The 72,089-nt window shown below is 35.8% G+C and overlaps 4 protein-coding genes and 2 long non-coding RNA genes across 8 annotated transcripts in view; 2 read left to right on the top strand and 4 right to left on the bottom strand.

Annotated features, from left to right (window-relative positions):
* LOC113299075 overlaps positions 1-928 on the bottom strand; it is a 5,295-nt gene extending 4,367 nt beyond the window's left edge. For all 3 annotated transcript variants that reach the window (XR_003334587.1, XR_003334585.1, XR_003334586.1), the window contains exons 1-2: positions 411-928; positions 1-303 (exon numbers count right to left, since the gene is read on the bottom strand). The exon at positions 1-303 is cut by the window's left edge and continues 107 nt beyond it. This is a non-coding gene — a long non-coding RNA (uncharacterized LOC113299075). The remainder of the gene's footprint in view (positions 304-410) is intronic.
* Positions 929-14,996: 14,068 nt separating this feature from the next.
* LOC113299074 lies at positions 14,997-18,821 on the top strand. Its single transcript, XR_003334584.1, has 2 exons — positions 14,997-15,034; positions 16,444-18,821. It is a non-coding gene; the product is annotated as an uncharacterized LOC113299074 (long non-coding RNA).
* Positions 18,822-34,685: 15,864 nt separating this feature from the next.
* Positions 34,686-36,548, top strand: LOC113299073 (probable receptor-like protein kinase At5g24010). The gene has a single exon (XM_026548008.1). It carries the CDS (start codon positions 34,815-34,817, stop codon positions 36,225-36,227), a length of 1,413 nt encoding a protein of 470 aa, XP_026403793.1. The 5' UTR covers positions 34,686-34,814; the 3' UTR covers positions 36,228-36,548.
* Positions 36,549-39,392: 2,844 nt separating this feature from the next.
* LOC113299072 (probable receptor-like protein kinase At5g24010) lies at positions 39,393-42,218 on the bottom strand. Its single transcript, XM_026548007.1, has one exon. It carries the CDS (start codon positions 42,152-42,154, stop codon positions 39,632-39,634), a length of 2,523 nt encoding a protein of 840 aa, XP_026403792.1. The 5' UTR covers positions 42,155-42,218; the 3' UTR covers positions 39,393-39,631.
* Positions 42,219-54,428: 12,210 nt separating this feature from the next.
* Positions 54,429-55,187, bottom strand: LOC113295552 (ATP-dependent DNA helicase PIF1-like). The gene has a single exon (XM_026543883.1). The coding sequence runs from the start codon at positions 55,185-55,187 to the stop codon at positions 54,429-54,431; it is 759 nt and encodes a 252-aa protein (XP_026399668.1).
* On the bottom strand, positions 55,184-58,754 carry LOC113295551. Its single transcript, XM_026543882.1, has 7 exons — positions 58,624-58,754; positions 57,967-58,564; positions 57,670-57,853; positions 57,011-57,505; positions 56,291-56,757; positions 55,746-56,202; positions 55,184-55,656 (listed from the first exon to the last, which is right to left on the bottom strand). The coding sequence occupies exons 1-7, from the start codon at positions 58,752-58,754 to the stop codon at positions 55,184-55,186; spliced, it is 2,805 nt and encodes a 934-aa protein (XP_026399667.1).
* Positions 58,755-72,089: the final 13,335 nt, after the last annotated feature.

Genomic DNA, 72,089 nt, shown 5'->3' with positions numbered 1-72,089 from the left:
ATTGAAGCTCTGAATCTCCTTCATATTTGATCAATTCCTTGTTCGGCACAACTTTGCTCCAATCTTGAATATGACGAATCACTCTGATTTTGAATTTCTAGGGTTTGGAGCGAAGAAGAAATTTTAGGGCGAGATTGAATTTCGGACGGAAGAGAAAGTAGGAAAAGAGAGGAAAAATAGTGAGGGTTTCTGAAATCTCTCGTTTCCCCTGATTGATGAATTCCACCAGAGCCCTAATTACTCTTCTCTCTCATTTTTGAATTGAATTGAATTTCGTTAGAACATATGATACCTTGAATATCACTGAAAAATATCAAAAAAATAAAATTCAGAAAACAAAATATTATTCAATAGATCTTTCATAAATAGATCCGAGAATTGAAATTACTGAAAGAGATAAAGATTACAACCTAGAAAGATTAAGATCTAAATCATCCTCTTCTCTTTTTCATTTCTCGGTACTTAAAGCTTCAGTTGTTGTCTTTCCCCTTCGTTTTCCACTTCTTCCTTTAATAACTTCTGTCATTGAAATTTCTCGAAATCGACCTCTTCACTGGAACCTTAGCTTTTTACTCTCTCCCTCTTTTTCAAAATCGAACAACTTAAATGTATCAAATGAAGCACAAAAGAAGATAAACTTATCTTTATACTCAGATTCAAATTGAATTTGTGCCGGAGTTTTAGAGATTTGAAGTTCGTCCTCTGATTCGAACTTGTAGATTGATGATCAGTTCTTAAACCTGTTTGAATCAAATCGATTAAATCTATAAATCGATTACTTTCGTTCTTCTGTAATACGTAAACGTCCTCAACGAAGATCGATGGAGCGAGAATCTTTTTTTTGTTCTCTGCAATTGTTTTCTTCGGTTTGATAAAAGAACCCTAATTTTCTTCAGAGCAAAGACGAGAGAGAAGCGAGAGAAAGTGAAAATGAAAATGAATCTGGAAATGAACCTATAGCCTATTTCATTTGGTATATATAGTAAAGGGCATTTTTGGTATTACGAATTTCCCCCAATCCCTAAACTTTATTACCAAGCCCTGAAATCTAAAGTTCTGGGCCTAGAAATATCAAAAAGTGAAAGTATGGAGTTGATAGGGGAGGATCCATTTAGTGGGGTTTCTATATATTGAACCCATATAGTAGGGGGTTCTAGTATTTTTCAAAAGGGGAAATTAGGCTCAGACCCAACCCATGGATAACCCATAATATGAGGCCCTTAATTAAAAAAAGTTTAAATCTAGGCCCCGAGTTTTTAAAAGACCTTGATACCCTTATGCATATTGTCAAGCCCATAATTAAATAAAATTTAAATCTAGGCCCAAAATTATTAAATCTAGGCCCGAAATTATTAAAATACAGTGTGAAGGTGTAAACAGAAGTTACACATGCATATGGCATGTGTAACCAGAAGTTACACATCTTATGATATGTGTAATGCAAAGTTACACTTGTATATATATATGTAGAAAATAAACATCAAAAAGAAAACACAAAAGAAATACATGTATTACTTTAATATTCATTTACAACAATTTCTTAGCATGTGTAACTAGAATTTACACACACATCTGTCTAGTGTAATTGAGAGTTACATATGTGTCTATCTAGTGTAATTGAGAGTTACACATGCATCTGACTTGTGTATTCAGCGTCAACTCCAGCTCCAGCGAGACCATTACCACATTTAAGCAATTAGCTTTTAAGAAGTTATCTGAAACCTAAAATATAACAACAAACAATCAGTATTTATAAGATTAAAATGAACAGTACATACAACAGTGTATATTCAGTTTCACAAGCATCTGACTAGATGCATCTGAATTGTGTAACTGAGAGTTACACATGCATATAACATGTGTAACTAGGAGATACACATGCATCTGGCTTATGTAACTAGGAGTTACACCTGCATATGAAATATGCCATTTATCATGAACTTGCAAGCGTAAGTTACCTAAAGCAAAGTATGTGTAAGTAAAGGTTACACATCTAATTAGCATATGTAACTAGAAATTACACATCTATTTAGATTGTGTAACTAGAAGTTACACATGTAATTAGCATGTGTAACTAAAAATGACACATCCATACCAAAACACCATCACTAAGACAAGCAGAATGTAAAGTAGATCCAAATTACAATGTCTAACACATCCATACCAAAACACCACCACTAAGACAAGCATAATGTAAAGTAGATCCAACTTACAGTGTCTAATACAGCTCTAACATCCATACCAAACCTCTCAGCTTCATACCAAAACACCACCACTAACTCCAAATACAAATTATCCTCCAAATATGATCCAGTACCACCACCACCACCACACTTCCTCATCCTCCTCCAAAACCTGCACCTCCACCATCAACACCACCACAACTTAATAACCAATAGCTTCCGACAAGCTAAACATAAAATGAGTCATCAACATACTCAACAGGAGAAATTATCATATGCAGAAAGCAATAGATACAAATGTGTCTTAAAGATACAAATGCTACAACTATTTACAAATACACATGCAACAGGATATATATGTGTAACTTCAAGTTACACATGCTAAAATAAAACTGGATATATACGTGTAACCTCAAGTTACACATACTGTAACAAAAAACAGCATGACTACATTATCAATTTGAAGTTGTTCTTCTGAAACAACATTGTTTCTTCATCCTCTTCTCAGTATAAAACAAAAAACTCACAAAAAATTCACAAAAAACAAGAGACAAACAGAAAAATAAAAATTCCATGCTAAAAATACAACTGGATATATATGTGTAACCTCAAGTTACACATACTGTAACAAAAAACAACATGACTACATCATCAATTTGAAGGTGTTCTTCTGAAACAACATTGTTTCTTCATCCTCTTCTCAGTATTAAACAAAAAACTCACAAAAAATTCACAAAAAACAAGAAACAAAGAGAAAAATACAAATTCCATGCTAAAAATACAACATGATATATACGTGTAACCTCAACATGTCTACATCATCAATTTAAAGTTGTTCTTCCAAAACAAGATTGTTTCTTCATCCTCTTCTCGGTATCAAACAAAAAACTCACAAAAATTCAAAAAAAATAAGAAACAAATAGAAAAATACAAATTCCATGCTAAAAATACAACAAGATATATATGTGTAACCTCAAGTCACACATACTGTAACAAAAAAAAACAGCATGTCTACATCATCAATTTAAAGTTGTTCTTCTGAAACAAGATTTTTTCTTCATCCTTTTCACAGTATCAAACAAAAAACTCACAGTAAATTCATAAAAAACAAAAAACAAACAGAAAAATACAAATTCCATGCTAAAAATACAACAGGATATATATGTGTAACCTCAAGTTACACATACTGTAACAAAAAAACAGCATGTCTACATCATCAATTTAAAGTTGTTCTTCTGAAACAAGATTTTTTCTTCATCCTTTTCTCAGTATCAAACAAAAAACTCACAGTAAATTCATAAAAAAACAAAAACAAACTGAAAAATACAAATTCCATGCTAAAAATACAACATGATATATATGTGTAACCTCAGGTTACACATACTGTAACAAAAATTATCATTCACTAGATTGCTGTAGAATTGGACAACACAACGTTTTAGCCCTTCTTTAATCTCATCAGCATAAGCTACGTAATCTATAGCATTAATAAGATAACGATTCGTTGATATCAAATCTGAAAACAAAATTTCAGTCGAGAATTAAGATAAAGAGATTGATTGATTCTCAATAAAGAAACCTAGCAAATTTTTGTAATATGTTTTCAAGATTTTCATCTAAAAACCAATGTAAACAGATGTAAACTCCGGTTACGAGTTCATCAAATAATATCATTTGAAATAGTAAAAATGTTTCTAATCAAAGCTGTTTACAAATCTGAAATCAAAAATAAAGATTAAAATCATATTACGAATCTGGAAAAAAATCCCTGACAGATATATGCAATTCATTTTCATTTGACTATTCCTCTGCGGCTCCACAAGAGCTTTGATTTTTTTTCTTCACTGTCCAAGGAGACAAATACAGCGTATGAGAGAGTCTTAACAAACCAAGAAATGAAAGCGAAATGCATTAATAGAAGATGATACTCATACTTAGATTTTTGATGAATTCATGTTGAATCTGCGGATCTATTAATTCGAATCTGTTTCGTGGATTTATTTTTTCTACTGAAACTGATACTCCTCCTTCTCCTGGTGGTGGATTTGTGATCTCCATCGTCGCCATCAATGACAATAATTTACCCTGATAGAGATAAAGATGAATCTCAGAAACCCTATAAACTATTTTTCTACAGCAGAGAGAGAGATCAAGATGAGAGAGAAAGAAAATAGAAAAATGAAAATGTATTATGATATTACTCTTGAATAAATACTAAAGGGTATTCTTGGTATTATTAAAATTCGTATTAATTAATTATGAGCCAGATCTGAAGAAAATTTGATTCTTTGGGCCTAGCAATATCATTTTCTGAAAGTATGGAGTTGACAATATATGATCCATTTGGTGGGGCTTCAAAATATTGAACCCATATAATAGGGTGTTTCTAGTATTTTTCACTCTTCAAAATTAGACTAAGGCCCAACCCATGGATAACCCATAATATGAGGCTCTTAATTAAAAGAAGTTTAAATCTAGGCCCCGAGTTATTAAAAGACATCCATGCCCTTTTATATATTGTCAAGCCCCAAATTATTTTTTTTTTAAATTTAAGCCCAAAATTACTAAAGTATGGTATGAATGTGTAAACAAAAGTTACACATGCATATGGCATGTGTATCCACAAGTTACACATCCTTATCACATGTGTAATGCAAAGTTACGCATCAAAAAGAACGCATACAAAAAATACACGTATTACTTTAATATTCATTTACAATGATTTCTTAGCATGTGTAACTAGAAGTTACACACGCTTATGTCTAGTGTAATTGAGAGTTACATATGCATATATCTAGTGTAATTGAGAGTTACACATGCATCTGATTTGTGTATTCAGCGTCAACTCCAATTCCAACGAGATCGTTACCATATTTAAGCAATTAACCTTTATGAAGTTATATGAAACCTAAAATCTAACAACAAGCAATCAATATTTATAAGATTAAAATGAACAGTACATACAACAACGTATATTCAGTTTCACCTACACGAAATCACAGCGAAGACAGGATACCTGATTTTTGGAGAGGGTCTGATGCAACATTCCATAGACAGTGCTCTCCTTCAACAATATCATACCTGTCAAATTCTGAACTCAGCACATAAATTCAATATGTGTAACAATATCATACCTGATTTTTGGTATTACGAATTTCCCCCAATCCCTAAACTTTATTACCAAGCCCTGAAATCTAAAGTTCTGGGCCTAGAAATATCAAAAAGTGAAAGTATGGAGTTGATAGGGGAGGATCCATTTAGTGGGGTTTCTATATATTGAACCCATATAGTAGGGGGTTCTAGTATTTTTCACTTTGGGAATTGAAGAAATATATAAATAGAAAAATCTTTCTCTAAACCTAGATATCTCCATTAGGGAGACTTCTACTTGCTTTCTAGGGTTTCACATAATAGATTCTTCTAAACTCTTTGTGATGATTTCCAAAAACCCAAGTAACTGATTTTATTATTGGTTAAAGATGTAGTTGGATTTTGAAAACAAGTTATGGATTTTATGAATTATTTTTGTCTCAATATTATCGTTTGATTTCTATTGCGTATAATGATTGCATGATTGATGTATTGCAAAATGATTGAATGTTTGTTAGGTTGAGTTTAGAATTGATTGAACATGCATCCATATCTATAGTTATTTTAGGGTTTATCATCGAGCGATAACCTTGAATACGAGTAGCATGATATGATTATGGTTTGTAGTGATACACTCTTGTAATCATATGTAGGAATTGACCTTTGTCCGAATTGTCATGCGCAATGCATGACAATTGCATTGATTAACATATTTCTTAAACTTAATGCTCATAGGAATTGAACTTAATTAGCGCAAGGCGTTAGGTTATTCTTTAGGTAGAATTCACATACGCAGTTCTAATGTGTGTGTCAATGACTTAGAAAATTTACGGAGTATTCTTGCAATAAGGTATTCTAAGGCTTTTGATGATAGTGAGATTAAATACGAATTCTATTCATATATTCAGAAACTTGTTTACAATTGAAGATGAAACCTTTACCCAATATTTTCACATCCTGGATTTGCGTGTTTGCTTTGCTTTTATTTTAGTTTACATAATATAAAAATCAGAAAAATCTTCATTGTTATTTAAAGGAAACCGAAACATATTGACAACCTAGTCCTCTCTGTGGGAACGATCCTTTCTTTCCCTTGCTTCATAATATATTTTAAGTAGTAAGAAAGTGTAATTATTTTTGACGCCTACGACAGCGATCAAACTTTGGCGCTGCTGCCGGGGAGGCAGCGGTTGTCATTTGTTTTTGGTTTCTTATTTTTGTTTTTAGTCTTGTTTTTTTATTTTGTTTTTGTTTTTATTTTCTGGTTTTTAACCTTGTTTTGAGAACTCTTGTTTCAGGTACCAATTACTATGGACGGAGCATATTGGAACAATGGGTACGGTTATCAACCTCAACAACATTATGACAACTATCACTCTTATGAGGAGTACAATCAAAACCAATCCTTTGGTTATGGTCAATACTCTACGTACCCCTTGAGTTATTCTCATACATATCAACCTTCTTATGGTAGGTATGTAAGTGAGCAACCACAAGGAGGGGAGACTAGTTGTACTCCTATTCATATTTCTTCGAGTTTGGTAGATGAGATGCAACAATTTATGGTCAGCATGGAGTCAGTTTGTAGACAACCGAGTATGGAACCAATTTCATCGACCGAATGTGCTCATAGTATTTTTGGCCCAATTTCTGATCGTAGTTATGATCATTCACCCATTCAAAGGGAAGATAATTGGCCTAGCAATACTGAGGTAAGTGATTCTACTTTTTCCATGTCGAACGAGCTTTACCAACAAATGGAACACTATTTTCAAAATTCGGATGGATCACTCCAAGAGCTTCAAAAAGTTGTTTTCAATTTAAGACAAGGCATTGAAGAATACAAAGAGGACATGCAAAATTCTGCGAAAGACCAATCTTTGGGAAGTGGTAGCCAATCTTATGTTAACTATGATGGTGACGATGACTATGGAAGTACATCGCTTGAACCAATTTATGGTGACATCCCTGAGGAGTGTACAATGGAGTCTTTTTGCAATCAAGGTGAGGATGAAAAGGAATATGATGACAGTAGTGTAGCTTACTCGAGCATTGATCTTTATAACGATCAAGAACCTATTCAAAAGGTAGAGCTTGAGGATGATGCAATGAGTGTTCTAAAAAATTTCCTTATGGCGAGACTTGAATCCGCAGTGGAGTATGTACCTTGCAACAAAGATGAGTGTATTGAGAATGAAACCGATATGACCAATATTGTGCAAGACTCAATTGAGCTTGCAAATGATTGTAATGAAGATGTTAATGCCGAGATTTTGGTTAAGGCAGAAACGGACGAAGAATGGTTGATAGGTTTGATAGAGGACCATGATATACAAGAGGTGAATAGTTCACTTGAATTTTTCAAGGATGAAGAGGATTTCGTGCTACAAGAGATTTTGCGAGGTTTGTCTAACCCTTTGCATATTGATTCTTCTCCTTTACCTCTTATTGGTTTGAATGTATGTGCTTCGAGAATATTGTTGAATGGCTTTATTTCACAATATCCTCCATTAGAGAAACTTGATTCTCATACTATGCAGGTTTTGGAACAAGAAACCGTGGTAGTCCCTGACTTCTATATTCTTTATACACTTCCAAGTGTGGACAAGAATAAGTGTGGGGGAAACTTTTATCGGTTAATAGCTTCGTTTCTGTTTTATATTACTAATATGTGTGCGAAGCTAGTGTTTGCAAAACAGGTGCTATGGGTGGATCCCCAACTTTTCCGATTAATGGTGTATGGAGAATCCGTCTTGCAAGTCGGGATGACGACTTTAAACCAAGCGCTAAATGGGAGGCAACCCACTGGTTTTGTGTATCTATCTCTATCTTTTTAATTCTCAAGTCTTTTATCTTTATTTTTCTTATTTTGGATATTTGCATGTCAAAACTCCAATTTTTAGAGATTTTTGAACAATTTAGAATAAACACTAGCCATTCTAAGTAGATGGAATTGTTTCTTGACGATGAGGTATATAATTAGCTGAGTTGGGATTAGATGCCAACTAAATAGCTTGTTTAGTGTTTATCCTCTATTGTTCAGAAATAGGTATGAGTTGGAGTATCAGTTTTTATTATGCATTTTATTTTCTTATTGTGTATATATATCATGTTGTGAATTTCCCATCTTGAACTTTACATTGAATAACTAAATTTTACATTGAGGACAATGTAAAGTTTAAGTGTGGGGGAGTATTCTTATATAGAGTTTTTAGCTTCGTTAGTTTCCCTTGTATTTTTAAGAAAAAAAAAAGTAGAAAAACTAAAAAGAAAAGAAGAGAAAGTCTAGCAACTTGTGCCTTACACTAATGGAAACATCGTGGTTGTAGGAGTTGAGGAACCCATTAGTAGAGTCTATTCATGTGAAAACGAACAAAATATAAAAATAAATAACATGATAGTTGTCACCATATCTCGGAGTCGTCACCATATCATGTTTTTTTTTTTTTTTGCATATTTATCTATTGTTTCTCTAAGTGATTTGGTGGGGCACCAGCATCGAATTGTTATCACTGCTATGATGAAATAGAGTGATTGAGTTACTACAAAAAAAAAGACCAAACCAATTTGACCAAATGGTGTACATATAAAAAAAAAAATTGACACTTGGACAGCAATATGTGTGTTCTCCCTGTCTCCGTCGCCTAAGCAAACGTGGAATGCAGGATCCATGGGAATTACCATGTAATCTGCTGACAAGAATCATGCGCTTGGATTCAAAAAAAAGATCCAACCATGTTGTCGGTTTGAAGAAAAAAAAATGTAGGAATTACTGGCTAGTCTAGTTCTAGCAGACCCAGTTAATGGCTAGTCCACCCGTGGAAAAGATTTACTCTCTAGTCCAAAAACATGTTTTTGGACTAGATTATTTACTCTCTAGTCCAAAAACTTCGTGGAGATTATAAAGTGTATTTTATAAATTCCTAAAACACCCTTCCAGGTCTAATTAGTATCAACACACGTAAATGTTACTAGTAGTATGTTACTACATACTAGTAGTATCAATACGGTGATACTACATATTAATATGTACTGTACTAGTAGTAACAAAAATATCTTATTGTTATTAGTAAATTATGTAACTACTTTACTATACTAAACTAGTATACTATTATAGTATAGTATACTAGTAAACTAGTAGTAACTAGTACTAGTAGTAAAATATGTAGTATCAATACATAACATACTACATATCAATATGTAGTATCAATATATAACATACTACATATCAAACATACTACATATCAATATGTAGTATCAATACATAAACATACTACATATCAATATGTAGTATCAATAAATAACATATTACATATCAATATGTAGTATCAATACATAACATATTACTACTAGTATACTACATATGTTATTACTACATACTACATACTAGTTACTACTAATTACTACTAGTATACTACTAGTATACTACATATGCAATATGTAGTAACATATGTATTATTATACGTAATGTTATATACTAGGGTTAGTAGAGTAATTTTACTCTTTTCAAAACTTTTTTGGACTAGGGAGTAAATATTTTTTTGCTGCTGGACTAGCCAGTAAGCCGGGTCGGGTTTTCTGGACTAAATAGTAAATCCCTCAAAAAAAATTGAAAAAAGAAAAGAAAAAGAAAAAGAAAATATTATTATTGTGTTGAATAAAATCGATCATTGGTTCCCTTGTATATGCCAGTTGTGTTGATATTATAATTCCGACCAAAAGCTCAATCCAATAGGATTTTGTTTTGGCAGTGACCTTCAGACAGATATGGGAAACACCGTTCACCATAGTCAACAGTCTGCCACCATCTATTTTCTTTATCCATCTTCTTAATCTTTTCATGTGATTGTGATTGATTCGATTCCGAATATTGTGGTTGTGTTCAACATTCTGATAAAGCTATATTACTAATTTATGAATTGGATTTAAAAGTGGGTACTTCCTCCTATAATCATTGATAGTATGCCAATTACAAAGTGTTTAGTGTCATTTTTAGACTTTTCACAGGTAGCTGGATTTTGGAAGTAAAGGTTTTGTAGGTATGATAGGTGTTTAAAACACCTTGATATTTATCTATTGTTTATGCTTTCTTTGCTAATTTTTCTTGTAAAATATGTATCTTATGTTTTCTTTTGAGTGTTTAGGTACTTTGGAGTCATTTGGAACAAAAGAAGAAGAAACGTCGCTTAAAAGGCAAAAAGATGCAAATGCTGCTGGAGGCGATCTATTTCTCATTATTTGCTTCTAATTCTTCATCTCTGGCTGAAAAGTATGTCAGCTTCAGTGATGCAAATTCATTGTCTGAAAAGCATGACAGCTTCAGTGATGTATAGAAATTAAAGGAAAGAAGTGGATATGAGAAACAAAAGACGGCTGCTACGGTGAAAGAATTCAAAGAGGAGCAAAAAAACGCCATGCCAATAAACTGGAGACCAAGTACGTTGGTGGCAGGGAACCAGGAGATGATGCCAATTCTCGACAACTATGAACTCGTAACTCATGCCAATTGAGTCACGAGCTAGGTGGATTGCTAGTTTGAAGGCAGTCATGGGCTTAGTGGAGAGGGCTCACTTGTACCAGCTGAAGTAGAAAGGTTGTGTCTAATTCTAGACCACAAATTCTGAGTGCAGTTCACATCATGGGCACTACACATGTGTTGGTAGAGAAAATGCAAGAGAAATGAAACTTGGGTTTCGATAGAAACCAATACTGTGACCAGAAAAGGAGATCTAATTCTTCTTCATTGCAAGGTGAGATGCTGCAATTTTCTTCTTGCAACCAGACAGAGATCGAGATGGGTATTCGCCAGGAATCAAGAGCTATACTTGGAACAATAAGAAGACTGAAAAAAGTGGCGGGGTCTGCTGGTGTTTTGGGGTGGATTTGAGTTGCATTTTAACTCGAAATTTCAACTGAAATTGGATTGTCATTGTTGTTATTCGAGTACGGAATGGAAGAGATACAGAGACAAGAGCTTCAGTGGTGGCTATGGACTGAAATCAACAAGGAAAAGCTGGTTCGAATGTACAGTCTGGGTGAACATTGGAGCAAGGGAAAGTGCTTGAACAAAGAAGGTTAAAGCTCAGATTGTAGGTTGAAATAGGTTTGATTCGGAGCTGATTTTGCTTGCAAGAATTGGGTATGAGCTGAATTAGTTAATGAAGAACTTAGAAAGAAGCAGCAGAACTAAGATCTGAAGATGGTGATAAGAAGATGGAGTTGTTTCTGTCAATCGAGTCTGAGCTGGTGATGATTGTGTTGCTAGGAAGATGGGGACGATGCAAGTAAATAATTGGAGCTGAGCTGAGGAACGCAATTGGTGGTGCTGTAGCTTTGAGCAAAAATGCAGAGAAGGTTATAATGCGACCAGATGAAGTTATTGTAAGCTGCAGTAATGGGTGTTTTGAAGTTGTGAAGCTACAAAAGACCGGAGTAAGTTGTGGCTCAAGAATGGGGATGAGATGCTGCTGTAGGAGTGAATGGGTTCAGCTGGATTGTTCAGCTGAGAATGAATTAAGAGCTTGGATGCACTGTTGTTGCTGCCATAGGTTGAATTGAAGTGCAGCTGATGATTTTTGGTGGCAAGAGTATTATCTGTAGCTGAGGTGAATTGCAGTGGCAATGAAGCTGTGCAGGAGTTATATTATGATGCCGCAGAGACTGGTAGTTTTGCAAGAGTTGTAGCTGAGGAGGAGTACTTGAATGTGTAGGATTGAGTGATACTGGGAATGGAAAATTGGCTATTAATTGGTGCTGCAATGAATTAAAGGGAATGAAGGAGCTGGAGGTATTGAGCTGAACTGCTGGTGGTGCTGTATGTTGAGGCAATGAACTGGAACTGTTGGTTGCCAAAGCTGTGACTGAGCTGCAGTTGCAGGAAAGAACAAGATGAATGTATGCTGCTGGTAATTTAGGTGTCAAGAGTTATGGGAAGTAAAGCTGATTGTGCTGAGATAGTGAAAACAGTGAAGGAATGGAATTGATGTTGACGAGACTCAAATTTGGAACATGGTGCTGACTACTTTGGGTCTAGGGAATGTGTAAGCTGGTGATGCTGGCCTAACTGTATTGTTGTTGGCCTAACTGAATAGATGCAGAATGAATGACTTTGAATAGATGAATGCTAGGTTGTGCAGGGAAGCAAAGAAATGGCCTGAAATTATGGCCGGGATACAGCCAAAAATAGGGAAACTCTGCCTGAATTTTACCCCAGGCGAGTTAACTCAGCTGACTCACCGATCCAGGAGTTTAGACTTGGGCTCTGATATGTGGGCTTGACTTTTGGGTTCCTTCGGAAGCAACTGTCGGCTTATGCAGTTTGGAAAAGGAGAAAGTATATAAAGGAAGGGATCTCTCTATTCTATCTCAACTTCTACTTTGGTTCTAGGGTTATAACATGATAGGTTTTATCTTCCTTCTTGTTATGAACTCCGTGAATATGAGTATCTAGTTTTTAGCATTGGTTAAGGAATAAGTTGGATTTCCAAACATGGGTTGTGTTCAATAAAGTAGTTTTGTCTCCATACTTTGTCGTTTATGATTCATCGTTAATATTGTTATATGATTTGAATGCTTGTTTGGTCAAGTCTAGAATCGATTGACTTGGTTTTCATCTCTATTGCTAGATTAGAGTTTATTATACGCAAAAGTGATAAATTTCTGATTGCAAGTAGCATATTGTGAATATTGTTTGTAGTGATGCATCCTAGTAGTCACATGTGAATCATAACCTTTGTTAAATTGGATTAGTGCTTTTACACGTTCGATTGCTTTGATTGGCCTGATTTCATAGAACTTAATGCATCTAGGGAATTAAACTTGATTAGTGCTTTTACACGTTAGGTTGTTCTTTTAGATAAAACTCATACTCGCATCTTTTAACGTGTTTGTTGATGACAAGAGGAAATTAGCGGGATATTCTTGCGATCAAGGTATCCTAGGGCCTTTGATAAAAGTTGAGATTAAATATCAATTCTAATTATTGTTTCAAATACATGTTTGTGAATGAAAACCAATCCTTGACCAATATCATAATCTTATTGATTTTGCTTTATTTATTTGTTTTGCTTTTATTTTATTTTAGTATATAAAAATCAAAAAACCCCTCATTGTTACTTATAGGAAACCGAAACAACTTGACAACCTAAGACCTCTCTGTGGGAACGATCCTTTCTTGCCCTTGCTATATTTTATATTTTGAGTAGTGAGAAAGTAATTTATTTTTGACGCATACGACAACAATCAAATTTTGGCGCCGCTGCCGGGGAGGCAGCGGTTGTAACTTGTTTTTGGTTTCTTATTTTCTTGTTTATAGTTTTGTTTTATTTTCTGGTTTTTAACCTTGTTTTGAGAATCGTGTTTCAGCTACTTATTTCTCATGGGTGTAGCATATTGGAACAATGGATACGGTTTCCAACAATCTCAACAACATGACAACTTCCAACAATTCCAGGGGTATAATCAAAACCAATTCATTGGTTATGACCAATATTCCATGGATCCTTATGGTTTTCCTCAACAACCTTATGGCGGGTATGTGTGTGAACAACCACAAGGATGGGAGGATTCTTATGCTCGTGAACAAAAAGTCTCTGACTTTCTAGACAAAGTTTCCAACTTTTTACAAGAAGAGTTTCAAAAAGCTAAAGAGACTACAGACGAGCAACTCCAAGAACTTCGTGAAGGTATTGCTAACTTACTAAGAGATATTGATCAATACAAAGAAGAAAGGTATGAAGAAGAACTTTGTTTTCAAAAAAATAACTATTCTAATGTGCCTATGGTTTGTGATGAATATTTGATTGATGCTAATGTTGAAAAGGGCCAACCTTTGGGGTCTTTCATTGATAATCGGGTAGCTACCTCAACTCTTGATTTTAATAATGATCATTCACCTATTCAAAAGGATGAGATTGAGATTAGCAACACTAAATTCAGCGAGAACCAATCTTATGTTAACTATGAAAGTGATGATGATTATGAAGATACATCGCTTGAACCAACTCATGGTGACATTTCACAAAGGTGTACAACGGAATCTTTTTGGGATCAAAATGAAGACGAAGAGGAATATGTTGACACTTGTGTAGATTACTCAAGCATTGATCTTTATAATGATCAAGAGGAATATGTTGAGAATGTGACCGATCTAACCAATATCGTGGAAGACCCAATTGATCTTGCAAAGGATGGTAAGGATGATGTTAATGCCGAGATTTTGGTTAAGGCAAAGACGAACGAAGAATACTTGCAAGTTTTGATAGAGGACCACGATGTGCAAGAGGTAAGTAATGCACTTGAATTTTCTAAGGATGAAGATGATACTGTAATACACAAGTTGCAAGGTTTGTCTAACCCGTTGCATATTATTTCTTCTCCTTTACCTCTTATTGGTTTGAATGTATGGGCTTCGAGAATATTGTTGAATGACTTTGTTTCTCGATTTCCGCCATTAGAGATACTTGATTCTCATACTATGCAGGTTTTGGAACAAGAAACCATAAAAGTTCCTGATTTTTATGTTCTTTATACACTTCCAAGTGTAGAAAAGACTAAGTGTGGGGGAAACTTCTATCGGTTAATAGCTTCATTTATGTTTTATCGTACTAATATTTGTGTGAAGCTAGTATCTCCAAAACAGGTTCTATGCGAGGATCCCCAACTTTTCAGATTGTTGGTATATGGGGAGTGAATCTTGCAAGAAGATAGTCGGGCTGACGGCTTTAAACCAAGCGCTTAGTGGGAGGCAACCCACCGATTTTGTATGTTTACCTTTATCTTTTTATTTTAAGTATTTTTATCTTTGTTTTTGCATATTATTTGCGTAATTTCTCACCTTGAACTTTACTTTGAATGACTAAATTTACATTGAGGACAATATAAAGTTTAAGTGTGGGGAAGCATTTATATGTTTGTATAGTTTGTTTGATGCCTTTAGTAGTAAAAAAAAAATGCTTTACAAACTCCAAAACATAGAAATATGTGCCTTTAGGATGACACTACCAATATTTGTGGATGAAACCGTTTTGGTTGCGGGAGTTGAGGAACCCATTAACTACAAGGGACAAAATGATTCAAGTGTTAGAAATAATTTGAAAGTTGTTACCATATCTCGGAATATCACCATATCACTTTCTGTTTTTACTTTTGCAAACTTTATGTTATATCTATGTAATTTGGTGGGTCACTAACATCGAATTGTTATTGCTGTTAGGATGAAATAGTGTGATTGAGTTACTACAAAAAAAAAAAAAGTGACCAAACGGAATAAATTTGATACTTGGATAAAGCAATATATGTATGTTCTCCCAGTCTCCGTCGCCTAAGCAAGCGTGGAGTGCAGGATCCAATGGAACTATCATGTAATCTACTGACAAGAAACATGCGCTTGTATCCACAAGATCCAATCATGATGTCATTGAAAAAAAAACAAAAAAAAACAAAGAAAAAGAAAAAAAAATGGTTATGGTGCAATAAAATCGACTCATGGTTCCCTTGTATTTGCCAGTGAGTCGATCTAGATTTAAGATTATTGATTGATGGTTCCCTTGTATATGTCAGTGTGTTGATATTAGAATTCAGACCAGTAGCTCAATCTGATAGGATTCATAGGTTCATCATTGGCAGCGACCTTCAGACAGATATGGGAAACACCGATCACTTAGTCAACATCGCAACCATCTATATCTATTTCCATCTTCTTTATCTATTCATATGTGATTGTGGTTTGTTAGCTTCCGAGATTGTGGCTTGTTCGATTTTCTTAACAAAGCTTAATTTATATATATTAATTTGTATTCATAACAAGGTACCTCCTCTTGCAACCATTTTGGATTCGTTCATAGATTTGTCACAGGTAGCTGGAGTTGGAAATATAGGTTTTGTAGGTAGATCTCTTGTAAACCTTCACGAGACTATAACTCGTCCACTAGGGACACTTAGGGGTTCAAAGGACTGTTATTCATGCTAAGAGTAATTATATCCTCGGCAACATGGAGTTGTTTGTATGTTTTAGAATTATTTTATTTGATTTGCTCGAGGACTAGCAAAGTTTAAGTATGGGGGAATTTGATAGGTGTCTAAAACACCTTGATATTTATCTATTGTTTATGCTTTCTTTGCTAATTTTTCTTGTAAAATATGTATCTTATGTTTTCTTTTGAGTGTTTAGGTACTTTGGAGTCATTTGAAACAAAAGAAGAAGAAACGTCGCTTAAAAGGAAAAAAGATGCAAATGCTGCTGGAGGCGAACTATTTCTCATTATTTGCTTCTAATTCTTCATCTCTGGCTGAAAAGTATGTCAGCTTTAGTGATGCAAATTCATTGTCTGAAAAGCATGACAGTTTTAGTGATGTATAGAAATTAAAGGAAAGAAGTGGATATGAGAAACAAAAGACAGCTGCTGCGGTGAAAGAATTCAAAGAGGAGCAAAAAAACGCCATGCCAATAAACTGGAGACCAAGGACGTTGGTGGCAGGGAACCAGGAGATGATGCCAATTCTCGACAACTACGAACTCGTAGCTCATGCCAATTGAGTCACGAGCTAGGTGGATTGCTAGTTTGAAGGCAGTCATGGGCTTAGTGGAGAGGGCTCACTTGTACCAGCTGAAGTAGAAAGGTTGTGTCTATTCTAGACCACAAATTCTGAGTGGAGTTCACATCATGGGCACTACACATGTGTTGGTAGAGAAAATGCAAGAGAAATGAAACTTAGGTTTCGATAGAAACCAATATTGTAACCAGAAAAGGAGATCTAGTTCTTCTTCATTGCAAGGTGAGATGCTGCAATTTTCTTCTTGCAACCAGACAGGGATCGAGATGGGTATTCGCCAGGAATCAAGAGCTATACTTGGAACGAATAAGAAGACTGAAAAAGTGGCCGGGTCTGCTGGTGTTTTGGGGTGGATTTGAGTTGCATTTTAACTCGAAATTTCAACTGAAATTGGATTGTCATTGTTGTTATTCGAGTAAGGAATGGAAGAGATACAGAGACAAGAGCTTCAGTGGTGGCTATGGACTGAAATCAACAAGGAAAAGCTGGTTCGAATGTACAGCCTGGGTGAACATTGGAGCAAGGGAAAGTGCTTGAACAAAGAAGGTTAAAGCTCAGATTGTAGGTTGAAATAGGTTTGATTCGGAGCTGATTTTGCTTGCAAGAATTGGGTATAAGCTGAATTCGTTAATGAAGAACTTAGAAAGAAGCAGTAGATTTGAGATCTGAAGATGGTGATAAGAAGATGGAGTTGTTTCTGTCAATCGAGTCTGAGCTGGTGATGATTGTATTGCTAGGAAGATGGGGACGATGTAAGTAAATAATTGGAGCTAAGATGAGGAACGCAATTGGTGGTGCTGTAGCTTTGAGAAAAAATGCAGAGAAGGTTATAATGCGACCAGATGAAGTTCTTGTAAGATGCAGTAATGGGTGTTTTGAAGTTGTGAAGCTACAAAAGACCGGAGTAAGTTATGGCTCAAGAATGGGGATGAGATGCTGCTGTAGGAGTGAATGGGTTCAGCTGGATTGTTCAGCTGAGAATGAATTAAGAGCTTGGATGCACTGTTGTTGCTGCCATAGGTTGAATTGAAGTGCAGCTGATGATTTTTGGTGGCAAGAGTATTATCTGTAGCTGAGGTGAATTGCAGTGGCAATGAAGCTGTGCAGAAGTTATATTATGATGTCGCAGAGACTGGTAGTTTTGCAAGAGTTGTAGCTGAGGAGGAGTACTTGAATGTGTAGGATTGAGTGATACTGGGAATGGAAAATTGGCTATTAATTGGTGCTGCAATGAATTAAAGGGAATGAAGGAGCCGGAGTTATTGAGCTGAACTGCTGGTGGTGTTGTATGTTGAGGCAATGAACTGGAACTGTTGGTTGCCAAAGCTGTGACTGAGCTACAGTTGCAGGAAAGAACAAGATGAATGTATGTTGCTGGTAATTTAGGTGTCAAGAGTTATGGGAAGTAAAGCTGATTGTACTGAGATAGTGAAAACAGTGAAGGAATGGAATTGATGTTGACGAGACTCAAATTTGGAACATGGTGCTGATTACTTTGGGTCTAAGGAATGTGTAAGCTGGTGATGCTGGCTTAACGGTATTGTTGTTGACCTAACTGAATAGATGCTGAATGAATGACTTTGAATAGATGAATACTAGGTTGTGCATGGAAGCAAAGAAATGGCCTGAAATTATGGCCGGGATACAGCCAAAAATAGGGAAACTCTGCCTGAATTTTACCCCAGGCGAGTTAACTCAGCTGACTCACCGATCCAGGAGTTTAGACTTGGGCTCTGATATGTGGGCTTGACTTTTGGGTTGCTTCGGAAGCAACTGTCGGCTTATGCAGTTTGGAAAAGGAGAAAGTATATAAAGGAAGGGATCTATCTATTCTATCTCAACTTCTACTTTGGTTATAGGGTTACAACATGATAGGTTTTATCTTCCTCCTTGTTATGAACTCCATGAATATGAGTACCTAGTTTTTGTCATTGGTTAAGGAATAAGTTGGACTTCCAAACATGGGTTGTGTTCAATAAAGTAGTTTTGTCTCCATACTTTGTCGTTTATGATTCATCGTTAATATTGTTATATGATTTGAATGCTTGTTAGATCGAGTCTAAAATTGATTGAGTTGGTTTTCATCTCTATTGCTAGATTAGAGTGTATTATACGCAAAAGTGATAAATTTCTGATTGCAAGTAGCATATTGTGAATATTGTTTGTAGTGATGCATCCTAGTAGTCAGATGTGAATCATAACCTTTGTTTAATTGGATTAGTGCTTTTACACGTTCGATTGCTTTGATTGGCCTGATTTCATAGAACTTAATGCATCTAGGGAATTTAACTTGATTAGTGCTTTTACACGTTAGGTTGTTCTTTTAGATAAAACTCACACTCGCATCTTTTAATGTGTTTGTTGATGACAAGAGGAAATTAGCGGGATATTCTTGCGATCAAGGTATCCTAGGGCCTTTGATAAAAGTTGATATTAAATATCAATTCTAATTATTTTTCAAATACATGTTTGTGAATGAAAACCAATCCTTGACCAATATCATAATCTTATTGATTTTGCTTTATTTATTTTTTTTGCTTTTATTTTATTTTAGTATATAAAAATCAGAAAACCCCTCATTGTTATTTATAGGAAACCGAAACAACTTGACAACCTAAGACCTCTCCGTGGGAACGATCCTTTCTTGCCCTTGCTATATTTTATATTTTGAGTAGTGAGAAAGTAATCTATTTTTGACGCATACGACAGCGATCAAGTTACACCTTTTGTAAACCTTCACGAGACTAAAACTCGTCCACTAGGGACACCTATGGGTTCAAAGGCCTGTTATTCATGCTAAGAGTAACCGTATCCTCAGCGACACGGAGTTGTATGTATGTTTTAGAATTGTTTTGCTTTGTTTTGGTTTGCTCGAGGACTAGCAAAGTCTAAGTGTGGGGGAGTTTGATAGGTGACGAAAACACCTTTATATTTATCTATTGTTTATGCTTGCTTTGCTACTTTTCGGATGAATTATGTATCTTATGTTTGATTTTGAGTATTTTTGGTGTTTTGGAGTCATTAAAGCAAAAAGAAGTGGAACTCGCTCAAATCTTGGATTTCTTCTCATCTTGTTGAAGAGAACGAAAAGACGAAGCCAACGACGAAGGAATGATGTCTCTCCGACGTCATACCAGAAAGTTATGAGAAAAAGCAACGATGAAGCTTGTCAGTTTCGTTGAAATGACCGTACAACAAGAGATATGCTGAGATTGCTCAGGTGCCCCTTATCCAATTGCTGGGCGTTTATAGTAATTTTGTGTATTACATACCCCTAAGCCAGATCAGGAATATCATTCTTCATTACAGTCCAGTTACATTACAGAACTGAGAGAGAGAGAAATGGCGGCTTCGTTAATGTTCACATAAATTCAGGGAGGAGCTAGATGCTGGGATGATTAAGGAAAGATGGATTCGATCTATACGAAGAAGAATCTGAGTCTGCTGTTAATAAAAGTTGTTAATGGAAATTGGTTCTTGAGATAAGGAAGAGAAGAAGATCTAAATGAATATGTGATGTTCTAGGTTTACAGGTTAGGGTTTTGTTGGGAAGATGATGAAGAATTGAGGGTCTGCTGTCGAAATGACGAGATTGAGCAGAATCAGAAGATGGGTTAAACTCGAATTCGAGTTTGGAATGATTGTTGTTGTTGGTTAAGGGATGAACAGAATTTGAGATTCAGAGTTTGACAAGGGAATCAGAGAGATGAGTTTTGATTCGTACAGAAGTTTGATGGAGTACCTGAGCTAAGAAGAACCAGGGTTTGAGTTGAGCAGTTATTGAAGCTGAGATGGTTAAGTCCCTGCAGGAGTGTTGTTCTTGCAACATCTGGTGTTGCTGCTGCAATCGAGAGACAGTTGCTAGTGGGGTTGAGCTGAATACAGGGTTTGAATGAGTGTGAGCCTGAGGCAGTGATGAGTGCAGCTGTAGGCGGAGATGGTTCTGGTGCTGTGATCTGGGTTCGAAGCAAATGAGATGATTTAGAATTGGTGATTGTTGCGGCAGGAATTGAGATGAGTTGCTGCCAGAAAAGGCTAGAAATGAATTTGTGCTTCACTATAGGTTCAGGTTCTTGAACACAAGGAGAAGCACTGATATGGTTGTTGTTGCCGTAGAGTCGTGTCTCTGGTGGTGATAAGCAATGGAATGGGTTCTATTGTGTTGTACTTGCGAAGAAATGATGTTGTTGTATCTGTGTTGTTGGTTTAGCTGGAGCTACAGGGGAGTAACTGGTGCAGGTGTATGCAGTAACAGATGGGGGTTCGAGCTTATGGAATTGCAGCCAGTGGAGTTGCAGTTGAGTTATGACGTGTAGGGAAGATAAGGGATGTGCAGTTCTGAAGTGCGGATGTCATCCATGGTCACCATGGTTGTGGCAGTAGAGGCAGGATGTTGTATTGCAGCGGCAGCTGAGTGCCTGAGAATTGAGCGAGAACTGCATATGTTTGAATGGTTGTTTCAGATGGCTAGGCCATAGAAATCTGGCGATGTTACACAGTGAAGTGATGAAATGTGAATCAATGCAGGGTGATGCTGAAATGAGTAGGTTGTGTGTGCCGTCGACAAAGGAAGAAGGTTCAGTACAGATTTGCGGTGTTAAGCTGAGTTGCAGAGATTGTGGTCTGGGACTGAAATGAGTTTGTTGTGTAGAAAAAGGTTATTGCCACTGAGGTCTGGTGCTAGTGGAAGAGCACATCACGACTCAAAACTGTTGCAGTCGATTTGGCTGGAGACTCGAGGCACGGAATGGTTGAAGTGTGTAGTAACTGGTGTAGATGGAATTGGTACTGCAGATTAGGGATGGCATTGAGTATGAGATGCAGTCTGGCACTGATATGTTGCAGTTGTGAGCTTGAGCAGGTGTTTGAAGTCGCAGAAGAGATTGCAGACGATTGCAATGTCTGGGCAGTGATGGTTTTGTTGCAGTTATGCAATTGCAGAAACAATGGGATTGTAATGCAGAGATGGTTTGGAGTTTGGGTGAGAAACTGTTGCTGCGAATTCGATCTGCAGTTACAGAGCTGAAGGACATGGTGCTACGGGCAAGTGAGCTGTGACTGGAACTCAGTATTAAAGGTGATGATGTGATGCTGCTGCCATGGATTAGGTGGTACAATAAGCTGCAGTTGTTGCATGTCTATGTGTTTAGAGGTGGTGCTGCTGCTTTGCAACCAAAAATGCAGAAACTGTGCAGAAACGAAGCGAGAATGGTCAGCTGGTGGTACTAGTTCCTATTGATGGATTTGCGAACCGAAAGTGGGGATTGTAAAGCTTCAGTCAATCATGAAGGGGGTATGAGTCAGATGCAAGAGTTGGCCGCAGGAAGTATGAGCTACGAGTCACGCTTTTGGGCACGTTTTTGCAAGATTAGAATTTGGCTTAAGTGGTTCTTTGGTGAATGTATAAACTGTGGAGAAGGAGAGTTGAGTTGCTGTAATTGTATGGCTCCGTGGTGGCAGTTTCAGATAACTCAGGTGGCCAGAGACATTTTCCGGTGCTGGATTTCGGCAACGGTGACCGGAAACCGGAGATGACGTCAGCAATCCGACGGCCCAGTTTTGCACCCAGAATTTCCAGAGGAGATGTTTTAACTCATGGGATCGGTGGACCACGTGGAGATGGGTTTTGAGAAGACTTGACTTACTTTTGTAAAGAGTATACTTTTGGGAATTGAAGAAACATATAAATAGAAAATCTTTCTCTAAACCTAGATATCTCCATTAGGGAGACTTCTACTTTCTTTCTAGGGTTTCCCATGATAGATTCTTCTAAACTCTTTGTGATGATTTCCAAAAACCCAAGTAGTTGATTTTGTTATTGGTTAAAGATGTAGTTGGATTTTGAAAACAAGTTATGGATTTTATGAATTAGTTTTCTCTCAATATTATCGTTTGATTTCTACTGTGTATAATGATTGCATGATTGACGTATTGCAATATGATTGAATGTTTGTTTGGTTGAGTCTAGAATTGATTGAACATGCATCCATATCTATAGCTATTTTAGGGTTTATCATCGAGCGATAACCTTGAATACGAGTAGCATGATATGATTACGGTTTGTAGTGATACACTCTTGTAATCATATGTAGGAATTGACCTTTGTCCGAATTGTCATGCGCAATGTATGACAATTGCATTGATTAGCCTATTTTTTAAACTTAATGCTCCTAGGAATTGAACTTAATTAGCGCAAGGCGTTAGGTTATTCTTTAGGTAGAATTCACATGCGCAGCTCTAGTGTGTGTGTTGATGACTTAGGAAATTTACGGAGAATTCTTGCAATACGGTATTCTAAGGATTTTGATGATATCGAGATTAAATACGAATTATATTCATATGTTCAGAAACTTGTTTACGATTGAAGATGAAACCTTTATCCAATATTTTCACATCCTTGTTTTGCGTGTTTGCTTTGCTTTTATTTTAGTTTACATTATATAAAAATCAGAAAAATCTCCATTGTTATTTATAGGAAACCGAAACATATTGACAACCTAGTCCTCTATGTGGGAACGATCCTTTCTTGCCCTTGCTTCATAATATATTTTAAGTAGTAAGAAAGTGTAATTATTTTTGACGCCTACGACAGCGATCAACAGTATATGGAATTGTCCTGCACATTTCACCAATGAATCCATATTAGGTTAACGGAGTTTACAAATCCTGGTCAAACACTACTTATTCAATAATTAAAGCATATCAAGAAGTTAAAACGTGAATAAACGTCTCAACAACAATTATAAACGATACCAGATATTCCCATCCCGCAAGTATTCTGGAACTTCAGGCAGCAATGAGAAAACCACATATACAGATTACTCTTTTCATATTGGTCAAGAAGTACGACAATTTCTATTAATTCTAATATCTGATACTTCGGAATAAGAGTAGAGTATCTCCATTCATAGTTATTTTGCCTTACCTGTGTATCTCTTACACAACCCAAAAAACCACCTTGAGCTGGTAAATGAAGTTCTCTCTGTACACCTACTATGCAATATCATGGATGTGTCAAATCCAAAACTTGTGGGAAACTCCTTAGAACTCAAAAGACTATCATGAAAACTCACTGAGTATAATTATAATAAACACATTTGTAAGATTCAATAACTACTTATGGAAAAGTGAAACAAAATTAAAGCACCAAAGATAATTACTTGATGTAATTGCTTGAGAAGTCATATTATGGAAAAACATAAAATCATCCATTTTCTGCCATCAAACAGGAAACACACCACTAGCAAGATAATTTTTATGCATATATATATATATATATATATATTCTCGCATCACACCCGTTCTGCGCATATATAGATTTACCTGTTTCCATCACAAGTTCCTTAAAACTGCAAATGCACAGGTGAGAGCATGATTCGTATAAGCACCAGTCCAACATGAATTGTGAAGGATGACCAAGTTTCATAGTTGGATGAGCAATTGAAGGATTGCGCTCCCCTTAACTACACCAACACTTTCCAAATTACCGTGATTCAATAAATTTTCTAACAGAATTAAAGTAAATAACAGAAAGGATGGAAATGAAAAGAACAATTTCTATTAGATATCGTTATACCATCCTTATAAAGCCAAGATATACAATTTGCACTATCAATGTTATTGCACTCACCAATGGTCTCAAATAAAAAAGTAAAGTATCAAAAACAGACAACACCACTGCTCAAAATAGTAATACTTGCAGGCTAAGATGTTGGATGGATTAACTCAGCTAAAATCATAACAAACATGATTAATTCCAAATGGAGAGATCATGGAAACAGAAATAAAGAGACCAAAATCGAATGAGAGAGATTTTATTAGTTAACTATATATGCATTACCGTTTTACAATTATTTTGAAAAAGGAAATCAATAACAAAATTAAAACATGCATCCACACAAATCAAATTAGATATCTTAATCCTAAACAATAACTTGAAAAGAAAAAGAACAAAGAACACGATTCTAGGGATCAGAAACCATACTTACCACGACATGGACTGAGCAGAACAATGAACAACAAAAAATCAGTAATCCTTTTATTACAATATCAATAACATACCACTAAAAGTTGAAGAAAACAAACAACGATCAATCTTCCATCAATCAATCCTGTTGAATCGATCTTCTCTAAATCGAAGAATCTAAGAATAAACAATCAAAAAAACCCTTTGCTGCAAATGCAACAATCATCATCGAATCAAGTATAAAACGAAGAAATCAAGCTAGGGTTTTGTAAATCTCATCTGAAAATAACCTTCTTATTGTTATTCCATTAATCAATCCACAAAGAGATGCGGAGAACGGAAGGTAGAAGAAAGATCCATCTGCACATAGAATCTCTAATTCAGTAAAAAAGGAAGTCTAATACTCCTTGCAAGTTTGCGTTTTGCTTGATCAAACATTATGATGTGGTTTTAGGGTTTTAGTTTTCTTCATTTTTTCTTTTCGGCTTCATAATGGACTTTTATGGGTTTTTTTTTTTTGTTCCGGGAAAGGCTGTTTTTCCCTTTTGTGTCGTTTTTTTAACCGAAACTGTTATTTAGTGTTACATTAATAGAATTTGAGGAAAAGTGGAATGGAGAATTTTCAAGGGGCGGGGACGCTCACCCAAGGGTGGGTATTCTCACCGCGCGACGTGGAGGCTTATATGACTTAGGGGTTTAAAGGGTTAGATAACATGTTTGTGACTGAAAATGAAATCCTTAACCAATATCTGTCTTTGTTCGATTTGATTATTTTTCTTTATTTGCTTTTATATTAGTTTATTTTATAAAAATCAGAAAATCCCCAGATTGTTATTATAGGAAACCGAAACAACTTGACAACCTTAGTCCTCTCTGTGGAACGATCCTTTCTTGCCCTTGCTTCATTATATATTTTGAGTAGTAAGAAAGTGTAATTATTTTTGAAGCCTATGACAGCGATCATAAGATCCTTTCAGTTTGTCCTTTATTTGCTCGAACCTTTGTCATTGTGTGACAAAAAGGGGGAGATATATATGGAGTAAACAAATGATTTTTTATCACTAAGGAAAGGACAATTGTGCTTAAACGTTATATGTAACGAAAGAGTAAATAATTGACTAAGGGGGAGAAACATATCATACTGTTGTATAGTATTTCTTACTACAAAGGGGGAATAACAAAGATGTTCGGATTGAATATTTACCTAGCTTACCTTTAGGGGGAGTAAAAGCCTTTGTTATTCAAATGTCAGCAGTGGCTGAATGAATACATGCAGGTTATTATGTTGTTGAAACTTGGAATAAAGCGTATGTAAACTGAATTCTTTTGTAATTTGTTTATCCATATGTAATAAGAGTTTCGTCACTAAAATTGACAAAGGGGGAGATTGTTAGAGCATAGCTCGGTTGAACTCACCAAGCATTGGTATGTCAAGTTTGGTTGTCATATTTTAATATCAAAACTCATCTAGAGTCGCTTGATTAAATACTAGAGTCAACTTCGTTTAGGTTAGACTAGAAAGTCTAGGAATGTTGAGACATACAAGTATTACTCCAAAGACCTGGATAATGTGAAAAAGTAGCGAACTACAGCGACGACATCATCCTTCCACTTGAGGTTAGTAATATTGACTTGAACTGTTTCATTCCTAACGTATCTTTCAAGTCGTGTTATATTGAAAATATAACTACGATGCTGTATATACTGTACATATTGTATAATACTCTAGTGATGTGACATGATCATAATAGTATGATGATAGTATTAGGGAATTATTCTACGAAATATAACGTTTATCTTTTGAACTTCGTAGATATGACGTCGACATAATCTTGTATATATTGTTATAATTATGTGAATGGGTTATGGTGAAGATTTCATCCTAGGAAACAATGTTTTACATTTGTTTAAAGGAAGTACATTCATGAACTTGTTTCGTGAATCAAAAGGGAAATCATTAGGCTTATTGGTCCGGCTATTCATTGTAAATCTTTGGATGACCAATATGTGTGAGATGGTATAATCAATCTTGACTTATGTTATGTATCTTGGTATAATTAATAACAATGCCTAACTTATGATTTGGTATGACTAGTTTTTATTAATTGGTATAACCGATCTTAAATAATCACCATGTGATGGTATGATCGATCCTAGTAATTGGTGTGACCGGTCACGAGTGTTGTGTAACCGATCCTTGTAATTGGTAACCGGTCCTGGTAACTTGTATGACCGATCAAAAGTAATACCATGTATAGATGGAACCGATCCTTGTAACTGGTGTAACCGATCATAGTGACTGGTGTGACAGAAAACAAGTGTTTCCATATGTAGGTATAACCGATCCTAGTGATTGGTAGAACCGATTGAACCCATGTATGTGATTTGGTATTTGATCAATCAAATAGTAGTCTTGGAATATAGGTGAACCAATTCTAAACTTGTTTGGAAGTGTGGTATAACCAATTCCAAGAATGCAAAATAGGAATTTGCAATGAAAAGATGTCAACATATTTTGAATACGAGCAGTAACTCTTATCGTTTATTGTTCAAAGATATTCCTTACTACTCAAGGTGATCATGTTCCGAAATAAATTAAGAATCTTTTAATTAAGGTTTTTGATTTTATATACATTAGTTACCAGCAATTAATGTGTACTTCAATAAGATAAAAATTAGTAATGTATATTTATCAGTTTGAGATTTTCTATTGAGAGATTTCGGAAATATTGGACAAGCATTTTGGAATTATGAACACCGAATTTTGCCATTCATTACATATCTTAAGAATATTTTCGGTTTTGGAAATTCCTTGGTGTCCAAACATCCTTGGTCTGTAAATGCATAAGTTTGCATTTCAAGCAAACTATCCTAAGATCCAGGCAAACTTTATTTCTTTTTTTTTTCTGGTGGAGTCATCTATTCAGAAAGAAAAGTATCATAATTATATGAAATCTATTACGACCGCTCGTTTAAAGACTTATGTGCGATCAAGAAGCTTTACGAGTACCGTTGGAGTGAAACTAGACAATTGCAGTGTTATTAGTTTTCAATTGATTTGATTGACTAACGGTTGCTGAAACTTTGATTGCACCTAGTTTGTTTATTCTTGAGAATCTTCTCTTATGCTATAAGATTCACTCAAACTAGATCGAAGCTTCGGCGGGATCTTTATAACTTTTTGTAGATCTAAAGACATCTTGTGATAATCCATTGTTAACAGACTCCGTTCCGTGTGTGATTGATCACAAGAGATTCAAGTGGTGTTGTGCAGGTTATTGAAGATTAAAGAAGGTTTTCGTATCTTGTGAATTTATGTGCACAAACCTTGATCGGCTGGGATCCAACTAGAATTGGATTTATTCGATTGATTAGTTGCGTGAGGTCGGCATTCTCAATATATCTCTTTGAGATTTATTTTGATTGAGTGTGAATCTAAACTTGACTACTTTGGTAGTTATTGGATAGATTGATCTAACCATACAAAGGAATTTATTAGATTAATCGTAAGAGCCTTTGTCAACAACTCATCTATATCTTGTAGCAAAGACTGATTAGAGTGGTTACTAAACAGTTTCTTCCTTTGTTGTTTGGAATATGATCCAAAAGACTTGCTATTCACATGCCCGTGACTCTAGAAGTCGAAGGTGCAGGGATACTGAGGGAACTAAGTAGTTATAGGTAGTCTGCTTGGTCTCAACTATACGAAGTTGGTTTCGATTTTGTATAACGGCTTAATTCTGAGAGTATTCAAAACTTGACTAGGTCCCGAGGTTTTTATGCATTTGCGGTTTTCCTTGTTAACAAAATATTGCCGTGTCTTTTACTTTGATTTCCGTATTATAATAGTTAATTATAATAAAGTAAAACACACATACACGTTAACTCCGCATTACTTGATAGTGATCCTGTAGACTTTGTTTATTACCGAACTTATTATCAAGTAACATACTTCGTTGTTGTATTGTCTCGATCTTGTATCCATAGTCAATCATACAAGTTATTTTGTTATCGTATTGTCTCGATCTCGTATCCATAGACTATCACACGAATTGTGAACCGAATTGTCGTATTGTCTCAATTCTGTCCATAGACGATCACATTCGGTAGAGGACTTATAGGTTGAAACAAAAAGATTGTGGTGTACTTGGGTACCCTCGTCTTTTCAGAGGTTTTGATGACTCAATTTTGTCATCTTGTGAGCTTCAAAACCAAAAGTTTAGAGCCCCTGTAATAGGCTTCTTATTTTATTTCAATTTTGATATTTTTGAGATTGTTGTATTCAATATTATTTTTATCAATTCCTTCAAAAAAGTTTATACTAAGGCCAGTTTCTATGGGGGTGGCTAACCCATCCATTTTCCATGCAAGCTGGCCTGGCAAACTGGCTGCGCCACTATGGGAAAAAAGTTAAGCAATCGAGTCTCAACCGAGCGGTCAAGACTACACCGCTAGCGGCTTCAATTCGATCACTCGGTCGAGTTTGCACAGTAGCGATTTAAACTCGACCTCCTGCAGTTGGTGTTCTACCATGTATAAATACCACCATTCCCTTCAGCTTTCATTCACTTTTTTTTTTCTTTCCTTCTCTAAAGAGCAAATCAGAGCGATTTTTTTGCTTAAAAATGAGTAGTTCCAAAACAAATAGAAAAAGAAAAAAGAAACAGGAAAGACAAAGGAAAATCTGCTGCAGATAGTGATATCGTATGGGTCCAGGATAAAAAAAAAGAGTTTGCAAATGTTAGGGAACTAGTTGGACCTGGTGTGTTACCTACGCATTTATCTAACCATCCCGAGCGAGTTGGTTTACCTAAACTAAGAGGTGGGTGGTTTGAGATAACCGAAGTGTTTGGGTTCCTCCCCGAAGCTGTTCAAGAATCCTTTTGAAGGTATCCTTGGTGGCGTTTATATTTCATGAAAGGAAAAAAACCACATGACTCAAGTTGTGCGAGTTATAGTAGAACGTTGGTGAAACACTGCAAATACGTTCCTTTTCAAGGATTTCGAGTGTGGTACGTAAGTTCTATTTTTCCATTCAATAGTTTAATTTTTAGTTCAGAAACAAATTTCCATTTTTAGAGATTCAATTTTTTTAGTTTCATTCAAATTTAGTTCCACATACAAACTTTAATTTTATGTCCATGTTGTTTTTAGGGTTCATACCGTTAGATTTGTATATGTTGACGGGAATAACATGTGAGGGTCAAATAGTACAATTTAACCAATTAAAGTGGATATCAGAAGGAAGATGGAAGCAACTACTTCCCTTGTACTCAAATGATATTGAAGGAAAGCCAGAATCCAGACTATTACACTCATATGGATTAAGAATGTCTGGGTTGAAGGCTTTTTTGAACCGTTATGCTGCCAAGGGGATACACAGAGTTAAAGATTATCCCGAGCTTGAACGTATTTTTATGTTATGGTTGTTAGGCCAAGTTTTTTTCCCAATGCTAGCTCAGTGACATTAATTGATTTTCTAGACTCTTTGGAAGATTTAACTAAAGGCTAAAGCGCCGAATTATGATTGGGGTTTTGCAATTTTAGTTGAGCTATGCATAAGTCTCGGTAAATGCTCGAGTAAGGATAAAGATAGCTTGAATGGATTTTGGTTCATACTGGAGGTAAGAACCACAATCCCTTTCTATTATTTGATTCATTATCGAGTTAATCGTTAAACTGGTGGTGAATGTACTAACACAACAATGTTCGTCGATATTATTTTCAGTATTGGTGGTATACTTACTTTAAGGTCTTCGAACCTGATCTTCATGAAACACGATTAATTTTTCCAATCGTGTACAAGTACAAAGCTGATAATTGGATTGGTCAAATTAATGATGGTCAAAATGTCGTTATTGTTCAGAGGATGCAACAACTGTGCAGAACTAGTATTAATATTAGGTCAATGTCGTATACTTCTATTGACAAGTACCATGAACCAATAACACAATCCATGCTACAGTTAATCCTTAAGCGACTTGTGTTTTACGGTCCTATTACAAGTCATGGTATTTGGTACTACATAGAAAGACATATGTTCTAGTTACAAGGCAAAAAGGTAAAAACAATCAACCCATTTCCAACTTCAATAATTTCACAGGATGATTGGTTGACGTTGATAAATAATGGAGAACCTTGGGAAGAAGATAAAGATTTGATCCAAATCCCAGATGATGACTTTGATCACTACAGTTGGTTTCAAAAGGTATGGAAGCTAAATATTGATGTTCATCCACAAAACTTAGGTAGTGTTGACTTTCCAGCAATTGGCAATTTTCCACTTACATATCTTCCATCCCAACCTCCACCACCGACGGGCGAAGCATATACGTATCCTAGAAGTCAAATGGGGTCGTCAAATATGCCTCAAATATCTTGGGAAGTCCATACTTTATCACCCGGTGGAGATATTGTTACACTTCCACTTAGTAATGAAGTTGTGTAGCAGAGCTATCCAAACTATGGTGTGGTGGATTACCAGAAGAGTATCAAAACCATTTGAACAGTTTAACGTTTCTTTTCAATGACTTCCATAGTTTTCACTTGAGATGGATGCAGATATAGAGGGAGAATTTGAGTTTCGAAATACCTGAGACTCAGTTAGGGTCAAGTTTTCAAGTAGGTTTAGGTCGTGATGGCATTTCCCCTGGTGATAGCAGTGTAAGAAGTCGTGGAAGTCGAAGAAGTCGTCATTCTACTCCAAATATGGTGGAAGAGACTCAGCTACCAACAACAGCAGGAGAAACAACAACAACAGACGTGGAGATGACGGATATTCAGTTCCAGTCTCCTATTGGTTTCATGCCCCAAGGTCATGTACTTACTCCTGGTGGTGGCGTAAATATGGATGCATTTAGGCAATCTGTAATTTATACCCCAACAAGTACTTCAACATTTCACCGATTTCAGGCACCTCCAATTCAACCATCTACGGTACCTTTTCAAGGTTATGAATCGCCTGATGCTACTCAACCACCATCTCAGACTTAAAATAGTGAGTTTTCAGAGGATCAAACAAGCTAAGGGGAATACATATTTAGTAATCGTTAGTTTGATAGATAAATGTTAATCGTTAATTTGAATCGTGGTTTGAATCGTTAATGTAATTGCACTTTTGTCTGATAAATAATAATCTTCTTTTAAAGTTTTCTGTCTAAGTTAAAATGAGAACTTAAAACATATAAAGTAGAGGTTTTCAATATTTCCCATCCCCACTTTTCCTATTTTCCATCCCCTTCACAATTTTATGAGTCTATCTATTTATCATTTCTGATTTTTCTAAGTACCACATAAAAAAGTCAAATTACTATGACATTTTTATTTAGTTCTTCTTCTTATTTATTAATCTCACATCTTCATTTCTATTAAATCTTCATTAATCTCTCCTTCAACAAAACCACTAAAAAGCAATCAAGTTAGAAACGGTATAAGAATTGATTGGCGATTGATTGGTAAATCGTTATTATACAAGATTCCATTATTGAAACTCTAGAGAAAAATATCCAAACCCTAACCCTAGATGAATCTAACATCCAAAGGATTATGTTAATTTTATGAAAAACCCATTTTTTGAATGAAATTTGGAGGTTAGTAACCTAATTAATAACCGATCTAGCTATAAACAATCCTTTGATCTAGCTAAATATCTCGTCTCCAGAGCATTTCCAAACTCTCTCTAATTTCGATACGCATACCCTCTTTGTTCCAAACTCTCCACAACTACCAGGTTTCAAAGTTTTAGCTGAATTATTAGTGACCATAAAATGTATTGCACAACATCACCCAATGTGGGCTTACATCACGAATGAGTAGGACGAGTTTAACTCAAGTCCATTGATACTTCCCATGTATTTTAATGGTCATTGGTCATGAACTGCATCATGCAGTATAACCAAAGATATTCAGTGTAGTGGAATTATTGAATTTTATACCATTATAACTAACACCAATCGTCCAGTTTAAGACGACGACAACTACCATAAGTCAGGCAAAAATGGACGTCTACAAGTATCTAACAAACAAGGATATATGCATTTGATGAGCGACTACAAATGTTAGCAGTTTCAATAAACTACTAGTTCTTCTGGAAAATAATTTAATAATATTTAATGGTTTTTTAAAATAGAGTAAATCGATGCAAAACAAGATGACTAAAATGTAACGCAACTAGAAACGACAATTAAAAAAAGTGATTGAAGGTGGCGGTGGACCGTGGAGATATAGTAGAAGATGTAGTGGTCTAAGGCGGAGAAGAAGAAGATGTGATTCATGCCTTGTTTTGATTTTCTTCGCTTTTGATTAGTTGTGGTTTGGGTTTTGTTTTGTTAATTTTATTATTGGGTTTAAATAAAATGTCAAAAGATGGGATTTAGGATATATGAGAATTTATGTGGGTGGTACACAGGATTATTGGGATGAGAATTAACGTGGATGGAAAATAGGAAAAGTGGGGATGGGAAATAGGGAAAACCAAAATAGATTAAATTTCGGCAACACTTTTAAGATTTCATAACAACTTCCATATTGGAAATTCTTTTCGTTGTCACGGAGCCACTTTGCACAACACCTTTGATCAATCTCCAGCAGGGTTTCACTACTTCTCTTGTTTCGAGCCGTTTCTCATATCATACCAATATACTTGTTAACATTCTTAGAAATAATGGAGAACCGATCACTCAACCTCATCGAATCACGATTGTTGATTTTCGTTGTTTCTTCTTCAAATTTCAATAAAACGCGTCCCCAAAACGAATGGCGTGTAATACGCCATCAACGATTGGATAATTAGTGAAGAAAACATAATTCTGCGAATGCATTCATCTTGTAACGTACTAAATCTGCGTTGATGTGTAGCTCTTGCAACTCTTTCTCTTCGTATTTCATTTTGCACATTAGCTCGAAGTTCAACTCTTTGATTTTCGGAAGCATGTTGCTATTCTATGAACTGAGCCATGTCCATATTTTGAGCCATTGTAAAATCTAAGAAAATAGGAAGAGGTGTAAGTTGAAATGAAATTAGAACTGGGTATTTATAGACGGGTGGATTTATGTGTGTTGGATTAGATCTAATGGACGGTCTTATTTCCACCGAGCGGTCTAGTCTAAGTCGCTAACTGTCTAAACAACACCGAACGACCACTTAGCCAGGCATGTTTGCCACTTTGCCATGCCCATAAGAGCAACTTTAGTGTTGCGATTCTATAATCCTGAATTGCTATCCCATATATAGCTTTTTATTTGGGAATTTAGTTGTGTGACGTACTGGGCAACCGAGCAACGTAGTTTAAAACTTCGTTTAGAGTGAAAAGGACTTTATAAAACTGTTCAGTGAAAAGCAATTTATAAAACCGTCTCATTTTCACTTTCTATTTTATAAACAACTCAGCTTATAAAACCGTTTACTTCAAACGGATTTTATAAACACTTTCTATCTTATAAACGAGTTTATAAATTGCGTTTGTGGAGGAACACTCTTTAAAAATGAGTTTAACTTGGCACGGCTTTTATAACACCGTGATGCTATATTTGAGAATTGTCAAATTCAGTTCTCAAATATGGAAATTTTGTTTGGCAATTTAACAATTTAGCTACGAATATAGCTTTTGATAATCAAGAGTACGCTTCATTTTGTTGCCAAATATGGCTTTTGGCAACAACGCTGCGGTTGCTCTAATGGGTGCAAAAGTGGCAAAAGTGGAGCTTTGCGGTGCCCATAGGAACCGGCCTAACATGCTCCTTGAGCTGTTTGTGTCCAAAATCCATCAAAGCAGTGGGGAATGTTTTGTTGGGAATCTTAGTCAGCTACGTCCGTCAGTTGGAACCAATCTGTACCCCCGATTCTGCGTGTTGTAACGAAATCACCCCGTAATTAGGCATCGACACTCTTTTTCCCTGTGTAGGTATCTACACCTGTCAAACGCGTGAGGAAAAAGTCTGAAAAAACCCTTGCTGCCATATGATGATCATCAATCACGACTGTTGTTGAAACCCAAAGAAAATAACTACTTCTGTATCGTCTCATGGATACTTTCCAATTCCCTAAACTCCTGAAAAATTCCATTCTCATCATATTTTTCCTGCAAATCTCATTCTCTCTATCATGGGGTTTCTTCATCCCTGTGGATAATTACCTAGTTCATTGCGGATCGGTTGAAAACACAGTCCTCAACAATCGAATCTTCGTTAGCGATTCGTCTGGTTGTGGATCGAGTTTATGGTCTGCAGCTAGGACAACCTCTCTCAAAGATGAAAACCCACTTGAAGGTTCATCTCCTCTTTATCATACAGCTAGGGTTTTCACAAAACTATCAAATTATGAGTTTGAAATCAAAGAAAAAGGAACTCATTTCGTACGTCTTCATTTCTTTCCTTTTGATTCAACGAAATTTAATCTCTCGGATTCTCTTTTTTATGTTTCTGTTAATGGGGTTTTGCTATTGAGCAATTTTACCGGTCAAGAGGAGGAGAGTCGTAATTTCAAAAATCCTGTTTTGAAAGAATATCTAATATGGGTTGAAAGTGGTGATAAGCTTGTACTTTCATTCATTCCATCAAAAGAATCATCTTTTGCATTTGTGAATGCCATTGAGGTTATTTCTGCACCTAAAGATCTCATAGCTGATACTGCACAATATGTTACCTCTGAAAGAGTTGAGAAATATAACGGATTGACTAAAGAGGCGTTAGAGACGATTTACAGAATTAATATTGGAGGTCCAAAGGTTACACCTTTTAACGATACTTTATGGAGAACTTGGATACCTGATGATGGGTTCTTAAAATTAGGTGCTGCTTCAAAGGCAATTTCATTTAGTGGCAGGATCAAATATCATGCTGGAGGAGCCAGCCGAGAAGTTGCTCCTGATAATGTTTACAGTTCTGCCAGAATAATGAGTTACCCTAATGTTTCAATGCCAGATTTTAACATAACATGGGTTTTCCCTGTTAAGTCAGGCTATAGTTACCTTGTTCGGATGCATTTTTGTGATATTGCTAGTATGGCTCTTAATGAGCTCTATTTCGATATTTACATAAATGGGTATGCTGCCTACAAAGATTTTGACATGTCAGAGCTTTCAGGCCAGATGCTTGCTGCTCCTTATTACGCTGATTTTGTAATCGATGCTCATACTGCTAAGGAGTTGACGATTAGCATTGGCCCGTCAAGTCTTAGCAGTCCAGAAAGAATTAATGCGATACTGAATGGGTTAGAGATCATGAAGATGAATAATTCTATGGGTAGTCTTGATGGAGAAATCTCAGTGGATTCTATTATGCAGAGTTCACCAAGAAGGCATATGGGGATTTCAGCGCCCTCAGTTGTTGTTTTAAGTTTATTGCTTGCTGCATTTGTTCTGCATAAGAGGAGGACTGAGAAGAAAGACTCCATGGGGTGGTCACCGTTGCCTGTGGAGGTTCCAGAAGGCAAATAGAAGCAACCTTCTTCCTCAGGTAAATTGGTAATATCGCGAAGGTTCAATGAGGTTTTGTACTATATCAGTATTATATAACTTTTGGTAATATGTAGGCAGAATGCAGGAGACTCCTGCAACTAATGAGTTTGCATGGATATATTTCTGTATGGTGCCCTTTTAAAGGAAATACGTCTTGCTTTGAAATACTTGATTTGTATCAAAAGCTAATAGTTGAAATGTCTAAACTGAAGCTTGTAAAAGGCATGTTTATTAATTTGTATTAAGCAACTCAAGGAGTTTGGGAAATAACTATTACAATCAAGTGTTTACCTTCCTCCAGTTCTGTTTCCTTTTGATGTTGTGATTGAATCCTTCCTCCAGTTCTGTTTCCTTTTGATGTTGTGATTGAATCCTTCTTCCATAACAGGAAATAACTATTACAATCAAGTGTTTACTTATCTCTAGGATATTATGATGAATGCATAGACTGTGCTAACTAGGCCATACAACGTGTTTCAACCTTAAAGTCAGTATGATGAAATCCGCCACTAGGTCATCGTCTATTAGATCCTTTCCTGGTGGAACACACTTTCAAATGGTATTTGGTTTGATTTCATATAACTGACTCTGAGGAAAGCATTCATTGATTAGAAAAAGGTGAAAAATCATACATGTACTTAGTTCCTGATTCGAAAATCACGAACTCATCATCATATACTTCATTGTTAGGGAGAGAAATGAGTCCTTGTGAACTGTTAGGGATGAACTTCAGACTTCAGTGTTTGGTTATGAGTGTAGAATTTAGGTTCTCAAAGTGGTTATTTTCCTAGAGCACGGGCATTTATTGATTTGAATAAATTCACGAACTCCTCATCATGTGCTGCATTGTCAGCAGGAGAAATGTTTACCATTGTGCAAACTTCCTGTAGTAAGACTTGTGTTTAAACTTAAACTCAGATATTATAACGGATAAGCTTCTTCATACAGTTTACTGTTAAATCTTTAGCAATTAGAATCTTCACAGAAACTTAGAAAAAGACATTTCTAAAATATACTGCTTCCTTTCTCTATCAGTGAAGGACACAACTCAAATATTGGTTGGATACTTTTCAGTTTAATGTAGTTTTTTTTAATGGATTTCGTTGCTAATTTAACTGTTGCAACGTATCTAGTCTGACCTAAAATTTTGTACTGTTTTCCCATTTTGAGAAGGAACGCATATTACACAATACCATGATGGTAAGTATTTTTGTAACCAGACTCTCTATCTGCAAATGTTATGTTTTTATCCACTGCAACTTTCTAAGTTTCAAATGTTTTGATGTCCACGCCTGACATGCATACGATCACCTCACATTTTATTCTGAATTCGAATCTGAATTCAACTCCATTTTTGGTTCAATGCTAGAACTAATAGCATGCTGCATCCAAGCGATGATTACAACCTTGATACTAGATTTTGAAGTCCAGATTGAGAACTCCATTTCCATTTCAATGCTAGATCAAGCATTTGTCACCCCGGTGCATTTTATGTCAACAGACTTTTTGTGTATTCCATGATCCATAAAAGTTTTATATGAAAGGAATAGCCGAATGGGAACCAGCAATTGTTGCACCTGAGTTTCTCTTGATTGAGAAATTTAATAGTACTGCCCACTGCCCAGGGCAACTATGCAGGATTTCAAAATGATGCTTCTGTTAAAAGTACTTAGCAAAGAATGTTGACTAGGATGGAATAAAAAGAAAAAGAAAAGCATGATTCGCATATAAATCAAAAAATTGTTGCAGACTAAACAGGTGTGGTGCTGACCTATGGGTACATGGTCAAGGGGCTGTTTGCAGAGACTTCTATGGATGTCACAGCTTTCAAATGGAGCTTCCATAACTTTGACAACTGCTATGAGTTACACCAGGCCCACTATCTCTTCCTTATAGTTCATTTCATATCTAGCTCTTCTTTTGGTTCTGATCATTATTAGTATTTGGATACTTGATTGCTTTCCAACTAACTTTTTAGTTCTTAAGCATGAAAGCTAAGCAATAATTACAAGCTAGTTTCCTTTCTGCTGTAGTTTTGCAAAGTTTAAATTACAATGGCCTCTTGTTATCCTATCTTACTTGCCTCTGTGTTATACTGCATATTGACATGAGCATGAAACAACTATAAGAAACAAATATTTTGTTGTGTATATGAATGTATTGCTGAATTCAAGGATTAAACTAGACGAATACAATTTTCTGCTGCTCCAAAAAATTAAGGCCAGTATGATTCTGAAGGCAGAACAGTGAAGTGAACAAGATGCTGCAATTTGACGGCAAAGGCTTCTAAAAAGTTAGCCTAATTAGCATCCTTAGCTTTCCAACACTGAATCCATATGGAATAGGTTCCGTAGGAAATTAAATAAAATGGCTCCTAAATACTTCTGATTCGAGTTTTTGGATCCCATCATACCAAATTTCAGTTTTTCCTCTCACGGCTTTATAGTTCAGGTGTGCTTCCGAGAGCACATAAATGATGTGAAGTCCAAACTCACTTTTCCCCCAATCGACAGGAAAAGATAAAAGGAGAGTTTGGTACTACAAGCAATTAAGGAGCATTCATGGTTCGTTGTTTGACTCCCTGACCGTAAAAGTAGAACCATCTGACTGGAAGTTCAAAAACAACTTCTAGGTTCTTTCCCATTATGGATTTCTAAGGTTCTTGACATTATGGATTTTTTAGGTTCTTGCTTGCTCAGGGTTTGTGAACCACACTTCCACTTTGGTGTCCTCTTCCTAAGTTTTCTGTTTTTCTTATTTCTTTCTGTAAGCAATATATGCGCTCTTAGAGTAAGATATGGCACACTGTAAGTAATATCTATTGCCAAAACTGGTAATTGACTATAAACTGTGGGGATCAGAAAAGTCAAGAATTTACATTATTCCAGGACTTCTCCTTACTTGGGTGAGAAGGATTTCTTGATTTTTAACATTAAAAAGGAAAACATCAACAATTCTGACAGCAATTCATACTTAAAGACTTGCCATGATTTGTAGAGCCACTTCCAACCTTATAGTCATTCTTATCACTGCTACAATTAGGAACAACCGACTTCTCTAACTAAAAACAAGCCCTGAGAACCTATGAGATGGAGAAATGTGCCTTGAGAACAGAATGATGTCTGTAATATTTTTACAAAAAGCTTTTCCACATTTAAAGTAAATTTAATTGAACAAAATGATGGGTAGAGCAATTATAACTTCAAGTTATTTTTTTTTTAATTTTATACAACTGCATGCTGAAGCCATTGGATTCCTTGGCTTACAGCATTATTCTGAAACGTAAACGTAGAGATACATATTTCACACAAAAATCACCCCAATCTAAGTATTGGTTTAAGTGCAAAAGCTACACTATAAAATAGTTAGGATGAGCTCAGAAACTATCTACCGTCACTGGTTATCAATTGTGAAAAAACTCCGCTTGTCGTTATATCTGAACGCCCATCTTCATTATCCTGATCACTTGACTGAACCGAAGAAATACGTGGAATTGCACGCAGTAGTGGAAGATCCGTTGCATCTTTTATGCTGTCCTCGTGAGGTTCTCTCTCAACTCCTTTCTCCTGAAGTTGCAAGGCATATTCCAAATTCCACAATACATCACCCATTGAAGGACGATCGACACCGTAGTCAGACAAACATTTCTCAGCTGTGTCTCCATACTTCTTCAAAGATTTCAGATCAATCTTACCCTCGAGTTGAGGATCAATTATTTGCTCGAGAAGTCCTTTCTTTTGCCATAACATTGCCCATTCTGCTAAGTTCATTTGATCTCTAGAAAGTTGAGGATCAATTGCTGGTCTTGCACAGAGTACTTCGAAAAGAACTACACCAAACGAATATACATCCGACTTATCTGTAAGCTTCTGCAGTCTAAAATATTCTGGATCTAAATACCCAAAACTTCCTTTCACTCCAGTGCTTACATGGGTCTCGTCAAGACATGGTCCTGACCTAGAAAGACCAAAATCAGCAACTTTAGCTACATAATTCTCATCGAGCAATATGTTGGTTGATTTGACATCTCGATGTATGATTCCTTGTGCAGAACCTGTGTGCAGGTAATGTAGACCTCTTGCTGAGCCGATGCATATCTCAAGTCTTTGCTTCCATGTCAAAGGTGGTAACCCTGAGCCATATAAATGATTTTTTAATGGTCCTTTCTCCATGAACTCATAAACTAGAATCATCTCCGACTGTTCTTCGCAATAGCCAACAAGGGATACAAGATGACGATGGCGAATCTTTGATAATACCATGATCTCTGTCTGGAATTCGGGTAGGCCTTGCCCAGAACTTCGTCCACCTCGTTTCACTGCTACTTCCGTGTTATCTCTAAGCACTCCTTTATATACCATACCAAACCCCCCAGAACCGATAATCAATTTCTTGTCAAAGTTGTTTGTAGCAAACTGTACTTCGGAAAAGGAAATTTTCAAGGCCAGGTTTGCATTTGTGTAAGGAGAGCGGGAGCCTGCAGTAGTAGTTCCTTCAGACACCTTACTACTTGAATTCCCAGCATACACAGGTAAAGATGACCAAGTTTCAGCCGGCTTTAGCTTCCGCTCCTTGTTTCGGCGCTTCAATAAAAAGAATATTGCCAGTATGACAAAGGACAGGAAGACGAATCCTCCTACAATTGAACCCACCAAAACCTTGACATTTTTCTTACTCAATCCTCCTGTCAAGCTAGTTTCATTAATCATCTTCATGATCTCTAATCCATTTAGTATAGCATTGACGTTTGTAGGGGTACTCATATCAGATTTACCAACACTGACATGTGCCGAATCTAAATGGTCGGAGTCGACCACAAAGTCGATATAATGAGGTACTGCTAAATCAGGGGCTGTTATAGCTGATAAATCCAAATTCCGAACAGCAGAGTTTCCGTTCAGATAGACATCGAAGTAGAGCTGATGACGTACCGTACTAACGAAATCGCAAAAATGCATCCGAACAAGGTATTTATCAGAAGTCCCTGGATTCACTGGCAACCTCCATGTTATGTTGAAGTTTACATTTTCAATTGTATTCTTTGTGTTCATCACCTGAGCAGTATTGTAAACATAATCAGGTGCAATCTCTCTAGTTGCTTCTCCAACTTTATAATTAGCTGGACCATTTCGAGAACGGGACACTGCCGCGTCTTTGAGGGTTAGATACTCCTCGTCTGGGATCCAAGTCCTCCAAAGTGTATCATTAAATGGTGTAATTATTTTAAGACCTCCAACATTAATTCTATGAACAACTTCCAATATATTTGAAGATAAGAAACCTTTTTGGAACGCTTGAACTGTTGATGAGCTAACATATTTAGCTCCTTCATCCTTGATAAGATCATCAGGAGCAGAGATAACTTCAATTGCATTAACAAATCCGAACCCTGATTTACCCATTGGTTTGAATAAGATTTCAACTTTATCATCCTTTGGCTTTACTATAAACTCCTTTAACTCAGCAGAAGTAGTATCTTTCGTACTAAAGTTATTTAGACTCAAAAATCCATTAACCAAAACATCGAACAAACCATTTTTTAGATCATAATTCTGTGAAGTGAAAGGGAAAAAATGAAGACGTACCAGATGTAAGCCCTTCTTCTTGATCTGAAATTTATAATTGGAAACTTTTGTGAAAACTCTAGCTGTATGATATAAAGGTGATAATCCAGGAGATGGGTTTGGGTTTTTGAGCAAGATTTTCGGGGTTGGAGAGACAAAAGCTGAACCCAGATTTGATGCATCTCCAATGAAATTCCGATTATCAACAACAATGGGGTTATTATCTGAACCACCACAGTCGATCAGATAATTATCTATAGGAGTAAAATCTGCCAGAGAGAGAAAATTAAGAGATGAGAGATAGAGGATAAAAGAGAGAACCTCGAGAGTGTTCATCTCCATTAATGGAGATTCTTGTTGGGCAGTGGAAGTTATATTTCTCTCGGGAATTTGTTTCGCAGAGATGATTAGAAATGGAAATCTTGTGAGTGGTGTTGTGTGGCCACTTATAGTTTCCACTTCTGTAAACTCAAAAAGGTAAGTACTCCCTCCGTTTTTTTTTAATAGTCCAGTTTTGTTTTTAGCGAAATTTAACGAAACTAAGAGAACTAATCATTGAAAGTGGTCCTCATAACACTTGTCAATAAAAGAAGTGAAGTGAATTGGTCCCCATGACACTTGTTAGCAAAAGAAGTAAAGTGAAGTGGTCCACATGACACTTGTCATCAAAAGAAGTTAAGAGAAAAGTGGTCCCAAAAAATTAAAATAACATTTGACTTTTCCAATTAGGAAACTGGCCTATTTTTTTGAAACTTTTATTTATAGAAATTGGCCTATTAAAAAGAACGGAGGGAGTATAAAACAAGATATTTGAGACGTCTAAAATTTAAGTCGGGTTGTTGGACATTACGGTGAATTTTTAGTATGCTGTCGGAATATATGGTTGTTATTTTTATCGAAAGATTTTCTAGGGACCATGGTTTTTTTGAGGGACCATGGTTTTGTTAGACCACATTCCCTATAGTTATAAGGGGTGTCCTAAAACATTGAAATGACTAGCATACCCTTAACCTAATTTAATCTAAAACCAACCCAATAATCACCTATCTATATTATAAAAAGAAGTGCTGTGTGTGTAAACTGATAAATCTGATCCTTGATTTCGCCATCCCACGGTGCGGGTTAATTCGTTATATGTCCTATATAGACGTCCGTCTGATCCCTTGCGATTTAATTATTTTGGACGGCGTAGATTATGTCACGGCCCTTGCCGAACCTAATCTCAAGCTAGACATGGGTCTGACTCTAGCTTTGCCCGACCACCAAATTAGGAAAGAATATAGGATTCCTTATGTGACTGTCGACCATCTTGGAGTGAATAATGATTCGTACTTTATACTACTTACGATAGGTTTATTTAACTCATGAGATGCACTCTGCGTCTATTTTTTTTGGTTTTTTTAATAATTCAATAAACTCTGTTTTGTACCCTTTGCTATTACTTCGCTGATATGGATTGAAAAGTATATCTCACGTTCAAATGTGGGGTGCCCACTCACTAATGATTTCATTGCCGAGTTAATTGATCACTCAGGGAAATGTGTCTTACAGTACAACCCAAAAACAACTACATGTAATTACTGGGGATGGAGCAGCTAATTATTGTAAGAAGTTTGAGACTCTATTTAACCCCTCCGCAATCCGTCATAACGAAACCGAAGTTCTTTTTCAGAACAAATGCCAAACCACGGATGAATCTATAGAATCAGTGAGGACTCTAGCGCGTTTTTCTTTTTATAATGCGGATCCCTTATACAGTAAAACAATTTTTACTGTTAGGGGTTTTGCTGCCTGCCAAACGAAAAAATAGAAAGAAAGGTAATTGTTTATCTTCTTCGTTACTCAGAGAAAATTTAAGGGACCGAGTCTAATTTGATCAAGCCTACAAAATATCGGGGCTTTTTCTAATCGAGACTAATTTTAATACGGGATTATATTTGATTATAATTCATGGCCGGGGCCATAGGCCCCGGCTATTATGACTAGAATAACTAAACACGACCCCAATTATTACGGTCTGATTACAATTTCGTGTGAGGGTACTGACTGGCTAACCAAACAGTAAACAAAACTCGAAAAAGGTTGAGTCTCTCGCCTATAAGCTCAAATAGAATTTAAGGGTGTAACCGCGTCTAATTTGATAGGTCAACAAAACATCAGGAGGTCTGTTTTATAGGTTCAACCCTCTAGATTTTAACATAATCATGGATAATTTTATTGCGGGGACTATATTTGACTCTAGATTCTTTAATCCATGGTTGGGGCCGTAGGCCCCGGCTACTATGACCCGACTGACTAAACACGACTCTGTTCATTACAAGATGACTAACCAGTAAACAAAACTTGAAAAAGGTTGAGCCTCGGCCGTAGGCCGGGCTGATACCTAGTCTATATTATAAAAAGAAGTGGTGTGTGTGTAGCCTTACAAATCCGACCATCGATTTCGTCATCCAACGGCTCGGATCGATTCGTTATATGTTCTATATAGACGTCCGTCCGATCCCGTTTTTAACATATAATTTTGGACGGCGCGGATTATGCCCGGCCCAACCAAAATTCCCTAATTTTACTTTGACCAATTTTTAGGTTTCATGAACCGCACCCTAACCTTACCGTGACCAATTAAATTCGTGGTCTACTCGATTTGATTAGCCAAGACGCATGCATACACATTTGAGAACCCATTACTAAATTTTGTAATGGGCTAGACAACTATTATTAATTATCTATGTACATGGGCTCCACAGCTCTCCTAAATTTTGTGTGGACGCATGCATAGGGGTGAGCATTTGATCCATAATCCGTGGATTTAACCGGGACCAACCGTTCATTTGTGTATGGGTGTCCGGACCGTTCGTTAATGGGTTGGATGCGAATGGAATTTTTGAAATCAAACGGATAAAGGATCGGGCCCGGATGCAACCTTAAAAATCCGTTGGACATCCATATCCGTTAAATTAAGGACATTTATATAGTTCTAGAAAATGTTATGGATCATTTAGGAATTTTTAAGATGTTTGTTTGGGGTGACGTACACCGCATTTTTATATTTGCATACATATATAAGATATATAGGTTTTATAAGGAGTCATTTGTGTTAGCTTTATTTTCTTTACTATAAATTTTAACTAAAACAAATCCATTGGATTATCCGCATCCAATTCGTCCATCCGTGCATCCATTGGATGCAAATCCGTTGGATATGGATTGGATGCGGATGCCAAATTTGAAATCCGTAGTGCAATGGATTGGATGCAGATGAGGTGAAAACCGGTCCATACCGGCCCATGCTCACCCCGGCATGCATACAGAGTTGCTAGACCTGCTTGCTAAAAGAACATCTACTTATCAAGTCAATAACTTCATTCCTCGTGTCGGTATTGGTGCATGCGGAGGACGACACGTTAATCATATTTAATATTAGTAAAGGAGATTCAATAAGCTAAGGTTCACGACAAACTTAGAGTATTACTACCCCCATTACGGCAGTATCATGTGCTAGATTTAATTAGCTGATTTACCTCAGTTATATTTTTCGTATAAGATATGTATTAGAATTCTATTTACATAATGGTTTCTAAATTAACTACATTTAGAATATAGGAAACACGAAAAGAAAAAGAAAAGGAAAAAAATTTTTTTTTAGGAAGTTAGGAATATAGGAAATCAGTAAATCAAATCTTAATTAGGGGATTACATTTGAATCTTGATTTTCTAATTCACGACCCGGCTACTATGGCCCGACTGAATAAACACGACCCGATCATTACATGTTGACTAAATTTTAATGCGGGGACTATATTTGACTCTAGATTTTCTAATTCACGGCCGGGATCGTAGGACCCGGCTGTTATGACCCGACTGATCAAACACGAAACGATCACTACATGCTGACTAAAATTTTATGTGAGGATATTGACCGGCCGGCCGAACAGTAAACAAAAATCGAAAAAGGTTGATCCCCGACCGTAGGCCGGGGTGATACCTAGTCTATATTATAAAAAGAAGTGGTGTGTGTAGCCTTACAAATCCGACCATCGATTTCGTCATACCATGATGGAGATCGGTCGGTTATATGTCCTATATAGACGTCTGTCCGATCTCTTGGCTTCCTAATAAAAATATGATTCTAAAGATTATTTAACAGCGTCGGATCCTTGGATTTCTTAATTTGACTGCAGCGTCGGATTTCCTAATTTGACCAAGTTTTCTATATTATAAAAAGAAGTGGTGTGTGTGTAGCCTTACAAATCCGACCATCGATTTCGTCATCCCACGATGGAGATCGGATCGGTTATATGTCCTATATAGACGTCCGTCCGATACCTTGGCTTCCTAATAAAAATATGATTCTAAAGATTATTTAACGACGTCGGATCCTTGGATTTCTTAATTTGACTGCAGCGTCGGATTTCCTAATTTGACTAAGTTTCCGTTAATATAGGCTAACACTAAGTAGATGTATTTATAGAACAGAAGAGCATCATTCTTTAACGGTTTCACCAACAGATGGTCTTCTATCTATAGTTCTTCCCCTTCATTAACGACTTTTAATTCTTAACTTCGTCTCTCTATATCATAATAATATTGAGTTATTAATACTAAGTTATTATTATGGATGATTTAAAGGATGGATAAGGTGAAATAAAAGAAAACAAAGCTGATGATTTAAAAAAAAAATTGGTCTAAAGAGGAAATGAGAAGAAAGAAAACCTAATAGAGGAAGAGGAGTGAATTGGGTAAGAGGTTTTATGTTTAATGCAACCAAATATCTCCTTACTAATACATCTTCACGGAAAACATATGGCTAAGGGTCTGTTTGGATTATGTTTGGTGGATGACCCTCCATGAAGATTATTCGTATACACCAGATATATTTTGGTCCATCGAACGTTCAATCATCCAATAAGCATAATGATTTGTACCATAACTTTCTCAAGAAAATTTAAGTTAGCCTCAACTAATCTAAAAGCTATTTTTAAAAAACAAATAAAATAAAAAACATGGTAAAGATTTATGTGCGAGATTTAAGTGTCCCAACCCCGACCAATAAAACATTAGGGAATGTTTAAGGGCCACGGTCGTGGCTGTAAGCCCCGGCTAATTTGACCTGACCAACAAAATACTATAGTATCCTCAAGGGACCACGTCCGGGGCTGTAAGCCCCGGCTAATTTGACCCGAACAACAAAATGCTATGGTATCCTTAATGGACCACAACCAGGGCTATAAGCCCCGACTATTTTGACACAACCACAAATACTAGGGACGCAAGTACGAACTAACTTATAATCTCGATGTTTGACAGTTATAATCTAATTAGTTTTGCGAATGACTAAAAAATATTTCGGTAGAATACTGACCAGCCGATCAAACAACAAAACGAAAACGAAAAAGGTTGATCCCCGGCCGTAGGACAGGGTGATACCTAGTATATATATATAACCACCACCTCCTCCCACCACCACCAACCACCACCACCACCACCGTCCACAACCGCCGATTACCACCACCACCACCTCCGATTATCACCACCAACAACCACCGATTACCACCACCACCTCCGATTACCACCACCACCAACCACCACCACCAATATATATATATAGCTTAATTTAAAACATTAACAAATATATTCTCACAAACTCATTACTTGTCATTCGTTTTTGGTTGAATAAATGAGAAGTAATCATTAAAATGAGTTGAAAATGGAAGTTGCAGAGAGGTTTTAGTGGAGGGTTTTTTTCAGATAAAAGTTCGGTTATCACGAATTAATTTTTTCTTAACCGAACTCAGAGTTCGGTTGATTCGCAAAAAAATACTTTTAACCGAATTCTTTGTATTAGAACAACACAAGTCCATAAGTTCGGTTCCTTCGCAAAATAAGGATATCACCAAACTTTAGTTTACGAAAATAATGAGAAGTCCACAAGTTCGGTTCGTTCGTAAAAATGTTAAGTTTTCTTTGTAACCAAACTCTACCTTTGAAACTTCGTAACCGAACTCTACCTTATTCGCCAAGAAATAAATTTCGTAGCAACCGAACGTTTTCCTAATTGCATATATGCATATATAAGCCCAGTTCGGTTGATTCGCAAAATATGTTGAAGTTTGCGAACCAACCGAACTTCTAACACTAGGTTACTAGTAACCTGAAGTTCGGTTGGGAACTTGGTTGCGTTGAAGTTTGCGAACTAACCGAACACACAAGATGTACCCAAATAAATTGTTAAGTTCAAAGTTCGGTTACCTACTATTTTATCCCAGGTAACCGAACATTACATTGTACGACAAAAACCTCCATTAACGAGCGATTTCAGTAACCTGCGTGTTTGGAAAACGTAACCAAACTACACTTTCAGGTGTGTTCGGTTACATGTTCTTGACATATGGTCACCGAACTGGCCCAAATCTACATAACTTTTTTTTTTTGAAAGTTTGGAGCAATTCAACCAAAATTATCTAAGTTTGAAGCATACCTGGGTACCCAAATACCCTTCCTCCGGTTGTGGTTGGTAAAATCCATCGTTTTTCATGTTTTCCTTCTTCATCTTCTCTAACTTTACTCTCTCAATAATTCTACTTCTTTAAAAAAATAAACCATCTGATTTTTTTAATCTCACAAATTATCTTTAACTTAATCATCTCACTAATTATTACACTAACTATTATAAACACTAACTAATCATCACCCAAAATTAATCAGGAGGGTAATTTAGGTATTAATATAAATATCTAGATAAGGGGTGACCTAGATTTACTTATAATGTCTTTACCCAAAATAAAACCATGGTCCCCAAAAAATCGTTCTTTTTATTAGTCCTTTACGTAAACTACTTTTAAGGCCCATTATGGAGGTGGCAAACAGGCAAACCGGCCTGGCTAAGCGGCAAATTTGCCACTTAGCCAGGCCCGGTCGAATAGTTACCCAGCGGTCGAGTCTCGACCGTTGGGTGAAGTTTAGATCTCCCGGTTTTATCTCCACCTCTAGCGGTCGACACTAGATCGCCAGGTGATTTTTTAGTTTTTATTTTACTTTTTATCTCCTACTTTTTAGTTATTATAACAGATTTATCATAAAAGGATCCCACAAAATATTATATAATCCCTAAAACTTAATAATGACCCCACCAAACCTAAATAAACAGATTTTTTATTGATAAGGGTCACACAAAATATAATAAAATATACTAGTTTATTAGAATTTGCCAGTTTTACCATAGTGGGAAAACTAATTTGCCATGTCATGTGGCATGGCAAAACAACTTGTAGGAATTACCTATAGGTACTATTATGGTGTTCTTAGTTAGTGGCAGGTCCACCCACTAAAGCCCAGTAACTGGAGGTCCATAATAAAAAGAAAACAATAAAATTGGACCCAAATTTTTAGTCTCTGGTCCATACACGTGCGGGACCTTTTCTGTGCATTTTTAAAATCACCGAAATACCCCTTCTCTATGAGGTTTATAATCAGTTTCATATTTCTACTCGAGCTCATTTTTTCAGATCCATTTTTTTCTCTCTTTCCTCTCGATGCAGCTTCGAAATCTCGACATGGTTTTTGAAGATTGTTTTTGAAGATTGTTTGTTCCAGTATGTTTTCTAATCATCTTATTGGATTCTTTGTTAGTTTTTTTTTTTTGATTTGTTTTTTCAACCGAATCATGAGGATCAAATCGATTTTCATGATGTTTTATATTTTTTTTCCTTTTTGGTAATCGTTATAGATGTATTCCCAACTGATTTTGATGATTTACATTTTTTTTATTAATTTATTAGTGTTTTAGATCCGCTTTGGTTTTGTTTTACTCATGGATTCATCACTTAATTTGTATGATTCAGCAGTACATATATGTCGTACTGAAAACTGCTGAATCAATTTTGTTATTAGTTATATTTTCATCACTTTTTGGTAATCATTATAGATGTATTCCCAACTGATTTTGATGATTTACAGTTTTTTATTAATTTATTAGGTTTTAGATCGACTTTGATTTTGTTTTACTCATAGATTCATCACTTAATTTTTATGATTCAACAGTACATATATGTCGTACTGAAAACTACTGAATCAATTTTGCTATTATTTATATTTTCATCACTTTTTTTTGTTTGATCCATAAGTATATATATGGGATACTAAAATAAAAGTGTTTTGATTATATTTTTTTTTCGTTGTTTCATTAAATTATACTGAAATATATGTTTTGATTCGGTTATATCCAGAGTTTTTCCACTGGTTTTGGGTTCGATCCATTAATACGTATATGTAATACCGAAATATGTGCTTTGATTATGTTATGTTCATCGATTCATCAATTTTTCTTTACATGCAGTTGATTTTTAGTTCATGAAAACGCAGTAAGTATATGACGTACTGATAGAACTTCTTCTGATTCTGTTTTATTCAGAGTTTTGCCACTTTTTTTCTTTGATCCATGAGTACGTATGCGAAATACTGAAATATGTGCTTGTTTTATATAGATTTTTTCTTTTTTTATCACCAGTACATATATGGAGTACTGAAACAACTGCTTTGATTTTGTTGTATTCACTTAAAGTTATCATCTAGCAGTACATACATCGAATACTGACTTATGAATTCATTGAATTGTTGCAGGTGTTGATATCAGTATGAACGCCCATTTGAATGCAGTGAAACTGATGTTGAAGGTTAAAATCCAGTGACATTAGATCGCCTGAGTGTGAGGTTAAACTGATATGTACTCAAATTTTGTAAGCAATATAACATATATGTACTCAATTTATGTAAGCAGTGCAGCAGACATATAATCGAATTTATAAGTAATGTAGCAGATATGTACTCGATATAATAAGGTTGTAAGCAGTGCATCAAATATGTACTCGAATTTATAAGCAACAAATATATTGTTGAATTTGTAAGTAGTGTAGTATAGAAGATATGTACTCAAATTTGTAAGCAGTGTAGCAGATATGTACTCAGATTTATAAGCAGTGTAGTATAGAACATACATATTCAAATTTGTAAGCAGTGCAGAAGATATGTACTCGAATTTATAAGTATATAAGATATGTACTCAAATTTGTAAGCAATGCAGCAGATATGTACTTAATATAATAAGGGTGTAGACACACACACGTTTGGTAGTAGAGGGTATTATAGTCATTTCAATGTTTTCAATTAATTTTGGACCTCCAGATAAAAGAAAATTCCGGTTGGACCCTACTATAAATAACTATATGGGCCCAGGACCAACCAACAAATTTTCCAAACAAATTTTATACCCCTCCTATAGGAACCGGCCTAAGAACACCAAATGTTGGACCGTGTTTACTGTCTAGCGAGTGACTTGAACTCTTGGATTTTGTTGGGGAAAAAGCAAGTCCAATGGACGAGGAGGTTTCATGCAACTAAGATTAGTTTTGTGCTATGTGATAATGTTCTGCCATTTGTGGTCTTTGATCAAAAATGAATTGGCATGATATCTTTTTTACATAACTAATAGGTAATTGCACACTTGGTCTTATTTGGGTTTTGTTATCTTGTGCATCCATGCACAAGATAAAAGCCAATCATTGGCATGGAAAATTGAAAAGGCAAATAAAATATTAGAGAGATAATGTTTCTTTGCATTGGAGAATGTATTTGTAGAGAGAGAAGTTTAAAAATCCATGAATATTTGCATTCTCCAATGCAAAGGAACACTATCTCTCTAATATTTTATTTGTTTTTTCAATTTTCCATGTCAATGATTGGCTCTTATCTTGTGCATGGGTGCACAAGATAACAAAATCCGTCTTATTTTATTAGCATGCTTTGACAAAGTCATGATATTAAAAAAAATTATTAGCCCGTGGTAATTCCCGAACTAAACCAAAATCACTTGTAACATAGTATTCTTATAATATTTAAAAAAAGGAGAAAAATGGTAACATAATATTTAGTTGTCTTCTAAAGTATCCTCGAAATCTGGTTACGTTGAATTCCATAAATGTTGTATTAATGACTTTTTTAGGATTAATTCAGAATTCAGATGAAATGTACATGTGTATATCATTACTCATATATCCGTTTTCCTAACGTTCCAAAATTAAAATGTGGAAAATTATAGTGACAAAAACGTCGGCATTTGTACACATAAGATATTACAATAAATAAACAATTTAGCGCAAAATTTACGCGTGCCTCTATTTCTCTTTTCTTAAAGTTACATACTTTCTCAAAAATAACAACTGTCCTCAAATGCTCATCGATTTATATGACATCTTTGGTTTTTGCTCCACATACGTTAGTGAAACCGTTCAAATAAGTGATATGCAGATCCGCTGAATGAATTTTAAATCCATTCTTTGATTTTCTATCTCATTCTAACGAAAATTTTGGAGAGGGCGATTCAGCGACTTCATATATCATATTTGTAATGAATGGTTGAGGAGAAAACATGCAACAACTGCTATGTAGCACATGTTTATCAATTGTAAGGGTCGATTCATAGGGGAAAAAAATAATGGTTGTGATTCTTTGCACCAAACGTCTTTCTATCACCAAGTTAATTTCCATATAATATTTTTCTTTGATTTGTTTCTCCTTTACATGTTATAGGATTTTGTTCTTTACAAATGATTTGGATTTTTTCCGTTTTTGTTGATTTAGTTAGCATCTCTATAATTGATGGTTTTATGTATAGTTCTTCAATGACTGAAGAATAATTAGTTTTAGTTTAATTTTGTGAATTTAATTGAAAAAATTTTGATTCTTGATTTTGAAGAATTTTTTGGTGTTTTAATTATTAATTTGTAGATGGAGAATACAATGGAAAAATAAAATAATGAGAAAATTACAACTAATGATCTTTATTATTTTTAATATAGTCGGATGTAACGTTTGTCTCTCAAAATGTTAACCGTTTGTCCAAAACTCAAAATCCAGAATTTAGTAATTTTTAAAATCTTGGTACTAACAAAAGCTCAAAAGTTTAGGATGCGTGTACGGTAGTTATGACTACCAAAAAAATCCTCAAAAGTTTTCACTAAGCATTGAATACATGATGTTTGTAAAATAAAAATTCGACATTGGAACGGAAAAAGAAACTCAACTGTAATCTTTTTGCACCTTTATTTCAAAGTTAAGGTTAGTGTACACTGTTACTCAACATTAGACTCTATTAGAAATTTTCTTTTAAAATAAGACTCTATTACAGAAATAAAGGTTTCCATATTTAACTGTTTCCAATTTATTTTTTTATTTTAATATTCATAAAGGTTTTAATGATGTTCTTTCTTTATGGGTTAATTAAGAATAAGTATTACATAAATAAAATCAAATATACATGTTTTTAACTCCAAAAGTTATAAATGATGGTATTTATTTTTATTTGTCACATTTAATGTTTTCTTATGATCATAGTAATGAGGGAATCTAATAAATATATACTCATTATGAGAAATAGTTACAACTCTTACATCCTTCAGATGTCTTTGGCTGGGAGAGACCGAGTCAATATTATGACACGATTGTTTAGCCTTTCTTTAGTATACTATAAATAACCCGTGTCGAAAAGACACTGGTTAAGACCGAATCATATTACGTGTAACACGATTTTAATAAATTGGTAGTAGTTTTATTAAAAAAGAAAATAGTATGAAGAGCATGGAAAACTATATTATCCATGTTTTTTGAGGAATTGTCATAAGACAATTAGGAAAACTATGAATATTTCATCTCAGTATTTATAGTTCCTTTGAATAGAATCAACGGGTGAATACATTTTTTTAATGTTGGAGATTTTATGCCGCCTCAGGCTACTTATTTAAATTTGTGGGATAGAGAATGTAACGCATTAAAAGTTAAATGTACTAGGAATATAGAAGTTGTAAGAGGAAATAATACAACCTAAAAACAACGGCAACGTAATTAATTAGCATGCGTAAATCATCATATATACAGCTAGATGTAACTGACCATGTAGAAAAGATGAAACTTTAGGAAGACATGAATTTGGTCTCTTTTTTCGGACTTGCAAGAAAAATCCGAGTGAGCGATTATTTTCCTTTACGCTATGTATGGCATGTTTTGAATACTAGTGTCATATTTTGATATTCCGTGCATACTTATTCAAACGAACTATGCCGCGCAGGAGTAGTCATGCCATGACCATTTTTCTTCTATTAAAACAACTCCTACATGATCAAAACTTTGATAAGTATATTTTTTTCAAATTAGAAGAAAATTTGTTAAGCTAAGATTCTCTAAAAGAAATTTAAAAAATTTAACTTACATTTTAAATTTAAATATTTTTTATCTAAAGGATTTTCCCTAAATATATAGATTTGTTTTTTTAAGAAAACATATTTAAAACATAACAATAAGCGGAGTACACAAATAAGTTTTATTAATACTAGTATAGCACGCATGCGTGATGCGCCTGCCGGTACATTCGTTTCGTAACTTTGTTGTCTCTGTGCCGTAATCAACGGTCAAAGTCAATACTCGGTCAACGCCAAGTGGTGAAAACTCATTTCATGTTAATATGCAAAAGTAATCACCACAAAACTTGAATTTTTCATTTAATAATAATTTTTCCATCATAAATGTCTTTTTACATCAATAATGTGTATTTATAACTCATATTTTCCTAAGACAGAAAGACTTCTTTATACACAACATTTTTCGTGTACGTTCCCTTCTTCTTTGCAATTGTGCCTTTAGCCATTAATACTTTCGTGTTGCTACTTGATACTCCTCTCGAGAGAACAACGTACAGTTGACCATGGCCGAACACATGCTCAGGAAAAAAAATACATGTGTTTTCGATCGTTTGCCCCTGCGCCTTGTTGACTGTAAAGGCGAAACACAAACGGATCGGAAACTGTTTACGCTTAAACTTGTACGGGAGCTTCAGATTCTCAGGTGGCTCCAGTGGCATCCTGTGAATAAAAACTCGTGTACCTATATAGTTCCCACTAATAATAACCGCATCAATACAGCTTGGGAAGAATTCTTTGATTATTAACCTTGTACCATTACATAGACCATTTTTTGCATCAACATTCCGTAAAAACATAATAGGCGCACCGATCTTCAATTTCAAAATATGTGATGGCAATCCCCCTGGAGCAATGTTGTTCAAGTATTCTTGTTTGTAAAGACCGTGAGTATTGTCGTCCACAGAATCAAATGAGTAGAATAAAACCTCTTTTCCAGGAAAGATTTGAAGTACTCGGTCATTAAGCTTCTCGACGTACTCGTTCAATGGTGTGATCAATGCCCTATTGACCATGTAGTCTCTATCTCTGGAATTTTCCACCAAGTTTGGAAATGTTGCATTTATAAGCTCAGACAAAGAAGCATCACTAACCCATGGTATGACCATCTCTTCCGGAACCTTTATCATCTCATTAGCAACGCAAGGTTATCGCCGTCACCAACACAAATCAAAAACTCAGAATAAGATGCATCCTCGACCGCGCCCATATTCTTCTTCAGACGCAGAACATGTACATTTCCCACAAAATGTGACCTGCTAAGACATGCATCGACTGTCTGTCCCCTTGTACTCCTTGGAATCACTGGTAGTACCTGGCGGAAATCACCTCCCATGATTAAAATCTTTCCACCAAATGGTTCAGCAATCCCTATGATATCTCTCATCATCCGATCAAATGCCTCTAAAGAATAGCGATGCGCCATCATAGCTTCATCCCACATAAGGACGGTAGAATGCCTCAAAAGTTCAGCTTCCTCAGTTTGTTTCTTCGTACGACACGTTGAAGTTGATGTCGGTGTCATCGGAAGATGAAATCTTGAGTGTGATGTCCTCCCACCAGGTAGCGTAGTAGCAGCTATTCCCGACGTGGCTGTTGCTAACGTAATACCACCATTTTTCCTGACAGTCTCCAGAATAGCACGATAAAGATAGGTCTTCCCGGACCATCTATGAAGAATATTTTACTTTCCTTTCTCTCAATTGCTCCCATGATTGTATTGTAGGCCCTAGACTGGTCTTCATTCAACTTTTGGACAGAAGAAAGATCTTCGTCGGATATAGGAATCGACAACTCCTCTTGAATCAGACTCAAAATCTCAACTTCCTTACCCAATGTTCCAACAATCGGCGGTAGATCATACATGGATATATCTTTATCGTGCTGCTTAAGTATCAAATTCAACTCACGAAGAAGACGATCTGATAAGAGTGTCGAGCTTGTATTGCTTGAACTCGAGTAATCATCAACCATGTTATTGAAAAATTCATCCCATAACTCTCTCACGCCCGTCGGATTACAAAAGTGCAAGATAGAGAAAAATTGTCTTCTCAGAGCAGACGGCATCTTGACTGTTGCTGCTTCAGCTAAAGACGCTCTCGCACTCCGATCATTCTCTAAGAGTCCCAGTTTTTCGGCAGCTCTCTTGAATGTACGACATCTCTCTCCATCAACAAACATCAAAAGAAGTCGGACCTCTAACGTGGTTCAGAATGTGCCTTAAGAACCACACCTCTCCTGCACATGAAGGTACTGTATAAACCCTTCTTATCGCCTTCTGTGTACTTCGTCTCCTTCTCCACTCTTTTGTTTTTGTATCCCAACAGTAACATTTAATAAATTCACGGTATAACAGCTCCCTCGCTCTAGGATCGCGAGCATTTGTCACAAAGAATTCTGTCAAAGTTGTTCTCAAATTCCTTTCGTCAGACAAAATTTCATCTAACATTTGGTAATCATAGTACCTGACACTCTGTTGGTTGGGAAGGTGTATCTGTAATCTCACTACCGAAGGATAAACCTTGTAAAGAGGAAATCTAAAGATCTTCAACAGTGCCTCTTGGGAACAAACCCATATTGCATTAATGTACCTTGTTATCTCGTCATGGTCTACTGGCTGCACTCCAAAAGATACATAATCCGGACCCTTGTACACATACTTGTAAAGATATTTAACACTCTCTACACTGCTACAAATTTCTACGTTTATATGACAATCATACTTCTATAATAACCAAGGGTTATAAGGCACGGCCATCCTATTATCTACTACAAAACGTTCACTATTGTGTATGCGCCGTCCATCATTACGTCTCCTGTAAACAGAGTATGCATCTTTTCCTTCCACAGTACACTCAGAAAACTCTTTTGGAAAGTTTCTCTTACATTTATGCATCTTTTCCTTCCACAGTACACTCAGAAAACTCTTTTGGAAAGTTTCTCTTACATTTACCATCTCTCGTGCACTTACTACCACATGGACTGTGAATCATCCACTTTTTCACACACTCGTGTAGTTCTGGCTCTTCCTCAGGGTTAGGTATTTTTGCTCTCACTATCTTGTCATAATCATCGGGACCTTGTAATTTGTCTTCGTCCCTAAATATAATTAACATATAAACATGAGGAAGACCCCTTTTTTGAAACTCAAAAACATGCACATGGGCAGCTACTCTGCCAAATATTGACTTGGTAAAAAGATCTTCCTTTAACTCTTCAAGCTTTGCACGGAACACCCTTGTAGTCAGATCGGGTCTATCCGATGCAGATTGACCCGGTCCTAGGTTGGACACGATTTCATCCCAGAGTGGGTTACAAGTCATTGTAATGAACAAATCGGGATTACCGTATTTTTGCACCAATGCCATTGCATCCTGATACCGCTGGTACGTGTAACGGGGGCTGCCCATGTATGAGGAAGGAAGCACTTTCCTTTGACCAAAATTCTCTGTCATGCAAAAAAATAAATTTCAAATTTCAAGGATGTACTTTTTTAACTGTTTGTCTTCATCCTAAAACATTTCGCAGTAAATATCTAAAGATAACGAATAAAATGTAGCTAGGCTTAATTGGCACTGGGCCAAAAAAGAAAGTGATTATCAATTAACTTACTTGCACTGGTTTCGCCGGCCGTTCGTGCATCTTGTATACCTTGATGAAATTCAGCTCTTATCTCTTCTTGATGATTAGATAACCATCTAAGTCTAGACAAATCAATCCTCACCCAATTATCCACTGCATATTGTTGTAGTAGTCTTCCACCTCGAAGAAGAAGCGACGCGTCATTACTTCGAATCTGTCAAACAATAGCGGCAACAAATATGTAAATTATTTTTATTATTTGTGTCAACATAATATGTGTAAGTTCAATTGTAAAGTGTAGATGTTAAACATTTATATCATGCATACCTGTAGCATGTAGGAGTAGTACTCAAGGCATGTAAACTGTCTACCGTTCTCGTCCATACTATTCTGGTTCCATCCATAACTCCTGTATGGAAACAAAAGTGGATATTGAAGAGGATCATAACAACCCGATGTTTCTTGGATAAATAACAACTTTCCTTCTATTGTTCGTACTACAATGTCTCGCTCTCCAGGTTTAGCAGATCCATCTCCTTCAACTACAATTGTGGCGACTTGTGAAGAAGTTGGAAGCGTGTACTGCTTCTCGGTCGCAGGTTGTTCTTTAATGACCAATCTACATCTTTGGATGTCTTCTCGTTGTGCAAGCGGCCTGATTACATGCACGAACCTATTATGTGTATCCAAAATTATCCTCAACTTCTCCATCACCTCCCTGTTTAGATCGGCACCATCTTCTTCCATCCTCCAATCAATATCGTTATCTATATCATAAATATACATTTGTATATATCTTGGACGAACTGTTATTGGAGGGTCTGTTTCATTTTCAACCACAGGGGGTAGAAGACTTCCTATTTTATGGTAGATATCACCTTGAACACGAAATGTATAAACACCTTCTCTATTATCAGCTAATTTTCTATCATAATCACCCCAATTGACGTTAATGAGAAACACTGATTGTAACGTCGTATGTACCTCCGAAAGTGTTCCCCAACTTCAAGTTGATCTTCATACATCTCCAAAAGCTCAACAGGGGGTGGAACAAACGGTAAAACAACTTTCCCATCTGAACAACAAAAACCTTTTGGTTCACGATAAAAAATCATCGCTTGGCACTTTGGGCATGTGCTTGGCGGTGGCAGATGGAACTTCTTGAATCCAACTTTATAAGTAATTCCTCTCGCACAATTCAAGAATGGGGATCCTCCTACAAAACTTCGAGGCGGGCGACCTCTCCCTCTTCCGACTTGAGTTCCCCGTGGATTTGCTGCACATAAACACAAACAGGTCAATATCTATATATACCTTTGTATGCACGTAATTGCATCAATTATTCGTCAGTATTTGTGTAAATATTTTCCTTATATTTTTTAAGAAAATATTCTCCTAAGTAGATGGATGGTGAATAATAAATCTTGAAAGACTCTTTCAAAGTCTTCCTAGGGTTTGGCATTCATAAATCCGTTTAATCTTGTGTCACTTCTTTTTTATCCAAAAAGATACTATCTCATGGCTCCTGTGACTAGAGGTATTACGAAAAGAGATGCAGTTGAAGCAGTTAATGTGTATCTTTTCAAAGGGATCACTTCCTCAAGAGTGATGAAAGAGAAGTCGACAAAGAATGAAGAAGGTTCTTCCTCTAACTATCTCTTTTATGTTTGTCATTTAGATAATAATTTTAGAGGCATGGTGAAAGATTTCATCAACAAGAGAAATGATTTAAAATCTCAAATCGTTTTCTCTTTGGAAAAGATAACTCACTATGAACAAATGTTGTCTCTAACCAAGAACACCTTGCGTGATCTAAAAAGAGAACTCAGTGAGTTAACTGATATTTCCGAAGATTCAGAGGAATTGAATGATCCCATAATCAATGGGTTTTTTAACAATAAGAAGGAATTCTCTATAGATGCCTTGAGAAAGCTCTATGATGCCTAGTAAATCTTCTATTTTCTTGTTTTGTTTAGAAGAATAACTAGAGTTTGGAACAACCATTATTGTGACTACACATAGCTATGTCTAACGTTTTCATCTTCATGTTTTTAGGTTATTGGTTTAAATTCCAAAACTTTTTGGAAGATGATTTTTGCAGTATTAATCTTTATGGTTTTATATATTGCAATTTGTTATGGGATATGTGTGTTTGCGTCCATGAACTATGATTTTCCCATACCTTGTCAAAAGTTAAGTCTTTCATATGTCGATATGCATGTATTGATAAAATAATGAATGAGCTTTTGACAATACAAAAGTTAAGCCTATTATGTCATTTATTGATAGGTTAAAATCTTTTGTTTACAAGGATTATGTCTATTATATGTCATTTTGCAAATAGTGATGGAAAATAAAATGAATCCTTGTATATTCTGCAGTATTGATCTTCCCTGATCCATATTTTTATATCTATACTGTGAGGCTCCGTAAGTTCTCTTATGTTGAGCATATCCAATTAAATTCATCACTTTTTGTGCTTACTTTGATTGTATAATTCCGATTAGATTTATTATGGGTTCGCTTGTATAATTTGATTGTATAATTTTTATGTCTATATAATTTGATTGTATAATTTGACCAATTAATCTAATTGAGTATTTTGGATTCAAATTCATATTCTTATGTGATTTCTAATGTCCAAAGAAATCCTTCCTTTCTTTTGAAATTAAGGTCGCTCTTGTTGTTCTTTCGGGAATGACATATTATGGGGGAGAGTTCTTGATTGAACTTGTGCTTAATTTCCAAATCTTTGTGGGAGTGCGGCTGTGGAATATTACAGGGGTTATCTTGTATCTTTATAAACTCCTTGATGAAAGCATTTATCTTCGGCTATATGATTGCATCTAAATAAGTTGATATATGCTTTCTTTTGGTCATGAAATGTCTCTTTTGGAAATTTCATTAGGATCCCGTTTTCGTACCTTTGCCAATTTTATTGACAAAAAGGGGGAGAATTAATATGTAGTTCACACTACAAATACATATGGTGTTCGAATCATTATGTAAGGGGAAGTGGTTTCCATGTGAGATGGAGTATTGACTAAAGGGGAGTGATACATATCACCATAGTATTGTTGTCGAAGTTGTGATGCAATTGAACTTTGATGATGTATAATGATACTATGACACTGTATAACAATGATTGAGAATACTTGTTTTCTCATTGTTATAGATACGGATTTTCAACAACGATGATGCTGAACTTACAACCTTTGGAATCATTGGAGTACTTGGAAGTGACGAAGATTTCGAGTAATCTTGAAGATTAGGCATGTGAAATAAGAGCTACAAAAGTTTATTCATTTATTTTTGTATTTCATATGTATTGATAGTTTTGTCACTAAAATTGACAAAGGGGGAGATTTTTAGACCACTGCTCGGCCGAACTCGCATGCATTGCTATCTCAAGCATGTTTGTCAATGTTAGTGATCAAAACTATAAGTCTTTATTTCTAGTCTACTATAGCTAAGTCTCGGGCTAGGATAGAAAGTGTAGTTGAGCTCAAGAACTCCATGACAATCATCATACAAGACGAAGAACTACTCAAGGAATTGGTGGAACTTAATCGACTAAAAGGTATGTGGAGACTTGAACTTATCTATCACTCAAAAGTCTATCTACTCTATCTTTTATCTTGAAACAAAAGTCCTTTTGCTATATAGACTTTGATTATACACATTTGCTATTTCGAGCCGAGATTATCTCGCTTATCTATTTCTCGAAATATGTGTTGGCAAGCTTTCGCTTTGGCCAAGTTCATCTTTACCTAGTGACAGAAGTCATGTTATGTTTCAATCACTTTGAAAATTGCTTTGACGAAAAAAGGTTTGTGAATAACAACTATATAACTTCATCTAAGAATGTTTCAATGATTGAAATGAGAGTTTAGATTATATGACCATTGTTGGATATAAGCATTGTGTGGAAACACATATATGTATAATTCCTTATTCCTTGAACCAGAGTATGCGTACTTTGTTGATCAGGAAAACCGGAAAAAGAGTTGTGAACTCAGTCCGCAAACTCAGCCCGCAAACCCAGTCCGCTACTGACGGAGGTTCTCATCCCGAGAAAATCTGCTGGAGTTTGAGAACTCCTTTCGGGAACTTAAGTGCGCGAGCTAAGTCCGCGTACTTGAGTTGATTATATCTAAAGACGATTATTTGTGAACTTATATTTATATTAACTAAGGAATGCAATTTGCAAACCGTGGATATAAAGTTCATGAAGCTATTCGAGTGAATCAAATCGTTTTTGCTTCGATTGTGTATTATATACTTATAAAAGATTTATACAATTGAAAAACTCTCTAACTAGTTTATTTGAGTCATTTGAACTAGTTATGGTGAAGAAGAATATGGTTGATATGAAAGTGCTCATATGGCTAACCATTTGGTTAACTATTGTTGAACCAACAAATGTACATATTTGGGTACGGTTACACAAACCTAAAATCGTGCATTTCATTTGTGTGTAACAAGATAAGTTTTCGATCGAACGGTTGAAAGATATTAGCTTGAATCTAATCAGGTTTTCATCTAACGGTGAATATTGAATGCTTTATTACTAAGCTAACATTGATTGCAAACCCTGATTTGAAAGACTATATAAGGGAGAACTCTAGCAACTGGGAAACCTAATCCCCACACCTCCTATGTGATATTAGTTGTATTAGCTAGAGTCGATTCTCCTTCAACCTTAGGTTTCTTATTGAGACCCCTGTAGGTTAACGACTTGAAGACTTCATTGGGAGTGTGAAGCCAGACCGATACTACTTTCTTGTAGTTGTGTGATCTGATCTTGATGATTCTATCGTGTTGAGTACAATCGTAACGACTGGCTTGAGATTAATATCTCCAATAGGCAAGATATAAAAGTAGTCACAAACATCTTCGTCTTATCGTTTGTGATTCCAAAATATCTTCTTTCGCCACGTCGATTAAGATTATTGTGAGGTGATGAACAATACTAGGTTGTTCTTCGGGAATATAAGTCCGGGTTATCAATTGGTTCATGTTCACCTTGATTTATCGAAAGACGAAACAAAACTTGTAGTTATTTCTGTGGGAGACAGATTTGTCTATTATCGTAGACTATTCTGTGTGATACAAATTTGTTTATTAAAGTCTTCGACTTTGGGCCGTAGCAACTCTTAGTTGTGGGTGAGATCAGCTAAGGGAATCAAGTGTGTAGTATCCTGCTGGGATCAGAGACGTAAGGAGCGCAAATGTACCTTGGATCAGTTTGATATTGATTGGGGTTCAACTACAGTCCAGACCGAAGTTAGTTTGTAGTAGGCTAGTGTCTGTAGCGGCTTAAAACAGTGTGTGTTCAATCTGGACTAGGTCCCGGGCATTTTCTGCATTTTTGGTTTCCTCGTGAACAAAATTCTTGTGTCTGTGTTATTTCTTTTCCGCATTATATTTTGATATATAATTGAAATATCACAGGTTGTGCGTTAAGATCAATCAATTAAAATATCCAACCTTTGGTTGTTGATTTACATTGATTGACACTTGAACATTGGTCTTTGGTACCGTTCAAGTTATTTCACATAATAATCAGGCTCATGGATTTTTATCTGTTCGATTTGCTGATTACATTATGAAATAGGGATATTAGAACTCTTTGATATACTTTATTAAGATTGAGTCTAGTTGATTCTCTTGAAAGTATATTGGAGTTTGTCCATACAGATTGCTAATCTAAATATTGGGTGAGGTTGTTGTACCCCCGCTTTTTCAATTGGTATCAGAGCAGGAAAACACGTTCAAGACCTTACAAGTATGTGTTTGTAGCGATCTGACTCTATGGACAGAGGTGTTATCTCTATTAACGTACCACCAGTCTTCGATATCCCGAATTACTTATGGTGGAAAATTTTTATGCGAGCTTTTCTTCAAGCACGTGATTTTCAATCATGGGTATATGTAGTTAATGGCTATGATGCTCCCATTGTGGCAGTAGGAAATGTAAACGTTCCCAAGAACATTGGTGAATACAGCCCTGCCGAGATACTTGCTGCAAAGCAAAATTCCGACGGTTTGAATGCCATCATACATGCCATTACCCCAAATATTCAGCACCATGTGTCGAATTACACTAGGTCTAAAGATGCGTGGGGTATCTTAGAAACCATATTCGAAGGTAATACCAGTGAAAAGGAAGTTAGGCTTCAAAACCTTAATTCCGATTGGGAAAACCTTTGTATGGAGATGAAGATACATTTGATGAGTTTAATCATAAAGTGTCTGAAATTGTTAATGCATCTTTTGTATTGGGTAAGACTATTCCTGAAAAGGACGTTGTGATGAAAATTCTCAGATCGCTGCCATCTAGATACGACTCTAATAAGCATGCCATCGTTGGGGGAAATAACCTTGATACACTTTCCAGAAACACTCTGATAGGAAAGTTAAAAATTCTTGATCTTGACACAGGCTGAACGTTCGCGTTCAATGCTATGACCAAAACAGGTGCATCCTCTCACTTGTCTTTGGCTGATGAATATTGCTCCAATCATGTTGATCTAGATGAATCACTGATAATCAGAAAGGTCAAGAATTTGATAAAGAGGAAGAGTAGATGTGATGAATATCCATCTTCAGTTAATGCTTCTGATGATTCAATATAAGACAAAACTACTCTGGATGTCTCAGACGAGTCTTACAAATCCAAGGGACTTACTGCTCTCACTTCTCTGAATCTCTCCTCTTCAACTTCTGATTCAGAACTTGAGTATGACACAGAGTTTCTTGATCTCTTGAATAAAGAGAACCTTCAACTAAAGGCGTCCTTGAAGAAAGTCGAATCATCACTTCAGGCGAAAAATATTGAGATAGAGCGTCTTAATGATAATTTCGTCAGAACCATGTCTCTCAAGGAAGAAGAGATTAACACTCTCAAGTATGACCTGCAAAGGTTATCTGGAAGCTCTGAAAAAATTGCAGCAATGTTATTTGGTCAGAGATCCTTTGGAAACACTAATGGTTTATGGTTCAAAAGCAAAACTCAAAGCTCATTGTTGTCCGTTCAACCTAATCAAGGAACAACAATTGTTGTTCGTTCTATTAAACAGGCAGAGTCGCATAGAGACGAAAAATCCTCGTTGATTTGTTCCTTCTGTGGAAATTCAAAGCATGTTCAGAACACTTGTTGGAGATTCAGAAGAAGCAATAAGAAAATCACCAAACTTCAAGAGAACATGCAGAAAATGAATCTGGGTCCGGATAACCAATCTCTAAAAATTTCCAGATCTATACGAGGTAAGAATTCTGTTTACACAACTAACAGTGATAAGCCACGAAAAAATAATAAGGTGAGCATATGGCTCATTTGGGCACCAACTAATGATGTTGACGTCCGCATCCTCATTTTTAGCTTGGGAAAAATGAGGTTTGCACTAAAAATGGCTCAAGTCAGTGTTTGTCTAAATCTTTTCCTTATATTTGTTAAGAAAATATTCTCCTAAGAAGATGGATGGTGAATAATAAATCATGAAAGACTCTTTAAAAGTCTTCATAGGGTTTGGCATTCATAAATCCGTTTAGTCTTGTGTCACTTCTTTTTTATCCAAAAAGATACTATCTCATGGCTCTTGTGACTAGAGGTATTACAAAAAGAGATGCAGTTGAAGCAGTTAATGTGTATCTTTGCAAAGGAATCACTTCCTCAAGAGTGATGAAAGAGAAGTCGAAAAACAATGGAGAAGGTTCTTCCTGATTCAGAACTTGAGTATGACACAGAGTTTCTTGATCTCTTGAATAAAGAGAACCTTCAACTAAAGGCGTCCTTGAAGAAAGTCGAATCATCACTTCAGGCGAAAAATATTGAGATAGAGCGTCTTAATGATAATTTCGTCAGAACCATGTCTCTCAAGGAAGAAGAGATTAACACTCTCAAGTATGACCTGCAAAGGTTATCTGGAAGCTCTGAAAAAATTGCAGCAATGTTATTTGGTCAGAGATCCTTTGGAAACACTAATGGTTTATGGTTCAAAAGCAAAACTCAAAGCTCATTGTTGTCCGTTCAACCTAATCAAGGAACAACAATTGTTGTTCGTTCTATTAAACAGGCAGAGTCGCATAGAGACGAAAAATCCTCATTGATTTGTTCCTTCTGTGGAAATTCAAAGCATGTTCAGAACACTTGTTGGAGATTCAGAAGAAGCAATAAGAAAATCACCAAACTTCAAGAGAACATGCAGAAAATGAATCTGGGTCCGGATAACCAATCTCTAAAAATTTCCAGATCTATACGAGGTAAGAATTCTGTTTACACAACTAACAGTGATAAGCCACGAAAAAATAATAAGGTGAGCATATGGCTCATTTGGGCACCAACTAATGATGTTGACGTCCGCATCCTCATTTTTAGCTTGGGAAAAATGAGGTTTGCACTAAAAATGGCTCAAGTCAGTGTTTGTCTAAATCTTTTCCTTATATTTGTTAAGAAAATATTCTCCTAAGAAGATGGATGGTGAATAATAAATCATGAAAGACTCTTTAAAAGTCTTCATAGGGTTTGGCATTCATAAATCCGTTTAGTCTTGTGTCACTTCTTTTTTATCCAAAAAGATACTATCTCATGGCTCTTGTGACTAGAGGTATTACAAAAAGAGATGCAGTTGAAGCAGTTAATGTGTATCTTTGCAAAGGAATCACTTCCTCAAGAGTGATGAAAGAGAAGTCGAAAAACAATGGAGAAGGTTCTTCCTCTAACTATCTCTTATCTGTTTGTCATTTAGATAATAATTTTAGAGGCATGGTGAAAGATTTCATCAACAAGAGAAATGATTTAAAATCTCAAATCGTTTCCTCTTTGGAAAAGATAACTCACTATGAACAAATGTTGTCTCTAACGAAGAACACCTTGCGTGATCTAAAAAGATAACTCAGTGAGTTAACTGATATTTCCGGAGATTCAGAGGAATTGAATGATCCCATAATCAATGGGTTCTTTAACAATAAGAAGGAATTCTCTATAGATGCCTTGAGAAAGCTCTATGATGCCTAGTAAATCTTCTATTTTCTTGTTTTGTTTAGAAGAATAACTAGAGGTTGGAATAGCCATTATTGTGACTACACATAGCTATGTCCAACGTTTTCATCTTCGTGTTTTTAGGTTTATTGGTTTAAATTCTAAAACTATTTGGAAGATTATTTTTGCAGTATTAATCTTTATGGTTTTATATATTGCAATTTGTTATGGGATATGTGTGTTTGCGTCCATGAACTATGATTGTCCCATACCTTGTCAAAAGTTAAGTCTTTCATATGTCGATATGCATGTATTGATAAAAGAATGGATGAGCTTTTGACAATACAAAAGTTAAGCCAATTATGTCATTTATTGATAGGTTGAAATCTTTTGTTTACAAGGATTATGTCTATTATATGGCATTGTGCAAATAGTGATGGAAAATAGAAAGAATCCTTGTATATTCCGCAGTATTGATCTTCCCTGATCCATATTTTTATGTCTATACTGTGAGGCTCCGTAAGTTCTCTTATGTTGAGTATGACCAATTAAATTCATCACTTTTTATGCTCAATTTTATTGTATAATTCCGATTATATTTATTATGGGTTCGCTTGTGATTAATCTAATTGTGTATTTTGGATCCAAATTCATATTCGTATGTGATTTATTATTCCAAAGAAATCCTTCCTTTCTTTTGAAATTAAGGTCGCTCCTGTTGTTTTTTCGGGAATGACATATTATGGGAGAAGGTTCTTAATTGAACTTGTGCTTAATTTCCAAATCTTTGTGGGGAGTGCGGCTGTGGAATATTATAGGTGTTATCTTGTATCTTTATAAACTCCTTGATGAACGCATTTAGCTTCGGCTATATGATTGCATCTAAATAAGTTGATATATGTTTTCTTTTGGTCATGAAATGTCTCTTTTTAAAATTTCATTAGGATCCCGTTTTCGTACCTTTGCCAATTTTATTGACAAAAAGGGGGAGAATTAATATGTAGTTCACACTACAAATACATATGGTTTTTGGATCATTATGTAAGGGGGAGTGGTTTCCATGTGAAATGGAGTATTGACTAAGGGGGAGTGATACATATCACCATAGTATTGTTTTCGAAGTTGTGATACAATTGAACTTTGATGTTGTATAATGATACTATGACACTGTATAACAATGATTGAGAATACTTGTTTTCTCATTGTTATAGCTACGGATTTTCAACAACGATGATGCTGAACTTACAACATTTGGGATCATTGGAGTACTTGGAAGTGACGAAGATTTCGAGTAATGTTGAAGATTAGGCATGTGGAATAGGAGCTACAAAAGTTTATTCATTTATTTTTGTATTCCATATGTATTGATAGTTTTGTCACTAAAATTGACAAAGGGGAAGATTTTTAGAGCACTGCTCGGTCGAACTCACATGCGTTGATATCTCAAGCATGTTTGTCAATGTTAGTGATCAAAACTATAAGTCTTGATTTCTAGTCTATTATAGCTAAGTACCGGACTAGGATAGAAAATATAGTTGAGCTCAAGAACTCCATGGCAATCATCATACAAGACGAAGAAATACTCAAGGAACTGGTGGAACTTCATCGACTAACAGGTATGTGGAGACTTGAACTTATCTATCACTCAAAAGTCTATCTACTCTATCTCCTATCTTGAGACAAAAGTCGTTTTGCTATATATAGACTTTGCTTATACATATTTGCTATTTCGAGCCGAGTTTATCACGCTTATTTATTTCTCGAAATATGTGTTGGTAAGATTTCTCTTTGGCCAAGTTCATCTTTACCTAGCGACGAAAGTCATGTTATGTTTCAATAACTTTGAAAATTGCTTTGACGAAAAATGGTTTGTGAATAACAACTATATAACGTCCTCTAAAATGTTTCAATGATTTAAATGAGAGTTTAGATTATATAACCATTGTTGGATATAAGCATCGTGTGGCAACACATATATGTATAAGTACTTATTCCTTGAACCAAAGTATGCGTACTTTGTTGATCAGGAAAACCGGAACAAGAGCTTTGAACTCAGTCCGCGAACTGGCGGAGGTTCTCATCCCGAGAAAATCTGCTGGAGTTTGAGAACTCTTTCCGGGAACTTAAGTCCGCGAACTAAGTCCGCGTACTTGAGGTGATTATATCTAAAGACGATTATTTATGAACTTATATTTATATTAACTAAGGAATGCAATTTGCAAACCGTGGCTATAAAGTTCATGAACCGATTCGAGTGAATCAAATCGTTTTTGCTTCGATTGTGTCTTGTATACTTATAAAAGATTTATACAATTGAACAAATCTCTAACTAGTTCATTTGAGTCATTTAAACTAGTTATGGTGAAGAAGAATATGGTTGATATGAAAGTGCTCTTATGGCTAACCATTTGGTTAACTATTGTTGAACCAACAAATGTACATGTTTGGGTACGGTTACACAAACCTAAAATCGTGCATTTCATTTGTGTGTAACAAGCTAAGTTTTCGATCCAACGGTTGAAAGATATTAGCTTGAATCTAATCAGTTTTTCATCTAACGGTGAATATTGAATGCTTTGTTACTAAGCTAACATTGATTGCAAACCCTGATTTGAAAGACTATATATGGGAGAACTCTAGAAACTGGGAAGCCTAATCCCCACACCTCATGTGTGATACTAGTTGTATTATCTAGATTCAATTCTCCTTTAACCTTAGGCTTCTTATCGATACCCTGAAGGTTAACGACTTGAAGACTTCATTGGGATTGTGAAGCCAGACTGATACTACTTTCTTGTAGTTGTGTGATCTGATCTTGCTGATTCTATCGTGTTGAGTACAATCGTAACGATTGGCTTGAGATTAATATCTCCGATAGGCAAGATATAAAAGTAGTCACAAACATCTTCGTCTCATCGTTTGTGATTCCACAATATCTTCTTTCGTCGCGTCGATTAAGATTATTGTGAGGTGATTGATAATACTAGGATGTTCTTCGGGAATATAAGTCCGGTTTATCAATTGGTTCCTGTTCACCTTGATTCATCAAAGACGAAACAAAACTTGTAGGTATTTCTATGGGAGACAGATTTATCTATTATCGTAGACTTTTATGTGTGATACAGATTTATTTATTAAAGTCTTCAACTTTGGGTCGTAGCAACTCTTAGTTGTGGGTGAGATCAACTAAGGGAATCAAGTGCGTAGAATCCTGCTGGGATCAGAGACGTAAGGAGCGCAACTGTACCTTGGATCAGTATGAGATTGATTGGGGTTCAACTACAGTCCAGACCGAAGTTAGTTTGTAGTAGGCTAGTGTCTGTAGCGGATTAATACAGTGTGTTTTCAATCTGGACTAGGTCCCGGGGTTTTTCTGCATTTGCGGTTTCCTCGTTAACAAAATTCTGGTGTCTGTGTTATTTCTTTTCCGCATTATATTTTGATATATAATTGAAATATCACAGGTTGTGCGTTAAGATCAATCAATTAAAATATCCAACCTTTGGTTTTTGATTTACATTGATTGACACTTGAACATTGGTCTTTGGTACCGTTCAAGTTATTTCACATAATAATCAGGCTCATGGATTTTTATCTGTTCGATTTGCTGATTACATTATGAAATAGGGATATTAGAACTCTTTGATATACTTTATTAAGATTGAGTCTAGTTGATTCTCTTGAAAGTATATTGGAGTTTGTCCATACAGATTGCTAATCTAAATATTGGGTGAGGTTGTTGTACCGCCGCTTTTTCAATTGGTATCAGAGCAGGAAAACACGTTCAAGACCTTACAAGTATGTGTTTGTAGCGATCTGACTCTATGGACAGAGGTGTTATCTCTATTAACGTACCACCAGTCTTCGATAGCCCGAATTACTTATGGTGGAAAATTTTTATGCGAGCTTTTCTTCAAGCACGTGATTTTCAATCATGGGTATATGTAGTTAATGTCTATGATGCTCCCATTGTGGCAGTAGGAAATGTAAACGTTCCCAAGAACATTGGTGAATACAGCCCTGCCGAGATACTTGCTGCAAAGCAAAATTCCGACGGTTTGAATGCCATCATACATGCCATTACCCCAAATATTCAGCACCATGTGTCGAATTACACTAGGTCTAAAGATGCGTGGGGTATCTTAGAAACCATATTCGAAGGTAATACCAGTGAAAAGGAAGTTAGGCTTCAAAACCTTAATTCCGATTGGGAAAACCTTTGTATGGCAGATGAAGATACATTTGATGAGTTTAATCATAAAGTGTCTGAAATTGTTAATGCATCTTTTGTATTGGGTAAGACTATTCCTGAAAAGGACGTTGTGATGAAAATTCTCAGATCGCTGCCATCTAGATACGACTCTAATAAGCATGCCATCGTTGGGGGAAATAACCTTGATACACTTTCCAGAAACACTCTGATAGGAAAGTTAAAAATTCTTGATCTTGACACAGGCTGAACGTTCGCGTTCAATGCTATGACCAAAACAGGTGCATCCTCTCACTTGTCTTGGGCTGATGAATATTGCTCCAATCATGTTGATCTAGATGAATCACTGATAATCAGAAAGGTCAAGAATTTGATAAAGAGGAAGATTAGATGTGATGAATATCCATCTTCAGTTAATGCTTCTGATGATTCAATATAAGACAAAACTACTCTGGATGTCTCAGACGAGTCTTACAAATCCAAGGGACTTACTGCTCTCACTTCTCTGAATCTCTCCTCTTCAACTTCTGATTCAGAACTTGAGTATGACACAGAGTTTCTTGATCTCTTGAATAAAGAGAACCTTCAACTAAAGGCGTCCTTGAAGAAAGTCGAATCATCACTTCAGGCGAAAAATATTGAGATAGAGCGGCTTAATGATAATTTCATCAGAACCATGTCTCTCAAGGAAGAAGAGATTAACACTCTCAAGTATGACCTGCAAAGGTTATCTGGAAGCTCTGAAAAAATTGCAGCAATGTTATTTGGTCAGAGATCCTTTGGAAACACTAATGGTTTATGGTTCAAAAGCAAAACTCAAAGCTCATTGTTGTCCGTTCAACCTAATCAAGGAACAACAATTGTTGTTCGTTCTATTAAACAGGCAGAGTCGCATAGAGACGAAAAATCCTCATTGATTTGTTCCTTCTGTGGAAATTCAAAGCATGTTCAGAACACTTGTTGGAGATTCAGAAGAAGCAATAAGAAAATCACCAAACTTCAAGAGAACATGCAGAAAATGAATCTGGGTCCGGATAACCAATCTCTAAAAATTTCCAGATCTATACGAGGTAAGAATTCTGTTTACACAAACTAACAGTGATAAGCCACGAAAAAATAATAAGGTGAGCATATGGCTCATTTGGGCACCAACTAATGATGTTGACGTCCGCATCCTCATTTTTAGCTTGGGAAAAATGAGGTTTGCACTAAAAATGGCTCAAGTCAGTGTTTGTCTAAATCTTTTCCTTATATTTG

The sequence above is a fragment of the Papaver somniferum genome, chromosome 7 (assembly GCF_003573695.1).
Source record: "Papaver somniferum cultivar HN1 chromosome 7, ASM357369v1, whole genome shotgun sequence".
NCBI lineage: Eukaryota > Viridiplantae > Streptophyta > Magnoliopsida > Ranunculales > Papaveraceae > Papaver > Papaver somniferum.
Note: the sequence above shows the minus strand (reverse complement) of the source record. Positions and strands in the feature narration are given on the sequence as shown.

Excerpts from the sequence above, each read along its gene's own strand:
- LOC113299073 (XM_026548008.1), top strand. The coding sequence starts at position 34,815 with ATGGATACTTTCCAATTCCCTAAACTCCTGAAAAATTCCATTCTCATC.
- LOC113299072 (XM_026548007.1), bottom strand. The coding sequence starts at position 42,154 with ATGGAGATGAACACTCTCGAGGTTCTCTCTTTTATCCTCTATCTCTCA.
- LOC113295552 (XM_026543883.1), bottom strand. The coding sequence starts at position 55,187 with ATGATAAAGGTTCCGGAAGAGATGGTCATACCATGGGTTAGTGATGCT.
- LOC113295551 (XM_026543882.1), bottom strand. The coding sequence starts at position 58,754 with ATGATTTTTTATCGTGAACCAAAAGGTTTTTGTTGTTCAGATGGGAAA. Across the intron at positions 58,565-58,623 it reads GTTGGGGAACACTTTCGGAG|AAAATTAGCTGATAATAGAG; the intron begins GTACATACGACG and ends TGATTATGATAG. Across the intron at positions 56,758-57,010 it reads TAGTAAGTGCACGAGAGATG|AAATTTGTAGCAGTGTAGAG; the intron begins GTAAATGTAAGA and ends ATATAAACGTAG.